The sequence below is a fragment of the Pleurodeles waltl genome, chromosome 2_2, assembly GCF_031143425.1.
Source record: "Pleurodeles waltl isolate 20211129_DDA chromosome 2_2, aPleWal1.hap1.20221129, whole genome shotgun sequence".
Lineage (NCBI taxonomy): Eukaryota > Metazoa > Chordata > Amphibia > Caudata > Salamandridae > Pleurodeles > Pleurodeles waltl.
Window position 1 is genome coordinate 842571833 of NC_090439.1, and position 72089 is coordinate 842643921.

The following is a 72089-nucleotide window of genomic DNA, read 5'->3' on the forward strand; positions in this document are numbered from 1 at the left end:
GTGGCAGTCGCAAGATAAGGTAGTGGGGCGGGTGTGGGGGATAAGGGAATAACAACAAAAATTAAAAAAAAAAAAAAATGTATCTACCGCTCCCAGCCCCATTGCCGGCCGACTCTGTACTCCTCTCCTCCTGGCAATCAATGGTGCATAAACCACAGGCTACCAATCCAGACGCTGCTCTCATGCTATGCTAACCATGAGAGCAGGACTGGGATTTGCCAAAGCGGGCTGGTCTGACGCTTGCTCAGGCACAGGGAGCCTGCGCCATTTCTCCACCCAGCAGTGCAACACAGCTGGGTTGGAGAAAAGTAAGTGTGCATGTCGGTTTGGCCATCTTTAAACGGCCGGCCATACCAACATGCACACTTTACAGTGCCCACCACTCCTCCTTACTTCCATGGCCTGGCCTGCCATAGATTCCATGGCTGTTAGAGACAGTGATAAATAAAATGATAATAAAATTGTGTTATTAGTATTTTATTTTTCACTGCCTGACTCTGAGCAGTGGGGTGATGCTCCTCCGCTATTACGGAGGAACCGCCCCTGTTGGAACATAGCATTGCCACCAGACATGCTGCACATAATTTGAGCGTATGCTTCACCGCTGACAAAAAGCAGAGAACTGCTGGTCACGAGCTTGAATCCTGGCAAAGCTCACTCAAATGTTCATCCATTTGAGGTCAATAAATTGAGTGATGTTAACTTGGGTAACAGTAACAGCTGTTATTTACAGCACTGAAAATGACAGAGGAGCAGTGTTCACTGTAGCTGGTTACCTAGAAAGACCTTGTGAAATTATGAATAGAAAGATGGATATCAAGACAAAGTCAAAGAAACAAGTAGGATGTATGTTGTACAATGGCTATAACTAGTGAGTATTTTCTGGACTGTACTCTTATAGTCTAAATGAAGAGAATGAGTAACTATTGTGATGCCAAAAGTCTTGTTTGTAGTAACTTTCTAAAGATCAAAAGTATGTTTTTTGATCTAATGGTTACTGGCAGTTAGTTCCAGCAAGAAGATGCAGCCACTGAGAGCACCCTCCCATTTTTCTTACATTTCTTGAATCTTGGAATTTGTAGCAAACCTGGATTAGCTGAAATGAGGGCATGATTGGGCTGATATCATTAAAAGTGGTATTAGGGGGGCTTGGACAAGGCATACAGACATAAACACAAATGTATATTTAATATGGAGCCAAAGCAGACACAGAGCTGTGTCCTTGATTAGAGAAACCAGAATTAATCTCACAGTCATGTTCTGAATTACTTGGAGTTAACACATAATTTTGGATGGGAGATCAAGACAAGAGCACTGAAGTAGGGATTCCTGCTGAATATGGCATTCATAATCATTAACTGACGAAAAGAAGTGAGTAAATGGAATATCCATTTCAGCCTATAACCATGGATTTAGCAGGCACTAACTATTGCATTGAACTGAGATTTAAGGTCCAGACCTATGTCCAGCTTGACATTTAAGTTCTGTCCAAGAGAAACTAGTACCCAGCTGGCTGTTAATTCCATTTGCCAGAAAAGGTAACTCTAAAATGATGTTGACATAAGAGACACTGAAATCTCAGCCTCATCCTGTTTGAGACTTATTAAACTTTGGGATGCTACACACCAAATAATATGGGCAAAGAAAGGCTGGTTTGTTACAATGACCATACATTTTCTTTTATACCTTCTTCGAAACAAAAGAGAAAGTGTTTTTTTAGTTGCATTAAAGGGCTTCTTTTGAATCCTCTCTTCTGAAGGTGATGTACAGCTGAAGAGTACATTCAACACGTGGTTTGACCCTTTCGGCACACAGGCCTTGGACTTCCTCAAGACTGTAAAAACATGTACATACATATATGACCATCAAAAAAAGTATCAAAAGAGACATTCTAAGGGAAATAAATAATTAACACAGGCATGTGGTGTGGCAGGTTCTATAACCTTATGAACCTGGGGTGAAGCACATGTGTCACACAACAAAAAAGGCTATTTATTGTGATTTGTAAAGGTGGATTTTCTGGTAAAAAAAAGTATGCATATCCCGTGCAACAACTAGGCACTAAGAGAATGAAAAGTAGGCAAGACCAGTGGGAGGCTATGAAAAATCAACTGTAAGGTTTAAAGAAGTATTGGCAAAGCCAATAGGTCTTGGCAATGGGTGACCTATTGCCTTTTGCAATAGGGTGGGAGTGGTGAATGGGAGGACGGCGGTGGTGTGAATGGGAGGACAGGTGGGGGTGTGAGAAACCAGCGGCCCACAAGCAGAGGGCAAGAAACAAGCAAAAAAGGGGCAAGGGGCAGAGAGGCACAAACAGAGGGCAAAAAATGGGCAGAGATGCACAAACAGAGGGCAAGAAAAAAATCGTATGCTTTAAATGCAAGCAGTATGTGGGATAGTCCTGGTTGGAACTGCACATTTCTGTGTTGACGGGTCTGAACAAAGAAGTAAAACAGAGGAGAGACTACACAACAGTGAGTGAAAAAAACATTAAAAAAAACAGCAAATAAATGCAGCAGTCTGCACTATGACAGAGGAAATTAGAAATGAAATAGTTTGTGGGGAATTATCATGGATAATATTCCTTTTGTTTATGCCAAGGACTGTCAAATCACCGACGAACTGAATGTACTTGTTTGCAAGACAAATCCCCAGACAAAGCAGAATGGAAGCGTGATTTGCCCTGCGGCTAGGAAAGAGACAAGGCAATCTTAAAAGGCCTGGGACTGGGGCTGTAGAAGGTCCTCTCTGCCCTTTCTCCCATTTGCCCCACTGTTCCCTTCAGGCCTATACCCACTGTGTCATTCTACCCCACTTGGGCTTCTGCCCGGCGCTCTCCCTCCACTGCTCAGCTCTGGGATATATTACCACCCACTTGAACTGGAACCTTTCTGCAAGCAGTCTGTGTCTCTGATGCTTATTAGAGCTGCTGCTGGCTCTGCTTGGGAGGAAGCTAGACTGCCACTATTAAAGAAACGTACCAGGAAAAGGAAAAGCCTTTTCCCCAGCCATCACCGCTGGTGCCGACAATGCTGCCCGTTTCCCTGACAGAGCCCGCCCTGGGTGGGGAGTGTTACAGTGCTGCTGCCCGCTTCCCATGCATGCAGCAGCATCCTCAGGTGGTGGCTCTATGCACAGCAGCTGCAGGCGGGCCAGGCTATGATGTGTGGCTGAGAAGGGAGGAGCCCTTCACATTACGAACAAGAGCACTCCTAATGTGTGGTGGGACCGGTAACCCATTGAAATCAAAATTAACAAAGTAGTGCAGAAACAATGGCTAAAAAATGGTCGCTGCATAAGTAAACAGTAGTTGGCCAGTGCACTCGGGAAGGCCTAAACAGCAGAAAAGGCATGACGTATGCATACCCTTGGCAAATGGGGATACTGCAAAATGGAGCGACGATGGTGCCAGAAAATGGGAAAGCTACAGTCGGGATGAAGCCCACGATGTAGATACAGCATGTCTCGGTTCGAGACAGCGCATGCACACAGTCTAGAGCAAAGACCTAAAAATGTACTTGGATGGTTACCACAGTTTACTGTAATCTGCATTTAGAGTTGTTTAAGCAACAGTTAGAAGGCCTGGCATCTGTATGACAGGACATACAGTAATGAAAAGAGAAAAGCAAAAGCAAAAAGCAAGGTGTGATCTCTGTGGTAAAAGAAAAAAGTATAATCTGGTATTTGTATTGTCAGAGGTGAAGAAAACCTGCAAGCTTACAAAGGGCAAAAAAGGACTTTAGGCTATGTGAAGATCAGCATAAATTTTGACAATTCTTTAAGATGTGCTATTCCTAAAGACATTAGATATTTTAACAGAAGGATTGAAGGACATCAACTTTTTATGTGCCATACCTGTACTACAGATTTAGAACCTGTCTTTCAGAACAAGTAAACTTCTCTTTTTGTTTCTAAAAATGTGTAAAAGAAAATATATTGTTAATTGTAACAAAACTAAGCCTGTCTTAGGCCCATGCTATCTGGTGTGTAGCATCCCAATATGCAGGGCAGGAGCTTGAAATGCTACAGTACATCAACCAGTTTACCCAGCGGTTTCTCCTATTGTTCACATTTTTCCTACCAGTGTTTAGGTGAAGAATAAGGGCCCTATATGCTCCCTTCTCACTAGCATTGTTCTTCATTAAGCTTTAGTTGGTCAGTTTCTCATGGCTCATCCACATCCAGTTCTCAACTTGTTGTATGCAAGTACTTTGCCGACAATGGCATCTAGATCATTAGTTATCTTAACAGATGGACTGAAGGACTTCAACTCTCATGTTGCTCATAGAAAGTTTTTTGTGAGCTGTATGCCATATTCTTCTTTATAAAGGGATCAGCGCTGTGCCTGATAACCACATTCTAGAACCTATCCCTGCTATTCAGAGACACTACTGGTATCAGAATATTTGCAATTTGTAGGATCCTCCTGCTTTCACCTAGGTTCACTAGATCTTCATGTGACACAGTGCAGTGGCTGTGCAATAGTGAGTTTAGCTTAAAAACTAGACTTGGAGAAATTTTAACTACACCAGAGTAATCACAGTAAGTTCTGTGATATTGCATCACTAGTGAAGCGAAATTGCCAAAAATTACGTGATTATGCCAGTTTTCTGAAATTTTGAGAAGTTGGGGCAAAAATGTGAACCTTGAAGCATAGAATCAGAGCGTGAGAAGCTGCTTGCATTTGCTGTTCCTGTTCTATTTCATTTAGTGCTAGATAAGTATCACAAAATGCATCCTTGGGTTCATTCTGTACACTAAGGTGCATTTTGCTTTAGGAAAATAGTGCTAAATATAGGTTTATGCTCCTCATGCAATCTTGCATAATCTTGCTGTAATTTGGCATAGCTACACTACAGCAATGTATGCGAGTTACACTCACACCAATAAATAACTGCAGAGACCAATTCTACATCATTCTTGGTGAAATAACCAATCTCCTATCTTTAGTATCTTTCTATGTTTGTTTCTCCTTGTAATCAGACACACCGATGAAGCAACCAAAATACCAGCTAAGCAAATACGGTGAAGTAATCAAAATACCAGTTCTGATTTATTACTTGTGCTCTGAGACTGGAACTGCCTTTTCCTTCCTTTGTTCTTTGAAGCTACTTGCTATTCCAGTCAGATATACATTAGCATATAAGTATGTTATTTGCTTGTTCAGAGATATATACAAATCAGCACAATCCTCACCTCACACTCCTTTCTCTCTGCCACAGAATGACACATACACCAACATCAAGTTCAGAGCAGAAGGCAGACACAGAGAAAATTGAACATGATTTCTGATCTGACACCACTCCCTTGTAATATTAACTTCAGTAGGCTGTTGCCCTCCTTGCTAAAACGGGACTATGCTTCTGTAGCCACCAGACAACCCTGAGGATCTGGCATTAAATGACTCACTCGTTAAAAACGTACCCACAGCTAGCCTTTTCCAAATGAAAACGAATCTAATCCCAGGTGCTCCGTTGCTCTCCAGCCAGCTGGGTTTGCAGTGTATTAATACAACTGAATAAATACATACCTACACACAAACTTATCTGGAACCCCAAAAACATCATGGTGCATTGGGTGGTTAAGAATGAACCTCCAGTAATGCCTAATGTCAGAGCCAGCAGCCAAGGTGAAAGGCAGGTCATGTTGCATAATTAAAGCTGCAGTTAAAAAAAAACAAAAAGGAAACAGCTTTTCCTTCTGCTGTTTTTCTAGATGAATAGAAAGGAGATATTTATCGCAACATGTTTAATTTTAAACACTCTAGGTAGTTGTAAAAAAAGTAGACTCTCTGCACCTTCCTCGCACATTCTGAGTTACAGTGCTCCTTTTTTAAATTCTGATTTGTACTATACTAATTCTAATACCTTTTTGCAACAAACGAGCTGATTTTGGCATTTTTAATATGTCACTACATATTGTTTTTATTTTTCATGTTATTAATCACCCTATTTCGTTCATATTAAAGAGCTACACAGCAAGAATTTAAGCAGTGTGAGGGAAATAAGATTTGTGACCAAGTATTAAAAGGAATGTAGTACCCCCGTATTATAAGTATATTGCAAGTCACCTCGGTGTTCCATGAGCTTACAAGGGAATTCTGTATGGTCACTGAAGTATTCAGTGACTTGCAATGTCCTTACAATGTGCAGCATGGGGTACTTTATCCCTTGCGTCCTGACTTAGGGCATTACATAGAGTTCAGAGGATGGGGTATGGTTTATATCCAATGGCACTTGTAAGATAGTGAGCAGGATATCCATCATATTTGTGAGAGAGTAACACTTCTGCCGAACTATAAATCAGGCCCTCAGTCATACAACCATTGCCCTCTTGCCCGTCATCACCACAGATGCAGGCCAGATTTAACATGCCTCATGAGACAATACAGCCCATCACAACGAAACAGATTGTTTATGGCAATAAAGTTAATGTCACATTAATATCTATGCAATGAACACTTGGTGGTACCAGTGCAGGTTTTAGGGCAGTGTGACTGGTGTCGTGGCATTGGGTGCCAATGTCAAGAGAGCACCTTGTGCATGACAGGCTGAGCTGAGATGAGAGGAACCTGCACAGACCTCTGTGTGTGTGGTATTTTTCAGAAGGTATTAAAATGGCACAGTAAATCTGGTGGTTAATAGATGTTTCTATGTTCTCACTAATGGATTTTGACATAATCTCTATCTACTATCTTTGGTTGAAAGTGATTGGCACAAAAAACGTGTGCCTCATTGAGGCATAGATAAAGTGGAAGAAAAGATTTATCTTCTCCAATCCTTTCCGACTTTGCATGCATGCTGCACCTTACAGCACACATACAAAGTGGTAAAGTGTTAAACTTTGTCAAAGCATAGGCTTTTGTGCTGGAAGGGTTACTGTGCATCATACAAACTCAATCTGGCCATTCTCTCCAAAGCAAATACTCTGAACATATAAGGTCATATTTATCAATAGTTCACTCTGCACCATGTGGCAAGTCCCTTGCTGTGCTGTGTGAAAGAGAAAGGGGAGGAATGTGCTGTATTTAACATATTATGGTGCATTCCTGTCCTTTCATTGCACTGGTGGCCTTTTGGCTGCTTAGCACCAATGCAGGCATCCTTGTGCCGTGGTGAAAGGGTGCCAATGTTGCAGACACGATTGTTTTCATGCAGGAAGGGACACCTTCCTGCACTTTACCTCTCACCTGGAGAGGTGTGTCATTTTGACACATTCCCAGGTTTATCAGTAACTGTAAGTCTGGGAATGCACCAAAATCTGTGGGTGGATGCATGGGAATACCCATGCTCCATCCATGGAACACCTCCCTGTGCCAGAGAAATGCAACACAGCGGTTTGAGCTGTGTTGTGTTTCTCTACATTTATCCTGCCACTAAGGGCCACTCAAGAAGGCTTTGTGTGCCTTTATAAATCTAACTTAGTAGTTGTGTCACTTTTTGTGCCCCTTTGCATGGGGCATAGGCAATGCAACTACTTGATAAATATGCCCCATAATTCCTACCAATATGGATGATGTGTAATTCCTACTCATTGTAGTCCTCATTGCCTTCAGTAATATTTCCAATAAATCAGTACACATCTGTCTGATTTATAGTCTCTGTATAGTATGTTTGTGATGTAAAGTGCTCTAACAATCTACATTGGGATTAGTGGTGCTACATAATAAATACATGTCAGCGAGGGGCTAGGGAGAGATGAGGGGCACCACTGGAGGATGGTGGTAAGGGAATCTGTGAAGAAGGAGATTATTGAGGAGAGGGTGGTGACAAAAAAGATTGTCACACCGGATGCCACCAATGATAAAGCTGGCCCCAAGAGGGACTCTATAGTGAAGCTGGACTGAGAGTGATATATGTGTTTGCGTTGTTAAACAGATGAAGTGTGACAAGGATCTGGGAGCAGGAATAGAGAAGCCAAGGGAACACTGGTTGGAGAGTAATATGTTAAAATCCCACTGCGATCATCTTTAAAAATCACTTGCCAATCAACTCTGATCATGATGTAAACAAAAAAACTCATTTGACGGGTAAACAATTTTATAGCTGAACAGTGTGCAAATTAACATATTTTCTAATATCTTAGCTTACACTTATCATGATATAGTAAACAGTGCAAGTCACTTTGCATTCCAAATCCAAACTTTCTGCTGAACTCTGATTTTCCTCATATTTTCTGGCTTTGCATAAATATTAGCATCAGCCTGTATTTTGTGACAGCTATAGTCAATATCCGAAATGGTCTAAACACAAAACGCTTGTCTGGTGCACAACTACAGTAATGCAGAATTTTGATTTAGGGTCTGATTTAGAGCATGGCGAATGAGTTACTCTGTCACAAATGTGACGGATATCCCGTCCGCCATATTACAATTTCCAGAGGATATTATGGAATCATAATACAGCAGACTGGATATCCGTCACATTTGTGATGGAGTAACCCCATTCGCCAATCTCTAAATCAGGCCCTTAGTTTGGTTGCTCAGTAGTGTAACACAACCTGTGCCCCCTGCAAGTATGACTAGGCCCATATGACTATATGCAGGTCCTGATTACGAGTGGACTGCAATCCTGAGTGCGGAGTGCCCACTGCGACCTTTTGAATTTAGTAGTCTGAGGTGACCATACTGACTTCCAGCTGCTGACCAGCAGATTTCTGCAGGGTTTGTTTAACTCACTGCAGGATCTTGCCCCTGTATGCTTTACCTTTATCCTTAGCTGAAATTACTACTGTGCAACAGAAACAGAATCAAAACCTATAGAAATCTAGACACTCTAGCTAAGAAAATTTAACAGGACCACAGTTGAAATATAAGGAGAATGGTCTCTTGTGTCTAGATCTGGCAAAAACCTCAGTCAATAGTAAGCCCTTGGCTGTAGAATGTATTTCCCATTATCAGTGCAAGACATCCCTACATTTAGTACACTTCAAAGAAAACAAATAGCACTTACTGTGCCGTTCGCACAAATCAGGGAACAGTTGTACATAACTTCTATTGCAGAGATCAGTGTTCTGCATTAAAGCCAGAGGAATCAACAGCAATGGAGTCAGCTCAGCCTTTCATCTTACCTTTCATCCTGAGTCTGCTGATTAGTAGCCTTTGCAGGACACAAAGACCTTACTTAGGGCCTAATTATGAGTTTGGCAGACATAAGGAAGTGCAGGGCCACTGAAATTATGGGGCAGGAAAGGACCACATTATGAGGCAGGGTTGAGCAATTTATGTGGCAAAAAAAGTCCAATTAATCATTTACAACTCCAATAGCTCTAACTCTCTCAAATGTGAGACCTATTGCATTGCAAATGCTTGTTTCACATGGACGTCATTTGACTAGTGGTAGGAGCACACTGTTTAAATATCAGTTAAAACTATGAGCCCCTGGTGTAATTTTGCTTACCCTTGAAAATTAATTTCCTCCAAAAAGAGTGCACTAACTATTCACTTCATCTCAACCTCACAGTACACCTTCACCTTAACAGATAGAGTAGAACCTCACATACGCCGAGTAGCTAGCCTGTCTTTAACACCCGCTTCCCGCCCTGACAAGAGCAGATTAACTTTGCTTTCTCGATGCTTACTTCCTAAAGCACTGTACTGTTACTATTATGTGTTCCAAAAGGTTCTAAAAAAAAACTCTTGCGAGGTTGCATACTGAAAGCAATCTAGCAGACAGAAGCTCCCACAAATTGCTGTCAAGCAATGGCTGCCCTATTCATCTCTTTTAATACTGTTAGAGTGAAAGCTACAAGTGCACCCATCAGTCTAACTAAATTAGAGAGGGTTCATGCGAGGCAGCCGCACATACAAGCAGACTTAGTAACAGATGTGCGCCTCAACAGGAAAATGACAGCAATCCTGGTAAAAGGCTTTTATTATTTACTCTCAACAACCATCTATCAGTTCAGCGTGGCTATTGACGAATCATTGCAGTAATCTTGTTAGGGGGATGCAATAAAAAGAGACACACTCCAGTTAAAGGGCCTGACTCCCGTCCGCAACAGCAAGCCAGCAGCATGGCAGAATGTACCATCAGCAGAACAGCATCAAAGGCTCTCAGGCAACCAAACAAATGGATAAAGAGCACCTTTTTACCAGCCTAAAGGAGATGTAACCTTTTCAATGTTGATATATGCATAAGATTAATGCATTGATTAGAAGGTCAACTACTAAAGCCAGCTGAGATAAGGGGACATTTACATTCGTGACATACCAACCTAGATATTTACCTTTTTGTGCATTTTACGACAAAAGAAGTCACAAGATATTACGTTTTCAAACTATGATGTATTCAAGATGAGTGTAATATTTTCAATCGTTAACATTCTCAGCAGAAGTAACAAAACAGGGTCATGATTATTTCATGGTGCATCATGTTACTTTGTTACATGCTTCTTATTCAGTGTTTCAACACAAACCCCAATTGACTTGTTTCTGCTGTCATAGATGAAGGCTATGTTTGAATCCATTTATCAAAAGTCAGCGGAGTCTGTATTTTTCAGAAGGGTAGAGCTAGAGAGTTCCAGAAGGAGGGCCCAACACAGAGAATGTGCATCCCCCGACTCTAGTTTTTAGTCCCATCCCCTAAACAGTGGTTTGTCTTAAAACTTTCATTTCTACCTGTGAGGATGTACACTTTGAAAGGACCTTCAACACGATGTTTAACATTATAATATTCTCCACTGGATTCCCATTCCCCGTCTAACACGTTTTGTTGACACATACAGTACATTGGTACATTGCAAGAAAAGTACTATGTTAAACCATGCACCAAGCCCTTTTCTGCAATTTTGAAATGGGCTGCAAGTTAGAAGTGACAGTTTACACCACAGTACACACTTATGGACACTTCACTGCAGCCCTGACAAACCTTTAAAATAAGAATAGAACTTTTTCAATTAAAATCTTTTGAAGATCCGTTTTAGCCACCCATAAATTGTACACTGAAGTCAGTTGTCTGCAAGATATTGTCTTACAGCTCAGACATCCAACGATGTCCGATTGCTCAGAAACTGTTTATCCCCTACACATTCATTTCTATGAACTTCAGGTTGTCATCGCCCACAGATTAAAGATTTTTCCTGGTAATCATACTCTTGAAGTCTAGCATCTGTTTCGGTATCTTAGCCTCTCTCAATCTTTGATACTATGGAAAGAACAAAGGTCCCATGGGAATCTTTCAATATGGTAACTGTATGTTTTGAATCCACAGTGACAGATCCAAATCAAAGCATTGAGACGCCAAGTAATGATAAATAAATAAGTATTCATCTACGCTTCAATTTTCCTTAGTCACCTATTTATTCACTGCACATCATATGTACCTAGGTACATAAATAGAGCAATTGTAACAGGAGTGTGATGACGCAATGTGAAAACAAGTGAAGTCAAACACATACAGCATGGAACTATAACATTATAGAATATCCCTGGTCTCCTAACATAGACAATCCACTGGGGCCTGTTAATCAATTCACAACTGTCCCTTGTATGATAATCACATTACACCAAAAGGATTTTATGTCTGCTTGACATATAATTCTTTGGCCTATGATTGTCTCATACAATCAGTAGATTTTACACCGAGGGCATCTGCATTAGAAAAGGTTATTAAATCTATGGATCCTTCTAAGGCGCCAGATCCCAATAGTTGGGCCCTCATTCTACAACAGAGGTTTGCACAATGAAGGGCAGAATTTCTGAGCAGAGAATTCATTGTGATGATCAGGCATGGCTTTAAGTTCAAAGACAGGGAAGGACTGATTTTGGTTTCTGTTTCTAAAAAAGGATAAGAGGAGCTCTCTGAGAATTACCATCTTTTAGCTAAGCTTTTTCCAAACAATAAAGTCCTTGTGAGGATTATCCTAAATGTACTGTAAAACTGGAAAGAAAAAAGAATCTGCACTTTTAATTTCCCAAATATGGTTTAAGAAAATGCCCACATTTACTAATATATTGGCTTCTATAAGTTGGATAACAACAGTGCTAACTAAAATAAGTGTTCCCTTATATTGTGCATTTATTGATCTCAAATGCATCTTTGACACCATTTATAGGCCCAAGCATTTCAGGATAATGTAAAGGATGAATGGGTATTTTCAAAGCCATTTCACTGCTTTTCTAAAATACCTGAGTTGTGTCGACTATAGGCAATGATATTTGCCAAACAAATAAAGTGACCACCTCACACGGAGTGGAAAAAGTACATTTGTTAGCTTCTTTGATGTTATAGTTGCCTATATCTGATTTGCACAGTTTTGTTTGAAAGTCAATAGCTTTTTCTGGAGGCCTGCAACTTCATGCTCTGTTCTATGTGCCGAAAATGTGGGTAATATGTGGAGGATTTGATCTTACATAGTTATATTCACATAGGACTCTTACGACTGATAAATCAGTTAGAAAATTATTGTAAAGGTAATAGCCTGAAGAGAAATCAAAACAAAATTACTATCATGTTTTCAGGCGATAATTGTGAAAATACGGAGACTTAGCATTACAAATTGTACCCGGTTGCAACTACCTAGGTCTGATAATTCATTGAGAATTACATTTCAGATCATAAAAGGAAGTCAAGAGAGCAATGGCTAAAACCATCATAGGTGGCTTGCTAAAGCTTAACAAGTAGGGAAGCAATCTTGTGAACCCCTAGTAACAGCTCATGGTTCTAAAACATTTCACTATTTATCATGGGCCTGTTCACTCTGGAATGAATCTCAGCTAATGTGGTTAAGTAGATGGAAGGAGACTATGCATAGACAGGTGAAGTGTTGCACAAATGTATATTAGTCCAAGCCATCAGATTGGAATGGGCCAGTGTTCTACCAAGGTTCAGGTAATTCAAGAGTGTATTCAAATTCTGGTACAAAAAAAGGTCCAAGAACAATAACTTCCTGGGATTAATGGCAAACACCTGAATTTGAATCCCCTACAACACCACTTTAATTGCTATGATGGAAAATTAGGTCTACATGATCTGATTAATAATTGCACAACACCATAACCTTATTTCAAAGGGGTGGTTATGAAACACATCTTGTAATGGTCTCAATCTGAGGACACTGATTGTTTAAATTCTAATCAATTTTACATAATGTATCTATCACAACTAACCGACCATTGTTTATCAAGATATTGCACCTTCTTCATAGAACTCCATCAGCTATAGTTAATTGACACTGTGGGATCTTCACATCTGTTAGTATCTTACATTGCCGATACTTGTTTTGTTTTACTAGCCAAGAGACCCCAGAACAAAGTTTTGTGGAATGTATAGTGATCAAGTAGGAAAGGACTTAATATCTATAGAATTATAGCAGCTAATTGCAGAATTATAATGTTGAACTTTTAGAACTTTCAAACTAGATTCAAATAGAGAGTTAACTCTGAATGTGTCAAGATATTGAGAGCTGGACTTTCTTAAACTTCTTAAATGATATTTATTCTATGCTTCTATAAAGGTTTTTTTACAAACCAAATACACAAAAGTGCCTTTGTTCAGCAGGATTACAATATTTTGCTACCCAAATTAATCTCCTTCAGGCCCAGCTAAACATCAGTGTTGATAATAACTCTCACTTTAATCCTCATCATACTTCCACTTTCTGATTTTGCATGAAACCATTTACGTATTTCTGACACTACCTGGTTCCACTCAGAAGTTATCACTGAAGGCTCAGTGCTAACCAGAAAGAAATTGCCAGACAGGAAAGAGCAGCCAACGATCTCAGGGTGGGAAACATCATGTTTTTAAGTCAAGAAATATCTAAATTTCACATTCTGAAAAGTTATGATAATTTAGAATACATACTTGGCAACTGCACTTCAGTAGGTCAATCAGTAAGCAGGTGGGGTTCATTACAGAGAATGTTAGACACATTTGGAAACCTGAGGCAAAGGTTTTCTTTCAAGAAAAAGTGAAAAATAGACCATACTTAAATAATCAAAACAACTAAGACACATGTTTAATCTAGCAGCCATTGTGCCACCACTTTATATTTTATAAATAAAAACATCAGCTGGCAAGAGGTTGATTTCTATCTCATCAGATTACCTTCCAGTGTAGTACATCCATGCTACATCAATCTTTTTAAGGTCTCTATTACAAACTGTGCATCATTCCCTTACTCATTAAAACTACCATTCTTCAAATGCGTACTTGTACCTCGCTGACCATAACCGGTATATTCCATGTACTAACACCCATTTTCTGGTAAGATCCTGACTCAAATGGCCATTGTTAGACCTGACAGCCTTAGGGTAGTCACCCCTAACTTTTTGCCTGCCTCCCTCCATTTTTTTGGACACTGTTTTTGCTGGTTTATAGACTCTGCGCACTTTACCACTGCTAACCAGTGCTAAAGTGCATATGCTCTCTCCCTTAAAACATGGTAACCTGGAATCCTACCTGATTGGACTATGAATTTACTTATAAGTCCCTAGTAAGGTGCACTTTATGTGCATAGGGCTGGTAAATTAAATGCTACTAGTGGGCCTGCAGCACTGGTTGTGCCACCCACTTAAGTAGCCCCTTTTTCCTTGTCTCAGGCCTGCCATTGCAAGGCCTGTGTGTGCAGTTTCACTGCCACCTCGACTTGGCATTTAAAAATACTTGCCAAGCCTAGAACTCCCCTTTTTCTACATATAAGTCACCCTTAAGGTGTGCCCTAGGTAACCCCTAGGGCAGGGTGCTGTGTAGGTAAAAGGCAGGACATGTACCTGTGTAGTTATATGTCCTGGTAGTGTAAAACTCCTAAATTCGTTTTCACACTACTGAGAGGCCTGCTCCCTTCATAGGCTAACATTAGGGCTGCCCTCATACACTGTTGAAGTGGCAGCTGCTGATCTGAAAGGAGCAGGGAGGTCATATTTAGTATGGCCAGAATGGTAATACAAAGTCCTACTGACTGGTGAAGTCGGATTTAATATTACTATTCTAGAAATGCCACTTTTAGAAAGTGAGCATTTCTTTGCACTTAAATCCTTCTGTGCCTTACAATCCACGTCTGGCTGGGCTTGGTTGACAGCTCCTTGTGCATTCACTCAGACACACCCCAAACACAGGGTACTCAGCCTCACTTGCATACATCTGCATTTTGAATGGGTCTTCCTGGGCTGGGAGGGTCTGCTCTCACACAAAGGACTGCCACACCCCCTACTGGGACCCTGGCAGACAGGAGTAAACTGAAAGGGGACCTGGTGCACTTCTTAGCCACTCTTTGAAGTCTCCCCCACTTCAAAGGCACATTTGGGTATAAAACAGGGCCTCTGCCCTACCTCATCAGACACTTGCTGGAGAAGAAACCTGAACCAGAAACTACATCCTGCCAAGAAGAACTGCCTGGCTGCTCAAAGGACTCACCTGTCTGCTTTCTACAAAGGACTGCTGTCTTGCTGTTGCCCTGCTGCCTTGCTGAACTCTTGTCTGGCTGTGAAAGTGCTCTCCAAGGGCTTGGATAGAGCTTGCCTCCTGTTCCTTGAAGTCTCAGGACCAAAAAGACTTCTTCCTTTCATTTGGACGCTCAGTGCGCCGAAAATTTCGACGCACAGCTTGTTTCGCGGCAAGAAAAACGCCGCACACCGACGCTGATCGACGCGACGCCCTCGGGACGATCGAGACTTCGACGCACAACCTCGCAAGGACAAAGCCGCCCGACTTTCCAGGAGAAATCGACGCAACGCCTACCGTGAGTGCGAAACTTTGACGCACGGCCTCGCAAGGACAACGCCGCCCGACTTCCCAGGAGAAATCGACGCGACGCCTGCCGTGAGACCAAAATTTCGACGCACGGCCTCGCAAGGACAACGGCGCCCGACTTCCAAGGAGAAATCGACGCAACGCCTACCGTGAGATCGAAACTTCGACGCGCAGCCCCGCAGAACGACGCGCAGCCGGAAAAACAGCAGGAGAATCCACGCACAGACCCGGGACATCTGGTAATCCCCGCGATCCACAAAAAGAGACTGTCTGCGCGCCGGAAAACGACGCCCGACTTCCCCGCGTGGAAAAGAACGACGCAAGTCTTTGTGTGCTGAGGAGAAATCGACGCACACACCCTTTTTCCACGCATCTCTCCGCCTGTGGCCCTCTGAGGCGATTTTCCACCAGAAACCAGGTACTTTGTGCTTGAAAGACACTTTATTGCATTCTAAAGACTTAAGACACTTTATATCACTTCCCTGTGATATTTCTACAATTTTCCATTGCAACTTTATTCTTTTTGACCTACAATTATCCAGATAAATATTATATATTTTTCTAAACACTGTGTGGTGTATTTTTGTGGTGCTATATGGTGGTATTGTATGATTTATTGCACAAATACTTTACACATTGCCTTCTAAGTTAAGCCTGACTGCTCGTGCCAAGCTACCAGAGGGTGGGCACAGGATAATCTTGGATAGTGTGTGACTTACCCTGACTAGAGTGAGGGCTTTTGCTTGGACAGAGGGTAACCTGACTGCCAACCAAAAACCCCATTTCTAACAGCCATCATACAGCTTCTGGGAATGTTATTATCTATAAAATTCCACTCCCCTTTCCTTGCTTTCGGCTGTGTAAAAATATACATGCTTCTTATTTCAAGGAAAGGCTCACCTTACGTTTTGTAGCCCATCCTTTTGTCTTGAAAGTGGCTGATTCCAACTTAGTGACCAGTAATCCCATCATGTGCTTCAAACTTCCCCACCAGATCTGAACTTTTATTCAAGTAAAACTCAGCCACTGTTTAAATCTGTGATGGGCAACTCTTTAGTTATGTGCAGTAGGATAAAATTGCTGCTTTGCAATCCGCTTGTGTAAATGGGATGTCACTAGTCTTAATGCTTTTCCACTTTAGAAATAGCGGTTGCACTGCATGTGAGATTCAACAAGTCATGACTTTGCACCAAGGACATCCACCACAGGTAAGTACATAAGGAAGTTAGAACAGTTGCTGGGCTCAAACTCATTGATGGGGCACCCACTCTGAAAATCAAATACATGAATTTCAGCACTTTGCTACACACTGGTGCAAAGTCAGTGGGTGTGACTTAAATAGCAATACCTGCAAAAGGACTTTGGGTCCATCAGTAGACTGTCGTGGGGAGGGAAAAGTTGGGATGTTCAATTTAGACCAAGAGCGCTCACTCAGCCAACTGATATCAACATTGATTGACTTGTCAGTACAAATGAGTTGCCTGAGAAGTCTTTAGCTGTACCTTTAGGGAACCCTGCACGTTTATTGCAGCTCGCTCCACAATGTACACCTTATGCAAAAAAAAAAAAAAAATGTCCCTTTGCTATCCCACTCAACTATGGAGCAGGACCATGAATTGAAAAACAAGGTGATTAATTAGTTTAAAAACTCATTGATGGGTGACTGGTATTATTGGAGTGAGGAGGGTTCATTAGGTAGACCATACTAAGAAGCGACTACCTGATGATTGTGTGGTGGTTTGTTTTAGAATTCCTTGTCAGGTTGCATGCATACTGAACCAGTTTGGATCCCAGAAGGAGCAAGACTGTAGCATACAGGTTGTCCCTTTTGGGTATTTTTACCAGTGTAATGGTGCTGAGCATACCCGATTGGGGGAAAACCCTTAATTTTGCTGTGCCCACTCAGAATCACTATGACCTCTTGGACACCCCTCTCGGAGCGGTAGACTGAAAAGGGGGAAGTGTTGGGCCATCTGCCCCAACCAACTTAGCAATTGGGAGTTATACCCCTAGCACTAAAATGGATGGGCCCAACTGTAGTTCTTTAAACAGTGGTTACACGATTGATGGTATGGAGTGTAAGAAGCCTGGGGAGGAATGGCTTAAATCACCTCTGTTGGAATCAGAGTGTAAGAGCTCTGGTATACAAGGGGGAGAGTCCATTACACAACATGCAGAGGTTGGAGGAAGATCTGCATATTATTGCAGGTGTTATTCTGGAACATGGCCGGTATCAGGGAGAAATATACAAATAGTAACTGGCTTACTTTGATAAAAAATCAATTATAACCTTGGCAAAATGGACCCCTGCAGGACAAAGTAGTGGGGGACTGATGACTCTGATAAATATTTCTTTAGGAGCTAAAGTGGTTACATGCCAGACTGACTCTCCCTATTACCATTAAAGAATTATTTTTGACAAACGACCCGAAATGTTAATAATTAATTTTTATCATTATAATTTCTTGATATCTAATGTTGATATTATACACTCACTTGCTAAGACTATTGAGGAAATGGTATGTTCTATCGATAAGGATTATGTAATTGTGTGGGGTGGAGATTTTAATATCTTCCTCTGTACCTTAGGGGATGATAAGGTCTGTGAGGGAGTTTGTGAGGATCGTAGTAATTACTTTCACTTTATTCATAACTGCTGTTGGGATAATTAAAGCAATGTTATGAGGTCATATGACTTAGTACTGACAAGTGATATCTCACCTAACCATACTGCCCCTGATGTAACCTTTACCAGGGGAGGGTGTGGCTCAGTTATTGATCATATAATGATGTCAAAGTTGTGGCTTAATAAAATGGGTGCCTTTCAGGTAATTACCAGTGGTTTTAATAATCATAATCCACTTTTTTTACAATGTACACTGGATATAGGCGAGTGAGTGACCTGGGATTGGGATTTCCTATTGAATACAATAGCAACAAAGGAGTGCAATGCAAATGGAAAAATGTAGGACCAAAGGCTCTCCTAGCCTCTGTAGTAGGTAATAATCAGGCAAAATGTGAACAGTGTCTAAACACCAAATTCCCACCAGCTCAGGTTTTGGGAGCATTCACAGATATCTGTGCAGCTGTTAAGGTTTGTTTAACTACATCAGCTCAACCGGGCTGAAACAAACCTGTTCAATGGCTCGATAAACCATGCACACGAGCCCATGCTGATCTTATACGGGCCCTAAAGGCTACCTCAAGGAATCAAATTGAAGTTACAAAGTGTAGAGTCGAGTATAAGAATGCAATTTCATTAAGGAAGAAAATGATTAGAGAAGAGGTGAGGGAGAAATTAGTGGATGCCTCAGTTGCAATGATGTGGCACAATTCTGGAAAGTAGTTAACACTCCTTTCTTTAACACAGATTCACCTAAGGAAATGAAGGTTCACATTCCAGAACATAGCTGGATTACTCACTTTACATAGATCTATTCATGTGATGTGGATTAATGTGCAAAATTTCTGTTAGATGGATTAGAAAATCCTAACAGCGAGGAAGTTGCTCTACATCTGAGTCATGTTTGCTATTAATTGTTCACTTCCAAATAAGGCCCCAGGACCAGACGGCATTCCAGTTGATCTTTTCAAGAATAATATTGGATTTATGAGCACCAATGTTGGTTAATGTTTTTAGAACTGCTGTAACCTCTGCCCCTCCCTCAGCTTGGTCCAATGCTATTATTGTCCCAATTTTCAAAAAAGGCAATCGGAATGATCCTGTGTGCTATTGCCCTATTTCACTGATTGATGCTACAGCTAAATTTTTAGCAGAATTCTTTTGGATCACTTAGAAGTGTGGGCATTCAATAACAACATTATTTCTCAGGCATTGTATGGTTTTCAGAGGGCGGTGGGGACAGTTGATCAATGCTTGAACCTTCTTTTGCTAAGAGAAAACTATGTGGGAGCAAGGATGCTTATATTTACCGTTCATGTATTTAACTGCGATGTTTGATAATTATGGGCAATGCTGATCAAGCAAGGATCTAATCATAAATTAGTGCAGTTGTTGGCGCAACTCCATAGTGATGTGGTAGCTAAGATCAGACATGGGCTGGAGGGGGAATGTCCGTGTTTCTTTGAGGTTGGGAAGGGGGTCAGACAAGGATGAGTCTTGGCCCCCTTTTTGTTTATCTTTTATGTGAACAGCCTAGAGGAAGACCTAGTACATGAAAATGCAGACCCTCCCAAGATTGGTGGCAGACAGCAATGAGTTTATGATAGCGCTGGGTCTGACCACTAATAAAGCAAAATCTTATACTATGGTGTGCGGTCACCCTAGAAGTAGGGTCCCCAGTTTTATATTGAAGGCACTCATCTGAACTGTGTAATCACATTCACGTACATGGGAATTCCTTTTGACAATGAGAGTGAATGGAATCACCTTGGAGAAATAAAGGTAATGCAATACAATCAGGTAGTGGTAGCACTACGCAAATTTATCACCAAATTGGGTTGTGCTCCACTTAAACCAATCACCACAATTTTTAAGGCAAGGCCTATATCATTTGCTATATACATTAGGGATGTCTTGGGATATATGGGTGCACTATCTCTGTAAATAAATACATTTCTGAGGAGATTACTTTTACTCCTGAATAGTGTACTTCCCAATATCCCTCATGAGGATCAAGGACTCCCTTTTATTGAGGACATGATTAATTTAAGTTAGCCCCTCTTTCTCTCTGGATGTCCTCATGGATTAGGCCAGAAACGGCCCTCACTCAGCCATTGATTATGGATAGTATGAAATTGAAAGGGGTGCAGAGGTGCATGTGGGTTATGTATATTAAGAAAATGTTGGGCAGCATTAGTAGATCAGATCTGCTTTTTAATCCCAGGTCTATAACTAAACAGGCTACTGCATTAATTACAAATGAGCTCAATGTAAAAATAGTTGAAGATAGGTGGAGGTGTCATTTGGGGAAAGGTATGGTGGCAGCATTTCTTCCTTTATGTACTACCCTGAAAATTGAACCTTATCTGTTAGCTGTCCCTTGACACCATAGATTTTATTTGATGAGTATTTGCCTGGGGATGGCCCATCTTTTAGTTGCTTATCCATCCAAGGCGTAGAGCCCCAGGGATTAATTACCCTTTTCATGTGATTTTCGGTCAGTACAGACACAACTGCATATCTTTTTATCTTGTGAATCATACAAAGAGCAGAGAAGGGTCTTTTTAATTCCAATCCTTAGGTTTCTTTTAACACTAGGACGTGCAAGGAAGCAATTTATCATTTACAGTTATTACAATCTAATAGGGTCTGGGTTGCCATGTATAGTTTTATTGCCTCAGCAGTAAAAGAGAGGACAAGGTGCAGAAATGATTTTTAACTATATGGAATGGTTGGTTAATTGCACAGTTTTAGTGTATTCAGCTATATTGAATTTATCCCACTGGATAATTTTAATGAAAATAGTATGTGAGTTTTAACTTGAATGTTTCTTAAACTTCTCAACTTTGCTGATGATTTATCTGGATTTAGTTTTAACTAACGTATGTATTTAATGAAGTGTTTTGTATATGTATTATTTTCTGTATTATTTGAAAATCCGGATAAAGATTCTTTAATTTACTGACTGGTGAGATCAAGCAGGAGCCCCTATGAGAATTCAAAAGTCTCACAAGATCTCATTGAACCACTTAGAAGAGAAAGATGTTTTTTTTTGGAATAACAAACAAAATCTGAGTGGTTGGGTCATGCAGAGTAACTGAAAAAACTGTTGGCCAACTATCATTTAGCATTTTGCTCCATTTGTCATGACATTCTATTTGCGCCAAGTCCAAACCACACACTCATTGTTGTTTGTGATGGCATATGTTTGATATTGTGTTCTGAGGTGAGCAACGGGTTACATTAGTGAGTACCATCCAACCGCATGCACCACAATTGCTCACGAATCACAGCATCCGTGGCTGATATTGCAAACCATACCGATTACCATAATATCAGGGCAGTGCTGTTCAAAGGTGAATAGAGCAAAATAACAAAGATAGTGTCATAGAAGACCTAGAGATGAACAAGTAAATGCACAGCATCTATTGCATCAATGGCACTACTAGCTGCATTCAATTCTAGTTGAATCATATTTTCTATGGCCAATACCTGAATTCTAGACTTGTCTTGACTACCAATGATTCATAGAATTAACTATGAATTGCGCATGAGTATTCACGAGGAACAAAACAGGTTCCCCTCTTTTAGGAATGTATTGTTCTTAGTTATATTTATTATACAGATCCTGTACAATATGCCCTTAAATGTGTTAATTTCATGATAACGCGACAGTTCTAGTTCCTTGAGTACAAAAAAATGATAACGTTGATGTGCTCAAATAGTAAGCTCCATTTCTTGATATCTGATAAGTAAATTTTCTGTCACTTTCAAGTCTCTCACACGTCGAGGATCTTGGTTTAGAAAACCTTTAGCTTCTATGGATGTGCCTTCTGAACAGTTAGCAGGTTAGTAGTACCACTTGGGCTGAACTCATGATGCTGTGTATGAATTTAATGTCCAACTATTCTCACTCCTTTCTCACAGAAACGTAATCATGATAGCAATCATAATACCAGTTTTCTCCACAAAGAGTTCCATTTAACCTTTTCTTGCAGTTTTCTTGATGAAATGCAGCACAAAAGAATGTGCTGATCACCGATTATACAGAATCTCACCTTTATGGGTGGTATTAAAATATCACTATATTTCTAAAAGGGCTACCAAATTCTCAGTGCTGTCATGACATTTTGGAACCCTTGGGAACTTGCATTATGTGGCAAAGCCAGCTTCTGCAACAACCCCAAGATGTGCCCTCAGGATCCTCATTTCTTCCCTAAAATCACAAATAAAAGGTTAACTGGAAGGCACAGCTCTGTAACCATTTAATTATTATTCCTACTCCCATTTCAATCTCTGCTGAGTTTTACACATGAATACAGATGGGAAAATAGATTGGTTGCTGTTAGTACTTAATTCTAAATGCAGAAAAAATGCAAAGTATGATTTTTTCTGAAGTGACTTTCTGGGCTATCGGTCATGACTGACAGCCAGTGGCTGTTCACATTAATTGTGTCAGGAGTTGAAAAGGGGTCCTTCCTCTTATACACAACCCTCAAAAGGCATCAGCTGAACCAAACCTCTCACCATGGTTCAGCTGAACTCAAGTCTCTCAAAGCATCAAGTTTTCAGCTGGAGCCAACAACATCAAGGGACCATTCATAAAAATATTTTGGAGTATTTACAGTATTATTACACAGGCCCTGTAAACATGCAATTAAATGTACTTTAATGTACACTTGTGTGCTGTTGTGAATCAGCCAGAATGCATATGAAATGGGAATGAAATTGATATATAATCATATAAAGGAGAACAAACAGAAAGGACTGTGCTGTCTTTGTACTTTTGCTGCTAGGGAGTTGGACACAAAAGTATGTATACCTATGTAAAATAATGTTTTTGTGAATAGAGCCCCAAGTGTCCAGCAGCTTCTAACCCAAACACATCATCAAAAGTGTTTTTCTCTAGCTAGATACTTGAATCAGTGGCCTTAAAAGGTTTAGAATGGGGACATTTGTGCTGAGGCTCCCAATAGAAATACGATCTAATAATTATAACTAACAAGTGAGAGAGTTGTTAAACTGATAAGTGCCATATCTTTTACTGTTTAAAAGCATGCTCTGAACTTTACATAACCCTTGAAGCCTGAATCACAAAAGGTGTTAGGCTGGCAAATTCCCATTCTTTCACAACCTTTATTTGATTTACTGTATAAGATGAAATTAAACATTGTCTTTAAACAATGGAACCAGTATTAATTATATCCTTTTCACTTACTAACCTGCTTTGGAATGAGCTGACATGCATAGAAAATAACAAATGTTTTGTATGAATGACCTAACATTATGAAGGGATGGGAAAGGGTATCAGAAATTATACTCATATATGTAATATTGTTTTTGTAGGATAAAGAACGTGTGTGGGAAAGGAGATATATATATCCAACCCTTTTTTTCAAGAAAATGTTTACAAATGTTAATAATTGTTACCACTGATGTATAAAAAGGTGCCCGTGTGAAAGTCAGAGAGTTATAGATACTGTGAGAGTGTGAAAGCCTAGACCTCGAAGCTGATTTTCCGAGACCCTGAGATGCCAATACCGACTACTACCTTCTTTTTCTGTTTTTTTTTTCTTTTTTCTGTTTTTTTAAACATATTTTTAGTAAGCATATTCAAACAGGTACGACTTGAAAGTCCCATAATTACAATTCAAAATCATGGCATAATCATAAAAATCAAAACAGTAGTACAACACTTCTACTGAGTTTTAATACACTTCTTATATAAAATTGTACTACTCTAATAGTTCATGGAGACATATTGATTCATTGATTTTTAGATTTCAATTCAAATATGAATCAGAGCTGAGGATGAAGAGGTCTTTCCCCACACAAAATGAAAATTTCTGGTGGCCTCGTTCCTCTGTGCATGCAAAAGTTCTTTAGCTTGAACTGATCTCATTTTTTTTACCCCAGAAATCATATAATGGAGATCGTGATTTCTTCCATTGTTGCACGATCATAGATTTCGCTATGAATGATGCTGTAAAAAAATAATGTTTTGCATATTTAGACAGCTCAGGATGATTAGATATGCCAACAAATGCCCCCAATTAGTTATGGTGTTAATGTTATCTGGAGTGTCGAACTTATCGATCGAAAAACATGGTCTCAAAAGTTGGTGACTAGAGGACAGAGATAGCAGACAGGAAGCCAATCTCCAACCATGCAATGGCAACGGAAGTATTTGCTTCAAATGGATGGTACTGTCTTATTAAGTTGCAAGGGGTATAATAAAGCATCGCAAATGTGAGTTTCCTATGCAGAAATGCATTTTGCGAGTCGGGACCGACTCGCAAAATGCATTTCCGACTCGCAAATAGGAAGGGGTGTTCCCTTCCTATTTGCGAGTCTGAGTGGGATGCAATACCATTTGTAATCGTATCGCAGTTACCATCCACTTGAAGTGGATGGTAACCCACTCGCAAATTGGAAGGGGTCCCCATGGGACCCCTTCCAGTTTGTGAATGGACCCCAAACATTTTTTTCAGGGCAGGTAGTGGTCCAAGGGACCACTGCCTGCCCTGAAAAAAAAACCGAAACTAAAGGTTTCGGTTTTTTTTTTAAGTGCAGCTCGTTTTCCTTTAAGGAAAACGGGCTACACTTAAAAAAAAAAAACTGCTTTATTTAAAGCAGTCACGAACACGGAGGTCTGCTGACTACAGCAGGCCTCCATGTTTGCGAGTGCCTTGACTCGCTATGGGGCCGCAATTTGCGACCCACCTCATGAATATTCATGAGGTGGGTCATTGTGACCCCATAGCGAGTCGCAGTCGGTGTCTGAGACACTGTACTGCATAACATTTTGCGAGTTGCAAATAGCGAGTCGCTATGACTCGCTATTTGCAAGTCGCAAAATGTTTCTTTCTACATCTGGCCCTAAATTATTTTTAAATTTGCACCTCTTAAAGCTTTAGCAGAATATCTATGATAGTGCTTCCAAGTCTGGAGATCCATAGCACAGAATGTAGCTGCTGCTATTATGTTTAGTGCAGGAGGAAGAACTTTAGCTGACAATTCTTCTAAGAGGATACTATCTCAATTACCAACCCCTGTCCATTTCTGAACCCACAAAGCCTGTGTAATTCTAAAAGAGAATGATTCAACTGGATACTGGCCTGCCGAACCTAATGATTGGATGAAGTGGCGTATTTGACAATAAGAAAAACATAGACCTCCAGGGATAGCTGGATTGCTAATTTTAACTTTGTGCCCAAGTTATGACACTAACAGAGATAGTTGGATGAAACCGAGTAAAATAATACTTTTGTTGGAGTTCTAAACCTCTGTAACAGAGGAGATTGGGGCTCTTGTATCTTGTGCATTTTGGAAGCCATAGCATTTTAAGAAAATGAGATATACAGATGTTGTTTTCAAAGAGCATCTGTTGCAGATAGAAATTCAAGTCAGCATGATATATAGAGGCAGCTCTTACCATCCAGTCTATGTCAGTTGCCTCATAATATTTTTTAAAATGCACAATGCACAATGCTAGGCCCCTACCATCTAGAGGCAGCTGTACTGTCTCCAACCGAGTATGAGAATTTCCGGTCCATTACATCAAGATCTTGGAAAACATTTTGTGGAACCTTGATCATAACATTAAAAAATATAAACAAAAATAAAGATAGTGCGGGTCATTCCGACCCTGGCGGTCGGTGGCCGCCAGGGCCACCGACCACGGGAGCACCGCCAACAGGCTGGCGGTGCTCCTACGAGCATTCTGACCGCGGCGGTTTAGCCGCGGTCAGACGCGGAAAGCCAGCGATCTCCCGCTGACTTTCCGCCGCTCGTAGGAATCCTCCATGGCTGCGGAGCGCGCTCCGCAGCCATGGAGGATTCCGACTCCCCCTCCCGCCATCCAGTTCCTGGCGGTTCTCCCGCCGGGAACCGGATGGCGGGAGGGGGAGTCACGGGGCCCCTGGGGGCCCCTGCCGTGCCCATGCCTATGGCATGGGCACGGCAGGGGCCCCCGTAAGAGGGCCCCTAAAAGTATTTCAGTGTCTGCAAAGCAGACCCTGAAATATGCGACGGGTGCAACTGCACCCGTCGCACCTTCCCACTCCGCCGGCTCTATTACGAGCCGGCGTCATCGTGGGAAGGGAGTTTTCCCCTGGGCTGGCGGGCGGTCTTGCGAAGACCGCCCGCCAGCCCAGGGGAAAACTCGGAATACCCTCCGCGGTCTTTCAACCGCGGAGCGGTATTTCAGAGGGGGGAAGTCTGGCGGGCGGCCTCCGCCGCCCGTCAGACTCAGAATTAGGGCCAGTATCATCATTTTATCAAGGCAACATGGCCAATTATCGTTAAAGGTGAATTCTGCCATTTGCGCATAAGAGTCTGCACTTTCTTAAGAGTAAGGAGTTCATCGACTAGAGATCAGACATATTTTGAGTTACGTGAGTGTCTAGATAGCTAACAGGATGGGGGTCCGATAGCTAATTCGCATCTTGACTGGTAGGATAGAATCTTGAGCATTAAAAAGCAGCACCTCCAAATTGGATTTATTGATCCGCTAGCCCCCCAAGTTGGAGAACCATTGTATTTTACTGAAGGCCTTCTTGATATTCATTGCATCAGCCTTAAGATACAAGATTACATCCTCTGCGAAAGGTTTGAGCTTGGGTGCACCCGGCACCGGAGGCTTTATAGAACTATCCTGCCTTAGAGCAGAAGCCAAAAGTTCGATAAAAAAAGCAAAATGTACCAGAGACAATGGGCATCCCTGTCAAGTCCCACGCCATATTGAATTCGTGACAACTACTTGTGAATTAACTAAGATATTGGCTTCCACCCCTTGATGGAGATTAGGTCAAAGTTGCACTATTTCTTCGGGGAATTTACATTTTCGGAGAATTGCAAAAAGAAGCTCCCATTGTACAAAGTCAAAAGCTTTCTCTGCATCTAGCATTATAACGGCTGCTTTGCTTTTGTTTGTGGAATAATAATCAATTGCCTGAATCAGAAAATTTGTGGTAGTAGAAATAAGTCTTCCCGGGAGAAAGCCACACTGATCATGATATATAAAGTCCTGAGCTAGAGGTGTGACACGTGCAGCCCAGATTTTCATAAGAATCTTGTAATCATTGTTAAGGAGACTAATAGTGTGATAGGAATCGGGTTGCTCGCTAGGTTTGTCTTTCTTAGGGAAGCTGACAATGGTCTCCCAGGTGAATGAGCTGGGTAGTTCTTTTCCCTTGAGTATTGCGATCTGTTCAGACAGGCTTTTTTACAACTCTGCTGGAAGGCCGTCTTCACTGGCCGATTTGCCATTTGAAGAGTGCCTAATAGCTTCTACTACCTCTTGCTTAGTAACTGGCTGCAATAATACAGATTGGAGCTCATAGTCAAGAGTCGGTAGAGAAACTGATGCAAGATATTTGTTAATAAGCTTGTTACATGTGGCTGACTCGGGGGTATACATTTTTGTATAGTGTGTTAGAAAGACCTTCCCTATCTCTGTGACCTGGTCCACCAGGCGCCCCTGTGACTTGTCAAATATGGTTTTGATTAAAGAGGCATTCTGCCGTTTTTAATATATATTGTGCCAAAAATCTACCTACATATTCTCTCTCTTCGTAATGTTGCTGAAAACATGTCAATGAATTAGGATCACTATGTACCTGATGTGCACGTGTCGCAAGATTAAGTTTCTGCTGAAGACTGTTAACCTTTTCCTTATTTATCTTTCTAAGAAAGCCATTAAAGGCTATAGCTTCCCCTCTAACATGTGCTTTACATGAATTCCAGATGGCAAAAATAGAAGCAGTTGCTTCATTTTTAGCTAAAAACTTGGTAACTGATGTTTTAAGAGAAAAAATCCAGCCTTCGTTAGTAAGTAAGGATTTATCTAATGACCATCTAGGTCTTTCTCGATGCTGATAAGCGGAAGATAGTTGAAGTACTGGAACGGAATGATCTGAGAAAAGATTGGATATTATGTTGGAGCCAATTCGATCCCAAGCATGGGATACTGAGATAAAGTTAATCCTTGATGCTGAATTGAACCTTTTGGAAAAACAAAGTATAACATTGATCTTGTGGATGATCCAGCCGCCAAGGATCCTGCAGGCTCAGATCCCACATACATTTTGACAAGAAACAATAAGCTTGTGGCTTGTTATGTGAACAGTTTCTACGGGAGGCGTCAAGGTTCATGTCTTGGATTATATTGAAATCGCCACCAACTACCAAAATACCAGGAAGTGTACATAAAAGTTTGTATAGGCTTTGCAGAAAAGTGATTTCATCTTCTATGGGGCCATAAAAGCATGAGAGGTGCATTAATTGCCTTCCCCCCTTGACATGAACTACAACCCATCTTGCTAAAAGATCACAATGGACCTCCAGAACTTCTCCTTGAAAGTTTTGAGTGGGCAGAACTGCGACCCCACGGACAGCCGCATTGGCTGATGTGAAAAAAGAATAAGGAATTCAATTTGGAACACGTGAACACTTAGCCTGTTGTTTAAAATGAGTTTCCTGAAATAATATCGCCTGAGAGGATCTTAAACAATGAAATATTGCTCGAAATTTATGTGGATTATTTAGCCTATTTGCGTTGTCTGAAACAATTTTTAAGGCCCCAGAAGACTAAGGGGGTCATTACAACCTCGGCGGTCTTTTAACAAGACCGCCGAGGGACCGCCGTGCGGAAGACCGCCAGTAGTGGCGGTTTGCCGCTAGACGTATTATGACTGTTGACTGCTCTCCGTCCTCTTTACGATGGAGAGCCACCAACAGCCATAGTGGCGGGCGGCGGGGAAGTGGAGGTTGCTCCACCTCCACGCCAACAGAACACCGCCCAGCGAATCACGTCCTGTGATTCGGTGTGGCGGTTTTCTGTTGGCGGTGTGGTGTCGGCGGAGCAGCCCCCATGGCTCCCGTCCCCTCCCGGAGGATCGACGGACAAGGTAAGTCGATCGTCCGTTAGGGGAGGGGGGTGGGGTGTGTTGTGTGTTGTGTGGGTGCATAGGGGTGTGTGTCTGTGTATGTAGAGGGGGGGTGAGTGTGTGTATGCTTGCGGGTGTGTTGCGTGTGTTGGGAATGAGTGCGTGTATGTCTGTATGTATGTCTGTATGGATGTGTGCATGTATGTCTGTATATGGGTGTGCGTGTCTGACTGAGTGTGTGGATGCAGACATGTATGTTGGTGTGTGTGCGTGTATGTGTATTGGTGGTGCCTGCGTGCGTGTCGTGTGTGTGTGTGAGTTATGTGATGTTGGGGTTCGGGGTGGGGAGGGGGGCCCTGACACCTTTGGGGGGTGGCAGGGGTGGTGGGGGGTGTAGGGGAGGGAGTCGGGGTGGGGGGTGGGGGAGACCCCTATGAGTGCCAGGGAAGGAATTCCCTGGCACTAATAGGGCTTACCGCCATGGATTTCATGGCGGTTCCTACTGCTGGAAATCCACGGCGGTAAGCCGGGTCGAAATACCGGCGGCGGTCTTGTGACGGCCGCTGGGCTGGAGACCCAGGTCTCCAGCCCAGCGGGCGGAACGGTGAAGCGGCGGATGACCATGCCGGTAACCGCCATGGTCATAATACTCAAAAAAAGACTGCCAGCCTGTTGGCGGTCTTAACGCCGCTTTAACACCGTCCGCCAGGGTTGTAATGACCCCCTATGTGCCAGTTGGACCATCACTCATTTATAAGAAACAAACAAAAACAAAAGCACAGTTCTTAGCAACCCGCTGACCCTACTGACTCTGGACCTGATCATACAGCCTAGCAGTGAGGAAACATGACTTGCTTTTAATGGTTTTAACCACAAAATACAATTTTTTCCCATACCATTTTTTTCCCCGAACCATCCTCCTGGAACCTATGTTGCTATTTTCTTGTGTTTGTGACCTGCTCTTTTCGCCAACCCCCCTCTGTGCAGGTACTCCCACCAATAAGAGCATCCACCCCCCACCCACAACTCCTTGGCCCACCTGTCATGGCCTCATCCTCCCTGTGCCCCAATCCCTTTCAAAAGTGACCCGCCCAGCCCCCAAGTGAGAGTGCACTGGTGTAGCACTCATAGAGTCTTTGTCAGGGAAAAGTAACAGGTGTGGACGGCGTAATCACGTATACTTCTTTCAAAAGAGGAGAAGCTGTACGTATAACATCATATATCATCAAATATCACCAAATGTTATTTCAGAAATGTGGAGGAGAGGAAATCTTGTCCCCCTCCTCCCATCTCTCCCCTCTTTCCCTCTGTTCATAACATACATGCCTGGCATTCCGCCTGCATCTAATTCATGAGTCACCCCTTTAGAACGGCAAGGAAGTCTTTGGCCTGTTGAACACTTTGGAATATATGGGCCTGCCCTTTATGAAAGACCTTTAATTTAGCCAGTTTTACTATGCCTGCAGGGGCCCCTAGTCTTTTGAAATCGTCAATCAGGTTGACAAACTCACAACTTTGACGTGCAGTAGTTATGGACATATCGGAAACAAAACAGATAAGAAAAGTCACTTTCTGCTTTAAACGTTCTTGTTTCGATGGCTTGAGAGAGAATGTGTCGTTTGATCCTAAAATCACCAAAATTGACCCCAATAGTACGTGGATATTTGGAGTTCTGTGGTCGCTCTGCTGGAACCCTGTGGGCTCGCATAATAGTCAGCTCTGAACACGGCAATGTCTTGTCGAGGAGAATATGGTTACGAATCAGGTCTGTTACTACTTGGGTAACTGAAGACACCGTTTCTATATCCTCTGGAATCGCCACAAACCTCAAATTAGAGGGCCTTGATCTATTCTCAAAATCATCCAACTTAAATTGAAGCCTGGGTCTGGTTCACCAAAGTTGTAGATCTATGATGGGCATCTTCAGAATCTGAGACTGTCTGTTCCACTTGAGAGATCCGTGACGTCAACTGCAATATGTTGGAAGTGAGCTGGGCTAATTGGTCGTTAGTTTTTTTGTGAGCCTGATCATGCGTATGTTTTAAGTTGGTTAGTTCCCTTAAAATAAGGTTCAACATCGTCTCGACTGGAGGGTTGGGCAAGGTAGTTTGTATTGGTTGGTGCAGGAGACCCAGAGGCAGAAGGGGAGTCATCCCTAATGCATGGTGAGTGAGGTGCCAAAGGAAGAGGATCGATAGTGCTTGGAACAATGAAAGCTGCAGGTGCCTCCAAACATTGCTGATCCTCAGATACATTCATGCGTGTATTCTCACTCAGATGTAGGCTCTTCTCTCTCTCGGCCCCTTTGCTATTGAGTCATGAGATTAAGGGAAAAGAAGGTTTTCCTACAGACTGCATCTTGCTATGTGTAGGAACCGGAGCAACGTCTACATTCACTGCATGGGATCTTGACCTGCTGGTGGGAGAAGAACAGGCAGGCTCCTACCCTATTGGGTCTATGGTTGGTGTTAGTGACGGCGATAGTGAGCCCAAGCTTGATGAAGATCCAATCCTTCCTGCCTCTTGAGAGCTAGTACATGGGGTAGAACAAGAAGCCACTGCTGTAGAGGGTAGCTGGGGTGACGAAGGTATCACAGTGGGATTTAAGCCCCCCTGAAGATCTCCTGTACAATCAGCTCGATCTTTTTTAATCCCCATTTTTTGTTTGCCTGAGAATAACGGGGTCAAGCCTTTAAGTTTGCTTGCTTTCAGGGATCTACCCGCAACACAGGTCTTTGAAGAAGCATCACAAGTAATACGTTTCATACTTTGCAAAACATTTAATGGGGGGGCAAAGAAAAGCCGAGGTGCAACAGGCTGTACCACGCAGACCGCTTCAGCTGCAACAACTGGAACCAAGTTGTCCCAGTGCCTAAATGGCTGTTAGTTCTTGACAATCCTTGATAATCCTTGACATCCCCTGAAAGAGTGTAGTATATTTGAAAAGCAGGGCAAGACACTTCGGCTAACATCAAGAGATATGCTGAAACAACATAATGTCTTGTGCCTTATGATGTTTGACATTTAGTATTCTCCTAACATTGACCTTGACATTGGTGATTAATATTCTGCTGTTGGTCCTATACCTCTAGTGCCTCTTAATACTTATTCTCCTCTTTCCTCCCTCCTCTCTTCTCTATTTAAGTCTGTTGAGTCTTTTACACATAGCAGGCAGTGCTGACTGCAGTCATACCTGCTACCCTGGTACTTAACGGGCTGCTAGAGGAGCAAAAGGAGTATAGGAATAGAAATAGGAGCAGGAGGTAGGGAATTGTAGAAGCAGAAGCAGAGTTGATTTGGTCAAGAAGAACACTGTCTCTCTGAGTACTTGCTTTTCCTGCTTAGTATGGAGTTGGCAGTTATAACACCTTCTGCAAACCTTCTTGGTTGTTCCTTTTTTCTCTAAGATTTTTTCATTTAACCCAATGTGTCTCAAGCAGTGTTTTGGACAATAATTAATTAATTTGCCCTCTGTCTCTCTGTTCCTTTAGTCATTACCTGTAGTTGGTAGTGGTTGTTGCTGTTATGTCATTATACTGCCGTACGTGAGATAACGCACTACAGTTGAAGAGAAGAGGACACACGAGCAAGGAAGTTTGTTAACATGAATTAAACACCTTAGGTTTTCCTCCTGGCTGCTAGCTGCTGAAAGACGTGCACTCTCCTTGCTCTCATGGTGTTGCTGTGGCCGCGCATTAGTGTATGGCCAGCCGGCTCTCCGCTTCTCCTCCCAAAGAGCTTGGGCGCTGCCCCGTGTTCTGCTGTGCTCGGCCGTGTGCAGTGAGCCGCAGCGAGCCACGGGTTCCCAGCCACACACACCGCAACACGCAAGTTCACCTCCCTCACCGTTGCGCTGTTTGCTGCAAGCTACTCACCCGGGGATAGGACAATGTAACAGTGCGTGTTCAGAAACTTCAAAAGACCAGCACTATCCAAATACAGGCATATCTGACATCCATCCTATTCTGAACTATTTACTTGGGACACCATTGGCACTAGTAGTATGGTAAATGCACAGTGGCCTGTCCCTGTTTTTACACCATACAAAGAAGGTACCTAATGTTTGAAAAGCAGCATTTCCAACAATATGAAGATTTTTTAACCAGATTTTTAGAGGGGGTTGAGGAACACGACTAGCCCTAGGCATGGGCAGCGACCCAAGGGCCCACGCTCAACCAACCAATATGGGGCCTCCTGCCAGTGTCCCCTCTGACCGGGGCCACACACCTATTCTCCAGTGCTGTGAGGCCCAGAAGAGGGGCATTTCTCTGTTGGGCCTCTCAAGACCTTTCAAACGACAAGAAAGTCTCACTCTTTCAGCCCTTCTTGTGAAAGAGATGCTTGTCAGTGTCTGAGAGGAGGTGTTGCTGCAGAGGAGGTGCCTTACGCCATGCATGTTCATGATCACCTTTAACCATTGGGATGTAAATAGGGTTATCACCTTTCCCAGAGAAAAATCAAGGCCATTTGTTGCTGTTTTAGGAGTCTGCAAAGGCCGGACATGATTCTAAATAAGACTTTTAAGAAAATTGTAGGTACTCATTTTTAACAAGACATTTCTGTCCTTGTTTAATTATTACTCGGGCAGCTCTAGAACACATTTGTACGTGCTTTCAGTTCATATTTGCTGTTTTTCTTATGTACAGATAAGGCCTAAAAATAACAGCAGCAGGTAATTTGCTTTTTTTTGCATATTTTTGTACCAACTGGGACATGGAACAGAACATAATGGGACAGAAAACCAGCCAGGTAGCTAAATGCAAACAGCCTTGAATGAGGAATGAAACCCATTATTTGCAGTTTTGTGTAGCGCAAACTTGACCCAAAGGTATTGGAGCACTTTACATGAGAACCTGTTACATTACACAATAACACATTTTTTTAGGCACACGGAGATTCAGTCATTTGCCCAGAATCACAGTATGTTTAGCTGACACCAAGACTGGATCCTGGTTCCCCAGTTACAAAGTCGTCAGCTCTGGTTGTAATGCCACATCCTGGTTAGAAGGAGGTTGGCAGGCAGACGCCGCATGAAAGCTCTTTATGGAATTGTGGTTCAGACTGGACCTCGAGCTAAGCCTAAGCCAGGGAGTACGCCTTTAGGCCCTGATTTACACATTTTTTGCGCTGCATCACCGTAATTTATTGACGCAAAAGCGGCACAAACTTAGTATTTTGTAAGTTTGCACTGCTTTTGCATCAATAAATGACGGTATTGCGGCGCAAAAAAAGTATAAATCATGGCTTTAGTGTCTATTTCTCACATTAAGCCTGCTTTAAAGTGCTGCTGTATTGTCAGATCAGTGGACGAGGCAACAGGAGAGTATTATTTACCCAGAACCAAATAGTAAATTAGTAGATCCAGGACTGCAGTACAGTGCAAAGGCCAAATATAGTTACCACTGTACTGCATTTAGGTGACTATAACAAATGACAGTGTACTTCTGTAGGAGCCTGGCCTGGCTTGTAGTGGGTACCAGAGGTACTTACACCTTGTGCCAGGTCCAGTTATCCCTTATTAGTGTAGAAGAGGTGTTTCTAGCAGCTTAGACTGATAGAAGGTAGCTATGGCAAATCAGCTTAGGCTGAACTAGGAGACATGCAAAGCACCTACTATACCACTTATATCCTATGCACAATATCATAAGAAAACACAATATACAGAGTTACTAAAAATAAAGGTACTTTATGTTTATGACAATATGCCAAAAGTATCTCAGTGAGTACCCTCAGTAAGAAGGTAAGTAATATACCCAAGTTATATGTACACAAACCAAAATTAGGTAAGTAAGAGCAAGAAAAGTAATGCAAACAGTGTAGAATTACAATAGGTTGCAATAGGAACACATAGGTATAGGGGCCACACAAACCATATACTCCAAAAGTGGAATGCGAATCACGAAAGGACCCCAGAGCTATGTGAGCTTGTATAGGGTCGCTGGGACTGTAAGAAAACAGTGAGGGTTAGAAAAATACCCCACCCCAAGACCCTGAAAAGTAGGAGTACACCTACTACCCCCAGAGAGCACAGAAGTCGTGATAGGGGGATTCTGCAGGAAGAACAAACACCAGCAGTGCACTGACAATGGATTTCTGGACCTAAGTACCTGTAAGACAAGGGGACCAAGTCCAATAGTCGCGGCAGGAGCCCAGGAAACCCCAGCTGAAGGTGCAAGGAAGCTGTCACCAGTTGGAAGAAGCTTGGAGTTCTGCAAGAAAGAAGAGGACTAGGGACTTCTCCTTTGGAAGACGGATGTCCCACATTGCGATGAAGCTTGCAGAAGTGTTCCCACACAGAAATACAGCAAACAAGCCTTGCTAGCTGCAAGGGTTGCAGTATAGGTTTTTGGGTGCTGCTGAGTTCCAGGAAGGACCAGAATGTCGCTTTTTGGAGGAGGAGACAGAAGGGGTACTCAGCAACTCAGAGAGCCCTCACAGAAGCAGGCAGCACCCGCTGAAGTACCCCAACAGGCACTTGGGAGAAGAGTGAACCGGAGTCCATGCGAAGTTACAAAAGGGGATCCCACGACGTCGGAGGAAAACTCAGAAGATTGTGCACTGCAGGACGGAGTGCTGGGGACCCAGGCTTGGCTGTGCACAAAGGAAATCCTCAAAGAGTGCACAGGAGCCGGAGCAGCTGCAAATCACACGGTACACAGCTTTGCAGTCTAGCGTGGGGAGGCAAGGACTTACCTCCACCAAACTTGGACTGAAAAGTCACTGGACTATAGGAGTCACTTGGACAGAGTTGCTGTGTTCCAGGGACCACGCTCATCAGGATGAGAGGGGAGCCAGAGGACCAGTGATGCAGTCTTTTGGTGCCTGCGTTAGCAGGGGGAAGATTCCGTCGACCCACAGGAGATTTCTTCATTGCTTCTGGTGCAGGGTGAAGGCAGGCTACCCCCAGAGCATGCCCCACCAGGAAACAGTCGAGAAGGCTGGCAGGATTAGGCGCTACAATGTTGCTGGTAGTCGTCTTGCTACTTTGTTGCGGTTTTGCAGGTGTCCTGGAGCAGTCAGTGGTCGATCTTTGGTAGATGGTGAAGAGGGAGATGCAGAGGAACTCTGGTGAGCTTTTGCATTCGTTATCTGAAGAATTCCCCAAAGCAGAGACCCTAAATAGCCAGAAAAGGAGGTTTGGCTACCAATTAAGGAGGATTGGCTACCAAGAGAGGTAAGAGCCTATCAGAAGGAGCCTCTGACGTCACCTGCTGGCACTGGCCACTCAGAGCAGTCCAGTGTGCCCCCCAACACCTCTGTTTCCAAGATGGCAGAGGTCTGGGACACACTGGAGGAGCTCTTGGCACCTCCCCTGGGAGGTACTGGTCAGGGGAGTGGTCACTCCCCTTTCCTTTGTCCAGGTTCGCGCCAGAGCAGGGCTGGGGGATCCCTGAACCGGTGTAGAATGGCTTATGCAGAGATGGGCACCATCTGTGCCCATCAAAGCATTTCCAGAGGCTGGGGGAGGCTACTCCTCCCCAGCCCTTCACACCTATTTCTAAAGGGAGAGGGTGTAACACCCTCTCTCAGAGGAAATCCTTTGTTCTGCCTTCCTGGGCCAGGGCTGCCTGGACCCCAGGAGGGCAGAAACCTGTCTGAGGGGTTGTCAGCAGCAGCAGTTGCAGTGGAAACCCCAGAAAGGCAGTTTGGCAGTACCCAGGTTCTGTCCTAGAGACCCGGGGGATCATGGAATTGTCCTCCCAATACCAGAATAGTATTGGGGTGACAATTCCATGATCTTAGACATGTTACATGGCCATGTTCGGAGTTACCATTGTGACGCTATACATAGGTAGTGACCTATGTATAGTGCACACGTGTAATGGTGTCCCCGCACTCACAAAGTCCGGGGAATTTGCCCTGAACTATGTGGGGGCACCTTGGCTAGTGCCAGGGTGCCCACACACTAAGTAATTTGGCACCCAACCTTCACCAGGTGAAGGTTAGACATATAGGTGACTTACAAGTTACTTATGTGCAGTGGTAAATGGCTGTGAAATAACGTGGACATTATTTCACTCAGGCTGCAGTGGCAGGCCTGTGTAAGAATTGTCAGAACTCCCTATGGGTGGCAAAAGAAATGCTGCAGCCCATAGGGATCTCCTGGAACCCCAATACCCTGGGTACCTTAGTACCATATACAAGGGAATTATATGGGTGTACCAGTATGCCAATGTGAATTGGTAAATTTAGTCACTAGCCTGTTAGTGACAAATTTGGAAAGCAGAGAGAGCATAACCACTGAGGTTCTGGTTAGCAGAGCCTCAGTGAGACAGTTAGGCACCACACAGGGAACACATATAGGCTACAAACTTATGAGCACTGGAGTCCCGGCTAGCAGGATCTCAGTGACACATAACAAACACACTGACAACATAGGGTTTTCACTATGAGCACTGGGCCCTGGCTAGCAGGATCCCAGTGAGACAGTGAAAACACCCTGACATATACTCACAAACAGGCCAAAAGTGGGGGTAACAAGGCTAGAAAGAGGCTACTTTCCTACAACTTCCCTCCTCTCAGTAAATATTCAGTATATTTGTTAAAATCTCATGACTATCAGTTTTTACACCAAATCAAAATCTTCCACTCTTGCCAGAAAAGGTGCAGTAGAGCAATACACAGGACCACTGGAATTATGTGGCAGGGGAGGGTCACATTATGCAGCAAGGATGAGTAAATTATCCACAAAGAAAAGGCAAATTATGCTGCATAATTCTGCACATTTTATGAAAGCATTACTTCACTGTATTGTCATTTTTACACTTGCCTGGGCATTAGTAAAACCTGATTAGTACAATCTTAATATCCAAATGTAGCAATAAGAAGCAGAGAGGTAACCAGTCTAGTTTTGCAAAAAATCTTCGACTGCAAGACAACACATGTTGCTGTGTTATTATGAACTTATGAATCATTTTTAGCTAGAAACAAAAATTGTTTTTTTATCACCTGCAGATTATGTAGCAGATGATGGATTGTGTGACAAGTGCGGAACAACTACAATTATGAGAAAAATGCAGCAGCAGCATAGTTGCATAATTCCAGTGGGCCTGGCAATAACTTTAAAAAAGTGATTGCCCAAGAACACAGAATTTGGCAAAATGGGAGGCCAGGATTAAAAAACCTGTTCCTGGTTCCATATCTCCACTCGACCACAATTGGAGTGTCCATGATTCTGATGGCAAGGTAAGTACGGTACCCCTCAGGGAATCGCCACTCTGTCATCAGCCCTGATCCACTTTAGAACATGGTGATTATTTTCATCATAACAATGAGATCAGAGGTCAAATATCCTAGTTTCATGATTAAAACATGCCAGTTGAACCAGGTCCTGTGGCAGTGAATACATACTGAACACTATGCCTGGTAAATACTGATATTTACCACTGATGTTTCAAAGCATAGACTATTTCATTCTATTTGAATACCAGAGTTCATTTTCTAAACGTGTTGCTCAAAACACGCAATTGTGAGCAGTGATCAGGAGGTGGTACAGGGATTAGAACTTAAATGTGGTATGGAATGTAATTATGCTTGATAAACTCAATCCAGCTGATGTATCTTTTAATATGACCTGTTTTAGAAAAGGGCTGTAGAGTGAATCACCAAAATTCTATTATGTGATTTTTAGTTCACCTGCTCCCCAATAAACATCTTCTGAAGTCTCTGCACACAAAATGTGTCTCCACACATGCAGTGTTTATCCAAAGGCACACATTGTCCTGTGAAGTGATATTAGAAAACTGGTCACCCTACATAGCTCTTGCAGCAATGGCTGCAGACCACAGCTGTGACGCCTACGGAAGGGGACTCTCCTTTCCTGGGTCTTGCAGCACCAGACCATGGAGGTGAAGCCCTGGGCAGTAGGGACTCAGCCCATGGGCCTTGCAGCACTACATCATAGCTGTAAGGCCAGAGGATGGGACAACACTCCCATGGGCCTCGCTGTGATGGATCATGGTCGGGTGGTCCATTGGAGGCAACACCCTTCCCTGGGCTACAATGTTACACAATTTGTGTGAGGCCAATTGTAGAGGGCTCCCCTATCCTGGGTCTCCGCTCCTGGGCCTTGCAACACTAGACCACGGCTGTGAGGCATAGGGGAGTGGAGACCCCTAATCTAAACTTCGTAGCCATAGGATAACATTGCCAGGCCATGAAGAGGCCCCCCCTCTTGCCTGGGTCTTTCAACCATGTGCTGCAAGGGTCATGGGTTAGTGGGCTGACTCCCCTAATCATCTCAGCACTACACCATGTCTGAGATGCCAAGGGTGTGGGGGGATCCCTCCATGGGCCGAATTGAAACTGTCTTACAGCTCTGTACCATGGCTCTCTTCACATTTCAATGTCAGGGTCCATGTACTGTGATGTAATTTCCTGTGAGTTTCTGTTGTTTGCAAATTAGAAGGGCCTAACACATTCCCTTTCAGCACAGGCATAGCCATTGGTCAGGGGCATAGCCATCAGTAGTGCAGCAGATTCTGTGGCACTGGGCCCTGGGGCATTAAGTGCCCAATGTCCCTAAATTACTGCTTAATTTTACTGTGCAACCAGTGGGCAAGAGTGAGGGAGCCCTTTTATTTTGTACCAGCACACATGACACCATTTCCGTGCCACTTTCCTCTCTTCCATGGACATTGCAGCCATGTTCCAGAGCTGTGAGGGCTGGGAGAGGCCCTCCCTCCTCTGGGAACTGAAGCCGGACATTGTTGGACGCTCGGGGAAGGGCACTAGTACATGAGTTTAGCAGGATTATGGCTGGGTGGCTCATTGAGGGCCTCTCTCAGGGGTGTAGCTATCAGCAGAGCACCCGGAACAGTGGCACCATGGTTCATGGATGTTCTAGAACCAATGCATCCAGATTCTGCCTGCCTTTTACTGTCCAGCATAATTTGTTTACACCAGGGTCCATGGCTACATTACTATGGCAATGGTCTATCATGCACTGCACAGCCATGATTCAGGATTGCGAAGGTCAGGAAAGGCCCATCTTCCCCTAGTCCTACCAGTTATGGTCCAGTGCTGACTGGCCCAAGGGCAGAAGCCTGCTGTCTGGGCATTGCAGCACTGGCCCATGGCTGCAAGGTCCAGGGCAAGAGGCCCTTCTGAAATGCTGGAAAGTCCACAGCAAGAGGCAATAGTGCAGCAAGCGCTTTAGAGCCATGGCCTCAAGGGGTTATGGGTCCAATGCACCCAAGTTATGGCTGTATTTTACTGTCCAGAAAAAAGTATATAAAAAGTGATGGATGGAATGCTTGAATTAATCTTAGCAACTAGTAATTACTCAGGCTACATCCAACTCCATTGTTATTTTGCACACCAGGTCACCTTAGTTTGTACCCAGCCACATGCAAATCAGTCTTGATCCTGCTCCAATGGAAATAGTTCAGACTGAACTGCCAAGCCACATCCTCCCTGAATCAGAACACAAGCGACCCAGACAAGTGTCACTCTAGTTAGGGATCAACGGCCAGGTAAAGCTTGGTGCCAGTGACACAGTGTACACAGGACCCACATGTGAACATATTCATCCCACTTAAAGCGATTCACCAAAGTATACATACAAGTGAAGGATGGAATGCTTGAATTGATCTCAGCCTCACCCGAATTTGAAGATCTCTGCTTACACCATTTGTCTTTATCAAATGAGAGGAGATATATCTCAGATCTGTTAACTAAATCTAATTTTCAAAATAAAATGCACCCTGGAAATATGTAATTGCATACTAATTATTAGTATCAGAACATTTAAAGGGTACAGAGGACATTGACACGGGTGTGGCCACGGCTCATGACATTAAACCCTTTCAGCCTACTGATGATTGTATTCTGGTAGTTTCTGGTGTTTTTCAGTGCAAGGGGGATGGCTTTAATAGAAGCTATTTTCATCTGCTGTATTTGCTTTTGTATCATTTTTGGACATACCCTATCTTGCAGTGGGTATCCGGGAAGCCATCTTGGAATTTTAATCCACACTGCCCCCCTTGAGGGCATTCTATATTCTGTAGCACACCTTACTAGAGCATGAAGAAATATGACCACTTCATAACACCGTGATTGAACTCCACAGGTTCTCTTTGCTGGCCTGCATCACCTCCAAGCTCAGCTAAGTTATTTGCAAAGCTATCACAATGCAGTAACAGTCCATAAATCAGACAACTTTCCCATCACTCCTTGACTTTATGCTTGTCATTGACCCTGTACAGTGCTCTGCTTTTTTTAGCTAGGTTTGCACTACACAACTGACATCCCAGCCTTCTTAGTTGACAAACCTGCCCTCTACACTGGCTCGCCACACAACTGGAGCAAGGACACCTTCAGATGGAGGAAGAAGAAGAAGAAGAAAAAAAGCAATAAAAAGGCCTTTCTCATCTATGGACCAAGGATCTGGAATGTTATTCTCATATCCATCTGGACAGCCCGAAGTTAGCACCAATTTAGGAAACAGCAAATACTCAACATTAAAAAAAAATGAAGGGCCGGATTTAGATGATGACGGTAAGAGGTCCGCCACCACTTTTTCGATGGAAACCCTGTCTGCTAGCTTGGCCCCATTTAGATGTTGGCGGTCCCATAGACTTTAACTCACCCAAGACCCGCCGACTCCGCCAAGGAATTCTTCCTCCACAGAGGCGCCATAGGAAATTTTGGTTAGTGGCAGGACCCCAACCATGTGTACCGCCAAGCAAAATGTGGTGGTCAGACCTCCACTTTTGAGTTTGCGAATTGGAGGGGAGAAGGGATGAAAACTCACCTTTTTTCCTGATTCCACTTCTGTTTCCAGCTGGATATGGCTGGACAGCCTCCTCCATCACTGCTGCCACTGGGCCACAGAGAAAACACAACTCCTCGTCACTGGACACAAAAGTAGGGAACCTGCATTGGCTGTGTACATTGGGTGGTCACTGCACATGAGTTCAGGTCCACTGCAGACATATATATTTGTCACAGTAATTCTTAAAACTTACTGTAACATGCATATGTCGGGAACACGGGTGGGTCAGTCATGGATAGGGACACACTGGTACACAACACAGCTTGCACACATACAGAATTGTCATTTTGGTGTCAGCTGGCACCCCAATAACAGTGCAACCATACATATCAACTGAGTCCATGTGTGCACATTGTATGGGGACCTGTAATGTTGTGTTTCGAGTCACATGAGTGAGTGACTCCATATGTGTATGTTTATGTGCAGTGCGATTAGCTGAGTTAGGTGAAGGGAGCTATAGTGGGTGATTTGGCTGTGTCAGTATGTGTGCCACTTGCATATGGCATAGATGTTGTGTATGCTGTGTGTTGAGTTATGCTGCTGCGTGTGGCATTCATGTGAGTGTTGTTGTGTGGCGGTCATTGTTATGATGTGTATAGTTGTGATGTTGTGTGAGTGTGTTTGTGTAGATAAGTGAGTGCTTGTGTTTTTTGTTGTGTTTGCGTTGTGAGTGTTGTATCAATAGTGTGTGTATATTGTGTCTTGGATGTACATCAATGTGTGTTTGTGGTGTGTATATGTTGTGTTCTGGTGGAATGGCCATGGATAATGTTGTGTATGTAGTATGTTGTGTTGTGTGTGATGCAGGGGAACACATGAGAAAAAAGTAGGGTGTGTGTGACTTACCTCTATTCCACAGCCACTGCCATCGTGCGATGTTCAATGGGTCCTTCCTCTGTCAGGAAACGGCAGCCAGTACACCGCCTGCAGGGCTGTAACATCTAAATAACAAAGGCAGACCACCGTTGACTTGACAGTCTTCTTGGGTCTGCCGCCACCACAGTTTGTCGGTAAGACCCCCAAGGTCTATATCAGGCCCTAAATCATGATACAGTCATGAGCCCCAAAGCAGCTACTCCTATCTCATGTTGACTGTGTCTTTGGCCCTGTACATTGCTTTGCAGCCTTTGCTAAGGTTGTGCTATATAAATACAGTATACACAGGCACATTTACCCATCTAATGCACTAATTTGTTAACATTAGATTGAACTTATACGTTTTGGAGAGAGGTAGGCCAAATCTTTCTGTCTAGTCTGACTAATATAATGTATTAGCAGTCAAGTGAAATTTAAAATATATGTGCTTATTTTATTAGTGTTAATAATTATTTTTTGTTTTACTGATAGCTCCACCAAGAAAAGTGCTTCTTGCAAAGTCGCTCAATGGTCAAATATGGCTCTTCCTAGGATGTCATTTTCTGTGTTTTCAAGTTGTATGCAAATCAGGGGGGCTCACACGTTCCGTTTCTGCTCGGGACCCCAAAACTTCTAGGAAACAGCCCTATTGTGGAAATTATATAGCACTGCCTGTTGCTTCAGACACCATAGCTGATATGAGAACATAACGGATATGCAGAATCAAAAATTAATTCTGTCTGTGGCGGTTGGGTAAACAAAAACAAAACGTCCTTTCAAGAGAAAACAGGGTAAATTGGCACGAAGACAGAAATGTAAGTGATATGCTTTCTGGGCCGCCCAGCTGCCTACTTATTGGCAGGCTTTGCTGATTACTTTTTATTACAAAATGCCTCTCACGATGTAAGGTCTTTAAAGCAAAATATCTAAGTCAAATGGTTGCAACTCAAATTATAAAAACAGTATTTACTCTAGCACAAAATAGATTGCTAATGAGCAATTTGCGGAAAACATTTGAGAAGTAGACAACTCGAGTTGAACAGCGAAAAACGCATTTATTTTACACTAATTAAAATATACTTTAACAAGATAAAGGGCTTGAGAGTCCCATTTCATTTTACAGGTTGTTATGGAAACCGGTCAATCATAAAGTATAAAATGTTGTACTATAAAACATATTAATGCAGTTGTGATTTCGGTGCACTGCAATCGTATCCCATTTTATGTGCTGTTTGAATTAGAAAGACTTTAAGATACGTTGACGTGAAATACCTAAAATATGGCCATCCGTAGGTTGCAGCACTTCAAGTAGGATTTTGGTACAGGCAGCACTTACTTGTTTTCTGGTAAAAGTGAAAGGAGCACGACGAGACATCTGGAACAAGGCAGGATTATTAAGAATATACGCCCTTGTCTGATGAGAGATTTTTTCAGGAATGATATACTCTGAACTGTTGATGTCTAGAATCAATTAAAGAAAGAAACGATCAAAGGGGGTGGGGCAGTCGGTTTATTTATTTTATTAATTTTCTATTTGCTTTTTTACATAGCATGAGTCAGAAATAGTAGCTTACTGGGTGCTTTACTTATAATCAGGTGACAAGTTACAAGATTGATAATTCCATATAATACAGGTACATAAAGTTAAAAAATAGAGTAACTGAGTATCACCCAATCTATGCAATTTACATATTACAAAAGAGAGTGCTTTTTAAAATACAGATGTACCAGATACAAATAGGGTATTGTTTCGGATAGATCGATAGATAGATAGCTAGACAGATAGATAGACAGATAGATAGATAGATAGACAGATAGATAGATAGATAGATAGATAGACAGATAGATAGATAGATGCAGAGGTGGCAGTTTGGCCCATGGCAGATAGACATTAGTTAAAGCTTTATCTGATGTTGTGCTCCCTTAGTCAATGAGGGCACTCAGATTCTTCTCCAAGTCTAGAGATTTAGGACCTGATTTTGAGGCTGGAGGCTGAGAGACACCACCCTATTGACAGTGCATCGATATCTATAAACTCTAAAAAAGGTGGATGGGCTATCTACTGCTTTTACTATAAATCAGGTCCATAGTGCATTACACAATTGTGTGTAGGCACTTCAGCTCAGCAATCGAGTTTTCAAGGTGTGAACTGGAATGTGGCAGTTTAGAGGAAAATCAGAAAGGACTCGGTTGTAAGAAGTTTCAGTTTGCAATGATGTAACACTGTCCAAAAATAGATAACAGCCAAAACCTGGATTGTGTCTCAGTGTTATTGAAAGAAGAAATATTAGAATAGAGGTGAATACCATTGAGGTAAAAATGGTGTGAGTTGTTTGAGGGTGTGAGAAAGGAGGCCAGTGGTTCCATAGAAAGAGACTGCAACATGTATCTGAGAATACAGAACTTTGGGGAACTCCTTGTTGTGACCAGAGGGGTTGAAATTGACACAGCAATGTGTTAACTGCAGTTTTTGGGGTATGACTCAAATCAGCTGAGGACCAGGCCTTTCAAATAATCCTTGCAAATTTCCAAAAGAGTGGAATGATTTCCAGTGTCAAAGACAGCATACAAGTTCAGAAGGATGAGGAAGTAGCACTTTAATATATTTGCCAGCTACTTTTTAAGAATTGAAGATTCATGCTGCACCCCGGTCTAGGACCAGAAAGAAGAACATCTAGAAGGTCATTTTCATACATGAATATTTTTAGCTACTTCTCCATACAGCTTTCCAGGTGGTCCCCGAGGAAGAGTAAGTCAGAAACTGGGTGTAACTATTAAGATCATCCTGGGGCCTTCTCAGAGTTTTTTTTAAGAAGAGCGGAACCTACACTCTATTTAGATAGTACTCAAAGGTTCTTTCATTCAATGAGTTGTTAATTGGGTAAATGCATAAAGGTTAATCTGACAAACATATCTCTTTGAGAAGTGTAGAAGGTATGGATTATTGTAAATAAGAGGAAAGTCCGGTCTTGCAATGGTGTTGAGCATTTCTGTGTGTGTGAGACATCTCTGAAGGATGTCTAAGGAGTCTTAGATTTTTGGTCAGTCTCTCACACTCATGGACCTTCGGGAAAAGTATTAGAGAGGTTTCTATCTTTTACACTTTATTGTGAAAAAGGTAGAGATTGTCTTGCATTTGTCTTTGGAACAGTTAGTGATATCCTCTAAATAATTACGAGTACACTTTGTTGCTATTTCAAAATGGTTTTTAGGGTGGTTGCTTAGTCAATTGCTATTCTAATAAAGGTTGATTTGTCTTTAAAAATGTGTTGCTTATAATTCTTTCAGTCATTTTCCTGTCTTGCATGGTGCTCTGTGGAAGAATGTTTGCCCCGTATGTGCTCTGGGTATCCCCCCTTCTTTCTTCAGATCTTCTTATTAACATTGTGCAGATTATTTTGTTTTTTTTTCTTTGTTAGATGTACATGGGCCTCTGTATCCATGATTTCTGTCACGGTCTACAAGTACAGGGTCACAAGCCTTTTGACTCTTAGGGCCTTATTTAGAGTTTGGCGGATGGGTTACTTCGTCACAAACGTGACGGATATTCCGTCCATCACATTACAATTCCATTATATCCTCTGGACATCATAATATGGTGGATGGGATATCCTTCATGTTTGTTTCAGAGTAACCCCTCCGCCAAACTCTAAATCAGGCCCTAAGTCTGATGGGATGGACTGTCATGATGAAGGCTCCTTTATGCTTTAAGTCAGCTGTATTGGCCATTTAAAGGCTTCTATTGTGTTGCAATGAGGAGGCAAGAATGGATTATTTTAAGTAAGAACCAGATGAAAAAAATATGGATCTTTTGTGTTTTGTATAAGTTTTACAGTCATGTAGTCTTTCAGCAAGGTTGAACATCGTTTTCTTGCTCTTGAAAAAAATAAAAATACATGTATAAAAAGAAAAAAAAGTAAACTTACTAGATTATTGTTGTGCAAAAATGAAGAAAGAGTGGACACAGCTGACTCCTTTATATCTCCCTATTGTAAATAGAAGTCACCACGTTTTCTGCTAAGACAGCACAAAGTGAAGAATGTTATGTCTAAGAAAATAATTGTGTCCTAGACTGTTTATAAAAATACCACCTAATTGGACTCAAAAATACAAAATCCACACACCGATGAAGGGATATTTTTGTAGATGATGTTTATGCACATTAAGTCAGACAAAAAGATTATCAATATTCTTACTGTACTGAATGGGCACGCATTTTTACTACTTCTTGCTCTGATACTTTCTTCAGATTTGGAGGTGGACCATGCACAGGAGGAATGAAGTATGTGCTTCAAAGTGTTTTCAAGAGAGGGAATGATGGAGCAGGTGCCTTTAATGTAAGCAGAGATAGATTCTGCTTCTCTGAGAAGTGTTGCCATTTTTGGATGAGAGTGAATTGAGAGGAAGGGGCATGTGAAACCTGCAGCTATCATGGTTGAGGCAGGCCTTTGTTGCATTTTGGTGACAGTTGGATTGAGTCAAAAATAAAGGAGCACTGTAGCTAGAAGGTGGTCCTAGACTCTCAGACTTACAAAAAAGGCTGTGTTGTTGGTGTGAGGCATTTTGGGGGATTCAAAGGAATTGTTTTCATCTCTTGTGTGATTTATATATTGAAAGTAGGAAGTGGGGTGTAAACCCTCTCAGAGGGAGCAGATGGGAAGGGTAGTTCTCTGTCTCTAGAGCTGTTACAATTAGTAGAGGAGTAGAACGGCAGTGAGAATTCAGAGAATGCATTTGTGTTTCATAAAAGGTTGGTGCAGAAGGGTTTGTTGATTAGAAGGGGAAGTAAGCTATCTGGGTGATGTAGAGGAACTCAAAGATTGGTGTTGATGTTATAGGGCCAGGGTGTTGAACGTGGTTGCTGTTGTTCCAGAAGTTTTGAAATTTTGAAAAGTGTTGGTCACATCCCTAAGGTTTTCAACTAGTGTTTGAATCATAAATTCCCCACATTTGCATTTTGATATAGATATTTTGACAATTTGGCACTCTTCTGATGTAGAGAGCAAAGGTTTTATTAGGTTTGACTTAACAGAACAGCTGTCTGATAGTGCTCGTGACAATACTTTTCTAAAAAATAAACATATAGTATGTGGAAGCAAGGAAAATCCAAAATTTATAAACTTTCCGCAACACTTCGGATTCCAAGTAGGATATCTTGGAAATGAGCGGGGGAAGATTAAACTGCAATTCAAACATCAACAAGAATTCTCCAAAAACGCAGTAAATTCTCAGGAGTCAATAATGAGAGTTGTAGTTTGAATTTACAGGTTTTATTTATCATAGTTTGTTACCTTTATTAGTCAAGAATGAGTCACTGACCATAGCATAAAGCGTGTCACATAGTCTGATCCCTATTTTACAATTCTAAGTGAGGAAAGTGCATTAAAGTTGAGGTGCCCATGAAGTTTCTCAAAAGGAAAACATTCAAATTTAAATTCATGTGAGTCAGAGAGTATCAAGTAATGTAATATCAAATAGCAAAAGGAACAGCATCTAAGAATCATTCTAGCCAGTAAAGCTATCAGCACTCATAAGGAGTCCATTAAAAGACTCTTTAGCAAGAGATAAAGGCAAGTCTGAGAAGTCTGTAAGTGAGATTCTCCTCTGAGCAAGCTCTCCCACTCCCCTTTTCTTACCCTGGGACACTTTTATATGGGATACAAAGACATACAGTTGTTAAAATTTTCTTCAGATAAGTTTTAGATCAGCCAATCAGAAACCAAAAACATGGTGAGACAGGAACAGTTTCCTTTAAGATGGCAAGTTTAAACAAAGAGAGTTCTAAACACAAAATACATTTTGTAGAAACTTTTGAGCGATTGAAACAACAGAAATTGTTTTCACTCACCTTTGTCTCTGAAAGAAAGGACACTCATGCAAGTTTTAAGCATATTCACATTACATCAGCTCAGCTGTCACACATCTTCACACTAGAAGCATGTTCACAAAGATGCAAATTCAAGATTAGTATAGCAAGTTTTGAGATTATGATGCAGGTAAAGAGGTTAACAATGGATATAAATTGCAACTTTCTTTGTTGGCATAGGAAGGTTGCATCATTAAAAGGCCATGCAAAAGTCATGATAGAAACATTTCTGCTGAGCTAAAGCAGTTTGTAATTTATAAATGTTAGCAAATTGAGCAAGTCGAGCATATGCAGGTCATGAAAGGATTAGAAAAGAAATTGCATGTCTAAAATGCAGCATTAAGTTAGGCTTACATATTATTGAAATGAATGTTATTTTTATTGAAGTCTCTAGCATACGTCTCAGGAAAGCAATCATCTCTCACCTCTTGCTTAGGCTATCTGATTTATCATTCCATCTACAGGAAAGTGCTTCCATTGCACTTATGTTTGATTTGTCTTCAGAATGTGGCAAGGACCCTTTGGTGAATGCAAACTTTAACTTAGAAATAATTTGTATCCACATCATACAGTCAGCCAGTCTCAGGTGTGTTCTCTACATTATATGTAGACTGCAGCATTAGTTTCACTGGTAGTCATTACAAATTGTCTATAAGTGGTGCTGTCAAACCCCCTCTTGACTTTGTAGCTCCCCAAACCTGCTTGGGAAGGCATAGAACCCACGAACCTCCCTCTAATATTAGTAATGCAGACTGAGTTGAAGGGAGCAGCCATGATTGAACGATAATTTTACATCACTGGAAGTAGTGGCAATCACCATGTACTTCAGTTTTTACCAAAAAGGAATATGCTAAAAAGCACTTTCACATTACTTATTTTCATAATTATGGATAATAGGATTGAGGTCTTTGTGTTACTGGACTTTTATAATGCTTATCTGTAGAGGGCTTTTTCTTAGAACTCTGACATGTTAGTGTTGGTAGCAGACATAATGGAAAGGTAACTGTTAGAAATGGGGTTTCTGGTTGGCTGGAATTTGAAGCTAAGCCAGGAAGAACCCACCATTCTATTCAGGACGAGTAAGTCACACACCAAGGATAACCTGTGCTCACCCCCAGTAGCTTAGCACAGAGCAGTCAGACGTAGACCCAGAAATTAAGTGTAAAGCATTTGTGCAACACTCTCATACCAGTGACAGAATAAATACACCACAAAAGAGACTCCACACAGGAATATATAAACTATAAAGTATATTGTGCATATCACATAGATCAAAATGGCGCATTTATAAATACTGTCTAATTTTTGCACATACTTAGTTAGTACTCTTTATACTGACCAAACAAGAATTAGATTCACACATATAAGATCACCAATGCATGAAACATCAATTAGCTTAGAGATAGAACACAAAGATCATCAGAGGTCATCATAATCCCCGTAATCATGAACTATCAACATAAAACCATCAGAAACATTAAAACCACATAGGCAAAATGCATACCTACGCTCCCATTAGTGGGGTTACGGTAATCTGTATGAGGCCTGGTGAGAAAGAGGGTTTGTGGCTATAGATGGCTCACAAAGATGGGGCCCTCCCTTGAGGTGAGTTACGGTAAGGTGTGCAGAATAGGGTGCATGAGTCTCCGTGCTCCTTTTACATGTCATGTGTTTGTCACTGTGGTCTAACTGTACTGAATGCCTTGCCGAGTCTTCTATTAATTGTACCCTGAAATACACCTCAGGTAACCCTGATTATGGCAAGACAAAATGATATGCAGACTCAATGGAAGGACACATTTTCCTGGTGTGCCATGAATGACGAGTGACCCAGTCTACACTTGCCCCCGTGATCCACAACCTCAGCCCAGCCCCTTGCAAGGGGATTGTGCTGGCAGTTCTACCATGGGCCGAAGAAGGGGGTACACACAATATAAGCTATAGCGGGGCCTCCTGTGGTCTTCCTCGCGTGCAGAATCAATCCGGACAACTGCCTGCTTAGGTACACGTCAACTGCCAACACAGTCCTAGTGTCCTGTGTGGTGCAGGGTGGCCGCATGTCCCCAGAGGAATCTGCAATTATTGGCGCTAGACTCTCAATTGCCTCTTTTGGCATGTGGTATTGTGGAATCTGGGGTAAGACTGCATTTGGCTTGATCGTCACTTTAACTGGCTCAACTCCTTTTATCAATTCAATATCCTTTCCTGAAAAATCCTACACTTTTATCTTGACAGTTCCTTGTAAATTGGAAGGAAGATCTCTCACAGTGAAGACTGGAAGGAAATTAATCAGAGGGTATTCCTCATTCACTGTGTCACACTTAGTCTCTGCAAGCAAATCATCTTCATCATCACTGTTTGTCTGAATTTCAGTTCCGTCATTTGAGCAAGTAATTGAGCATTTAATTTTGTACTACAAATCCCTTCCCAGTAGGGAGACAGGGCTTGATTCACAAACTACAAATTTGTGCAATCCCCTGAAATTGCCAATTTTGACTGGGACTGGTTCTGTAATTGGGTTTGTCAAGTATTGGTTTGCGACTCCTACAATCTGGACTATTTTCCCCTAAAGATGCAGGTTTGGAACTTCTGCAGTTCTCACTGTAAAGCGGTAGCTCCAGTGTCAATCAAAAATGAAACTTTGTGACCCATTACCTTTCCCTTAACGTACGGACCTTTCTGATCTACTTCTAGGGAAGCAGCAAGCATGCATTCTTCTTCATCTGAACTCTTTCTCATCCAATCATCGTTTATTCCATTCTCACTGTGTAAGGGCAATTGGTGTACAGTATTATTGCTCTGATTTAACCTTTGACCTGTGACCAGCTGAGTGACCATCACCTGCTGCTGTTCCACAGGGTCTTGAGGTACTTGGATTTGTTGTCTTGGTACCATTTGAACCTGAAGTTGTATCTTCTGTGTCTGGGGTATCTGCATTTGTGGCAACTGCATCTGCTACATGGGTTGAAAACGTTGCATCTGATTAATATTTTTTTGAAATGTTGGGTTTGGACCTCTCATGTTTTGGAAGGAATTGACATCACTCATTTGCTGAACAACACTTCCCTGACTTACCACCGGGTGCTCCCGTTTCCAATGCCCGAGGCCTCCGCAACTGTGACACGGTAACATCCTTTTCGCTCCTTGCATCTCACCTTGCACTACTACCGTACTTAAATCGGGACCAGGATTCACACTTCCCATTCCTCCACAGCCTCTACCTCTGCCTTGTCTTTGAAATGGTGCATTTCCCTGTTGCTGCGGTTGTGGACAACTTCCCTGCAACCCTGTTTGTGCCACTTTAATCTGCATCGCCATTGCCTTCTCTTTCAACTTTCTCTGTTTCAACTCAATCTCGTCACTACAGTATTTTGCATATTACAACACCTCATCAATTGTCTTTGCTTGCCAGCAAATCAAATGGCTCTTAATCATCTGACTAATTTCAGGTCTCAGTCCTTCAACAAATCTGAACACAAAATGAATCATGTCTTTCTGCTCAATTGTTTCTGTACCACTGTAATGGTAAAACGCCTGCAACAATCTCTCATAGTACACATATATTGGCTCTTTCACTTCCTGGGCTGTCCTATCTATGTGCTGCCAATCAATGTTTTTAGGCAAAATTCTCGTCTCCAAAAGTTCAATCACCTTATAGTAATATTTCATTGCTTCAGGAGTTGGTACACCTGTTGCTAGATCTCTCTCTGGCTCCGTTGTCAGACAATCTTTTCTCCTTTTGCATTCCACCCATAAATATGCTGGGACTACTATCTCTAGTAGACTGTTTAAGTCTTCCCATAGGCATTTAGCAAGCTTCACAAATCTATCCGTCTGCTGGCACCATTAAACAGGTTTCTCTGTCAGCTTGGGGTAGTCATTTGTAAATGACAGAATGTAACTTCTGCTCCAAAGGACATGCCCAACATTTCCTCCCAGAATCTCTCTCATTAGTAACAGTTTAACTGGGTCCCCAGCCTTCTGCATATTTGCAGGTAGAGGATCAGAATACCTTTTTCTTTTATCTTGTTTCTTCACCCATCTGCCTTCCCATTTGTCTAATGCTCTCCATGTCTGGATGCTTTAAAGCAATTCTCTAAGGTGTGCTTTCATTCCTGCGGATCTCATGTGTTCAGAGTCCTTTGTATCAAACTCTAACCTGTAACTCTTTTCAACTGTTTGGTTGTCTTGAGGTCAATATCATATTTGTCTGCTACTGTAACACCGCGTCTCGACGCAGCGTCTCTTTTTGCCTCCGCGGTAGGAACGTGCTGCTGATTCTCAGAGCGCCGTTCCCCACATTTTTTGGTCACTTTGGCAACACATCCTGGGAAGCGTGTATTGCGCTCCCGGTCGAGTTGCCCTTACCTACTGTAAGGCGTTTTTCTTCTCCCCTGTTGGTGGTGGCCTTCTTCTGGTCTTTTTCTTTTTCTTTTTCCTTGCCTCAGTATTCTGCCTTTTTCATGTTCATGTTGTGTCCATCTTGTCTTCTTCCTGTTTGTATTTCCCAGCATGCTCTCTTTCTTATGTACTGCCTTCTTTTTCCTAATCTTGTCTATGGGCTTTTTCCCAATTCAAGATGGTGTTGTTTTCATTTCCTGTGATGTCACTTCCCCTTTTTCAGTATATAAACCATTCAGTCTTGCTCTATCTTGCGTTGCAAACACTTCCCTTTGGTTGTGCTCTTCGCTCCTGTTCTTCGTTCCTGCTTTTTGCCTTGGAGTATTTTTTGCCTTGTTTTTTTCCTGTTTTCAAGTCCTGTTTTTCTTCTTATTTTTTTAGGAGTTCCTGTTTGAGGTTTTTCCCCAGTTCTTGGTTTTTTCTGGAGGGTACGGTCTGCTTTGGCGTTCCCTGTCAAGTGGCACCGTGGCTACTAGAAAGGGTCGTCCCTATCTGGGATTATCCAGAACCTGTAGAAGATCAGGTGTGTTCTCCAATCCTGCATCCTGAGGTGAGAAGTCAAGTGCAGTTCGTGACAGCTATGTCTGCTAACTTTTGATGTACTATGCCCGCTTCCTCTGTAATCAATGGGCACAAGTAAAGCAATCGTCTTCCGTGTATGACTTGAGTCGGTTAACACCCATAGCTCCTTCAATTAGTTCACCTGCTTCCATCTTAAGTCTAGTATAGTTTAGGTAATTCCCTCCTCTAGAAGCACCTTGTGGGCTACTCAGATTTTCCAAGCGTTCAGTTAATTGTTGGGCTGTCTAACCTTGCAGTGAAATGTTGTTGGGCTCAGTACTGTTGTAAAGTTAGTTTTGAAGGTTGTGGTGTAATTAATTTCAGGTTAGGACTGACGTGTGACCCTGCTTCAGTGTTTGGAGGAGCTCTGTAAGGACTTAAGTCTAATAACGAAACTGCTTCATCCAGAGTCTGTCTCATGGGGGATACTATTCTGGTATTCTCATCAAGCCTTTCTCCTGATAAATTCTGACTCAGGATTTTCTGGCCATTTGCCTGGTTATTTGCCTGCCCAAACGATGGTATGACTGGACCACTAGTAACTGGTACTGACACTGCATCTGGACTTGGTCTAACATTCGGGTATCGTGAATGCATTATTCCTGTATTCTGGCTCATTAGTTCAGACATTTCTGTCTGTGTTCCTGTCATAGGAGTATACTTTGGAATTGTTTGTGGCTCTTTTGAGGCAGTAAGTGTGGAGTTGACTCCATCTGAACTAATGTTGGTTTCGGGTAAACCTGTTCTGTCGGCACTATTAAATTCATTGCAGTATCTACAAGGGCACATATGAGTAAATTCTGGGAAAATAATAAACTGTGGCATTGGATTTTGAGCTGCCGACAGCTTAATAATGTTTATTTAAAACTAAATAATAATGCAAAATGCAGTAATGGGTTATACTTACGATTAAATGTTATGTATTGGCTTAAGTTAACTGTGGGCCTCAAAGCTACCAAGGTCTGAGCCTTAATATAGCACTGCTGTTTATTAGAAAAATGCAATGTCTGAATAAAATGTGATCTCATGCTTGGCTGAATAAAGGTTGACCTGAATCATTAGATTTAGCAAAAATAGTTTTTCATGTCTTTACTAGAAATTGTGCATTAGGTAACGTGCGTAGAAACCTGAATGTACCAAACTTGTTACATATGTTAACATGAAGCATATGAGAAAGCGATGTTCTCAGGAACTAACAATGGATGTACTAACAGAAGGACAGAAGAAAATAAAAGTTGCTTCTGAATGAGTTGAACGATGTGCGTAGGAAGAGAAAACCAATCATCAACATGTGAAAGACTGTTTAGTTATATCTTAGATTTGAAATAATAATTCTATTGGACTAATGGTTATCGCCTTATTCTTCGACTAATGACAACGTGGGACAACTGTAACTTAACCGCACTGCACTTAGAGTTTGGTTCGCAGAGATTTTGCAGATTCTCAGATTCCTACCCTTCACCAGATTTTAGTCAATACTTGTGCTCCATGCACAATGCTGGTGCTTATTTTTGCACTCGATGCTTAGAGCTTGTTGCGCTTTTGCTGCCTGCCCTAGATTCTTCTTTCTAATGGTTCAGTGAGCCTGGAGTCCCAGATTCTGGACCATTTTCCTTCGCCATTCCCCGATGCTGATGCTGCTCGAACTGATGACTGCCTGATGTAGACTGTTCACCACCTGCTGGTTCATAAGGACAAGTATGCCAGCCAGAAATGTCTTTATTATTGATTTGTCTTTTGTTTTTAGGTATCCATTGCTGCATTTTGATAGAGCCATAGCTAGATGTTTTAAAATTTGTGTTGACCAAGTTCTTTTGCATGCAGTACCAAACATGCTGATGCCAATCTGACATTAGTAAGTTTTTCCTTTCATTCGACTAATTGCTATTTGATGTTACTCAGTTGCTGAATCTCAAATGTATATTATTACTATTGCGCAACTGCTCTTATTGTTGATCTGTACTTTGGTTTTAGAAGGCCTGGAGATTAACGCATTGATTAAATTAAGATTCTTTAGAAGAGTCACTCAACCAGTATTATTCTTATACATATATCATGTGGTGTTGAGACTAATTTACGTGATACCAGCATTGTTAATTTAGAAAATAAATGTTCTAACTGATTTTAAAGTGGTGGAGTTATTCATGGCCTTTTGGGTCATGGTGTGTGAGAATTACAGTGTCTAAAGAATTTTAGCATTGTTTAATTTGATTAAATTTATAATACGGATTGCTTAGGGCGGTGAACATCTTACAAGTCAAAAGGTCCATCGGCCTAAGAACGCATCCCCTTATCAATTAACATATAAAATGGCCAATGAGGTAATCTGCGCTTGCAGTTTCAACAGCAGTAAACATGGTTTAGAAAGTCATTAGCACTCATAAGACTTTTTAAGAGCAACGGCTAGCAGGATAATAGAAGAATCATGGCCAGCTCTACAATGAAGACCTGATGCATAAGTGACCTTGACAATGACAATTTAGTATTACCTGTATTAGGAGCACTAAGAGAATGGGGTCTGTGGAAAACCCACTGTTCGAGTATTAATAGAAAACCATAATTGTTCCTATCTAGCGTTGAGATCAATGGATGGTCTTTTTCTGATATATTATGGATCTTCTTTTTGCAATGACAGTGCAAAAATCAACCAGTCATAATAACCAGGGTACAGCTCATCATCTGCTGTATTTTTTTACTCCTCCTCACAATGACCTTCCTTAGGTGGATGCTCACATAGCCCTGCCTTCCTTTCATTGCAGCATAGGAATATTCATAAATACATATTCTACCCTTACCGAACTGGAGAATAAGTAAAAATAAATAATTTGTTTCTTATATAGCACCTCAAACCCATTCCTGCCACTTCTAAGCAATGCAGAACAACTGCTGTTCCGCCGATCTAGTTCAAGGCACTTCTTTTATCGACCTCTGAAGGTTGCACAGCTTGTTTGTATTTGACCTAGTGACAGGCAGATGATCCACATATTTCAGGAACAGCCATGTAACAATTTTATTAGTTTAGATAATTTGAACAAAATGCCTTGAGTTTGAGTTTGTACATGCAAATTGTGTGGTATTACTGCATGCGTTTAAAAGCACGGTATTGCCAATATAGTTTGTATAAGAAATCCGGATTAATTGTTCATGCATTCTGTCACACATCTGTGCAACCACCCCCAATTTAAAGGAAGCTTGTAGGAAGTTGGCTCTGTATATACCTTCTCAAAGTAAGAGATAGTGTGCACAGGGTCCAAGGGTTCCCCTTAGAAGTAAGATAGTGGCAAAATTAGATAATTCTAATGCTCTATTTTGTGGTAGTGTGGTCGAGCAGTGGACTTATCAGAGGGTAGTGTTAAGCATTTGTTGTACACACACAGGCAATAAATAAGGAACACACACTCAAAGACTTAACTCCAGGCCAATAGTTTTTATATTGAAAAATACCTTTTCTTAATTTATTTTTAGAACCACAAGTTCAAGATTTGAAGTAAATACATAAAACGCAAGGTACTCCACACAGGTAAGTTAGGAACTTTGAATCAGAGCAATAACATACAGTCTTTGTAAAAATGGCAATAAGCTATTTTAAAAGTGGACACTGCAAAAAACAACAGTTCCTGGGGGAGGTAAGTAATGGTTAGTTTTTCAGGTGAGTACAACACTTACAAGTCTAAGTTCCTGGGCATAGGCAGCCCACCGTTAGGGGTTCAGGGGAACCCCCAAAGTTACCACACCAGCAGCTCAGAGCCGGTTAGGTGCAGAGGTCAAAGAAGTGCCCAAAACACATAGGCGCCTATGAAGAACAGAGGTGCTCCGGTTCCAGGCTGCCTACAGGTAAGTACCTGCATCTTCGGAGGGCAGACCAGGGGGGACAAGTAGGCACACAAAACACACCCTCAGCGGCACAGGGGCGGCCGGGTGAGGTGTGCAAAGCAGGTGTCGGGTTTTGTATTGGATTCAATGGAGGGCCCCGGGGGTCACTCTAGCGGTGCAGGCAGGCCATAGGGGGCTTCTCGGGCCAGTCACCAACTGGGCTAGGCAGACGGTTGCCTGGGGGTCACTCCTGCACTGAGGTTCGGTTCCTCCTGGTCCTGAGAGCTGCGGGTGCAGTGCTTGGTCCAGGCGTCGGGTTCCTTGTTACAGGCAGTCGCGGACAGGGGGAGCCTCTGGATTCTCTCTGTATGCGTCGCTGTCGGGTGCAGGGGGGTCGTCTCGGGCTGCTCATGAGGTTGCAGTCGCCTGGGAGTCCTCCCTGTGGTGTTGGTTTTCTGGAGCTCAAGCCAGGGGCATCGGGTACAGAGGGTGAAGTCTCATGCTTCCGGCGGGAAGAGTGAAGTCTTTAGAAGTTGCAAGAAAGTATCAAAATTGTTGCTTGTTGTTGAGCAGAGCCACTGCTCACGGGAGTTTCTTGGTCCTTAGGTTCGAGGCAGTCCTCTGAGGCTTCAGAGGTCGCTGGTCCCTGTTTGATGCGTCGCTGTTGCAGTTTTTCGAGTCAGGAGACAGGCCGGTAGGGCTGGGGCCAAAGCAGTTGTCGTCTCCGTCATCTCTGCAGGGCTTTCAGGTCAGCAGTCCTTCTTCTTGTTTCAGATTGAAGGAATCTGATTTCCTGGGTTCTTGGGGGCCCATAAATACTAAATTTAGGGGTGCGTTTTGGACTGGGGGGCAGTAGCCAATGGCTACTGTCCTGGAGGGTGGCTACGCCCTCTTTGTGCTTCCTCCCTGAGGGGAGGGGGGCACATCCCTAATCCTATTGGGGGAATCCTCCAAACTTAAGAGAGAGGATTTCTAAAGGCAGGGGTCACCTCAGCGCAGGGCACCTTAGGGGCTGTCGTGACTGGTGGGTGACTCCTCCTTGTTTTTCTCATTATCTCCTCCAGCCTTGCCACCAAAAGTGTGGGCAGTGGCTGGAGGGGTGGGCATCTCCACTAGCTGGGATGCCCTGTGGTGCTGTAACAAAAGGGGTGAGCCTTTGAGGCTCACCGCCAGGTGTTACAGTTCCTGCAGGGGGAGGTGAGAAGCACCTCCACCCAGTACAGGCTTTGTTCCTGGCCACAGAGTGACAAAGGCACTCTCCCCATGTGGCCAGCAACTCGTCTGGTTGTGGCAGGCTGGCAGGAACCTGGTCAGCCTAACACTAGAAGTCAGATTGGCATTCAGGGGGCATCTCTAAGATGCCATCTGGGTGCATTTTAAAATAAATTCCACACTGGCATCAGTGTGCATTTATTGTGCTGAGAAGTTTGATACCAAATTTCCCAGATTTCAGTGTAGCCATTATGGAACTATGGAGTTTGTGTTTGACAAACTCCCAGACCATATACTGTTATGGCTACCCTGCACCTACAATGTCTAAGGTTTGGCTTAGACACTGTAGGGGTATAGTGCTCATGCACATATGCCCTCACCTGTGGTATAGTGCACCCTGCCTTAGGGCTGTAAGGCCTGCTAGAGGGGTGACTTACCTATGCCACAGGCAGTGTGAGGTTGGCATGGCACTCTGAGGGGAGTGCCATGTCGACGTAGTCATTTTCTCCCCACCAGCACATACAAGCTGTGAGGCAGTGTGCATGTGCTGAGTGAGGGGTCCTCAGGGTGGCATAAGACATGCTGCAGCCCTTAGAGACCTTCCCTGGCATCAGGACCCTTGGTACCAGAGGTACCATTTACAAGGGCCTTACCAGAGTGCCAGGGTTGTGCCAATTGTGGAAGCAAAGGTACAGTTTAGGGAAAAAACACTGGTGCTGGGGCCTGGTTAGCAGGGTCCCAGCACACTTTCAATCATATCTGGCATCAGCAAAAGGCAAAAAGTCAGGGGGTAACCATGACAAAGAGGCATTTCCTTACACAGCTGATTTAGTCGCTCCATGTAATTTAGACCCATGACTCCTTGGGATTACTGAGATACCTACTTCCTGTAAATTATCTATACAACAGCTAAAAACATCAACATAATGAGCACACCAGAAAGAACATAATCAGCAGATTTTTAAGCAGAGTATTGTGTCAAAAATGCATGAATTATGTTCCTAAAAATCATGCATTAATGAACAGAGGTCATATTGTGAAACATTTAGAGGACCTGTGTTGTGCTGATAGTATGTTTAGTATTGAATTGTAGAATGTAAATGTCTTTACTAGTATATGTTTGTAAGCTTTGGAATGTGGTGTGTAGAAGGTGGGCGTATCTCAATGTGACTGTTACTTCAGATTGCTGCTGTGGTTGGAAGAATAATGGATTCTGCCCACACCTTTCTTGAATTCTGTGCGTATACCATAGAGTTCAAATTCAAATTCAAAGTAAGCCTAAGGATACGGCAACTGTAACCGTGATTAAAATATGCCCGGCATATACAATAAAACATCAAACATAAAATTAATTAGTATAAATACAACTAAATAAAAAGACCTGTACATAAAAACATATGTAGCTTATAAGAAAACAACCATTACCAGACTGGTTAAATAGTCAACTACAAGTTTTTCTCAGTCTGGTTGCAGCTTTCACGAAGCATACGACATTAAAGATAAGTTTTTCTGTTAACAATTGTAAATACAAAAGGGCAGGTCGGACTTGAAAAATGTTCATTATTTATAGCAGCGGGATAGGCCTTCCTTGGAACCTCATAAAATTTACAAAGCATTGGAAATGCAATGTGTCCTGCGGCGACAGACTGTCACAGCTGCAGGACACTGTTAGCGCATCAGACCTTAATAAGTAAACTTACAAGGGAGACACCAATAGGTCGATGAACGTTTTGACTCGCTTTGAGGTTTTCCCACCATACATCCTGTACATGGAGATCAATAATCAATAAAAGACAGTAATTATCACACCCCAAGACCTTCCAGTCATATAACCACACCTTTTATGTACAATTTAGAATGTTTATTTCCCTATATTAACAATGCTAAGATCACGTAACTCATTCTCGAGATCAAATGATAAACATACAGAAACAACACTGGCTGTCCGAAGCGGTGAAAGAATCGCAATCTAATCAATGCTTGGGCTACTATACATTCTAAGGTTAAACTGCAAATTAGTAAGAAGAATAACTGAGCAAATGATAGTACATACATTTAGTTAAGCAAAGAAAAGACATCAGCTGTTATTTAATGTAACAAAAGTTGTCAGTGAGCTTCCTAACTAACACCAGATTAGAATTAGCATGTTGGGCTTCATGCAAAACAATTTAGTCCCTCAAATTTGGAAAATATCAAACTATGGCTCTATCAAAATAGCGGCTGGTACGTAGAAACAAAAGCAAATAGACATAGCAAACATCATCATAGTCAATATACCTATCCTCAGTTTGGATCAGCAAGCGGTGACAGTCTTTGTCATCAGGACATCAACCTGGTCAGCGGGGCATCAGGATTCAGCATCAAAGTTCAGAAAAGGTCAAGTCTTTTAAGCAGAAAAGGTAAGCACTTCTCTTCTCAAGACGGTCAAGAAACAATGGCGGTATCCCTTCTCTGTGCAGTCTGGCTAAGTTAGATCTCCTAAAACTACTTCCCATATCCTAATTGGCCAAGGGATCGCATGTTTACACTTTGTCCAATAAAAATAAACTTCAAATCTACATTTCTACTAGTACATGGTTCACATGTCGATGATTGGCTCCTTTCGTACTGTTCTCATCATCCGGCTCGTCAGGTAACAATATTTTTGCAGCTTATGCCCCAGTCAGTATGGTCTTTGGTTTCTCCTGGGAAAGTTAGTCTCACACACATTACATTAACAATGTTGCATTAGGAATTACATCATCGCCTAGCAAGCAGTTCTCATGAGAAAGACTTTTAGATACTAGCATTTGGTCAGCACAGTGGAAAATCACAATTTAATTCTCTAAACAGCCATTTTGTTAAACGCCTAAAAAATGCAGCTTGACATGAGGCTATGTAACTAAGCCAAGACCTCCGCTAAGTTTAGGTCTACAATGAATGAAGCTAATACATAATGCATAACCTTTAGTATGACATATTACTACATTAATCAAACATAAGCTCAACAATTCATATTAATAAGCAATTAATAAGTACACTTCGTGAACTTTTGTGGCCACACACGTGGGCACACCTTCAAATGTGTGCATTATTTTTCTCTAAGTTATTTCATTTTCTACGCAAATTCAACATTCAAAATACATGAATATGAATTAATAATTTCATTAAAAATTCAGTGTTAGCAATTCCATTGAATGACCTCTGACCCTCCCCCCAGAAAATGCTAAGAAGAAGTGAAAAAGATCAAACCTTAATCTTGTCAACAAAAAACACACATATGTGCTTTTTAAAATTAAGAGATATGGCTCAAAAAAAGAAATGGACTTCAACAGGAAATTGGCACCCACTCTCTGGAAATAGATCTGTGCGGGAAAAAAATATTTTGCCCATTTGCTGGCAGTCCTAACAATTCCCTTCAGAGAGCTAAACAGCTCACTCCTATTTAGGGTTTAAGAGAGGTGCTTAATGTACTTGAGCCAGGGATCATGAAGTGAGCTTTCAATGGACATACAAGCCCTCATTACGACCCTAGCGGTTCAAAGACCGCCAAGGCTGCGGTGGCGATCAACGGGGCAGTGGTGAAGACCGCCACATTACGAATGCGGCCTCTGCCAAAGCACCACATCTCCGCTGGTACTGGGTCAGAGGACAGCACCTCGGGCCAGCAGTCCTCTGAAGACCGCAGGCAGTATTATGAGTCGCCTTTCGTCTGGGTTTCGGCGGCATTAGCAACGCTACGAAAACCTTTGCGGAAAGGCTGCAGGCAACAGGAAATTCCTTCCCTGCCACCAGCAGATGACTCCCCTGACCCCTCGGCAAATACAATACACCCCACCCCTCTTCCATGACAGCACCACCCTCCCTGCATACATGCACACACAAACCCACACGCACCTCGCATACATGCATTCACCAACACGCATACATACACTCATTCACCATCACTTACATACACGCATTCACCAACACACATACATACACTCATTCACTATACTCATTCACTCACACAGACACGCATTCACACAGACATACTAACACACACTCACTTCAGCATTCACACATGCATACACACTTACATTCACACACGCAGATATACACCCACTCACACATGCACACACAACACTCACCAGCCTCCCACCCCCCTCCCCTGCCGGATGATTGGCTTACCTAGTCCAGTGAGGAGGTCGACAGCTAGGGAACAGGACCTGGTGCTTCCATCACCAGCAACGCCCCGCCATCAGGACACCACTATGCTGTATTACTGCTTGTAATACGGCGCACTGAGTCTTTTTGGTGTGGCGGTGACGGCTGTAGAACCGTCTCTGCGCCGCCGACCAACACCATGACTGCTGACAGATTTCTACCCAAATTGTGGCAGACATCCTTCAGTAGTCGTAATTTGGTGGTCAGAAGACCGCCAGCACTGCCTGTTTTCTGGCATCCACGACTTCGGCGGTCTTTGTAAAAGACCGCTGACGTCGTAATGAGGGCCAAAGTCTCTTAAAATCTCCTTGTTTAATTTCGATGTGGGCTGTGTCAAAATATCTAGCCATAAAGAGAACAGAATGAGTGTTGTGACTTCTGTTATATACACCATGCCGACTTCCTTACGCACCGAAAACGTGAGTGTGCTGTGCTGAACACACAAGATATGTCTAAAAAAAGATTTTTCAATGACCTGCAAATTGGACTGATTAACAGACCCACAGGCTTCAGTACGATAAACTGCCATGGAAATGCATTTTGCCTGATAGATCTATAATAGGGCCCTAACTGGTCTTCTCCCTAGTCTTGAAGCAAAACTAAACACAGCTGCATTTGCCTGTGTAAATTTCTCCTTCTTCTTAGTCACGGAAGGACACCAACACAGCAAAGAATACAATAACAGACCCAAATAATAGAAAACTCTTGTATTTTGGGGAACCCTGGTCCCCAGAGTAAACCTACATGTCTTGGTGTTGCGAGGGCCAACCATCATCACGCAGGAATTTTGAACGTTAACCGATAAATCCAAGTCCTTCATGAAGTTAGTGAAAGAGTTTAACAAGGACTGTAGACCCCTGGCAGTTTCAGCTATGATAACAGCATCATCTGAATGTAAGAGCACTGGTAAACACTGTACTACTATATGTGAACAATCTGCTTTGGCATCAATCAGGGCCTGCTCCAATCTGTTAACATACAAGTTGAAAAGAAATGGGGCCAAGATACAACCCTGTTGAACACCCCTTTTAATGTGGAAACCTCAAGAACGTTTAAGATTGCTGGAATAACTCACTGAGGCTGTGGTATTCATATGCAGATCTCTTAAACAGAGGACAATGTCACGGTCCACCCCGTAGATAACATGACCTGCCATAATGTCCCCGATTGACTCGGTCAAACGCTGAGGAACGATCCATAAACAATAAATGAACTGAGCCGGGATATGCAATGGTATATTTGCTCAAGACCATATAGAGGTTTAAGCACTGATCCTCTGTTAACCTACCAGAACGAAAACCATAATGCATTTCTTAGAGAATATCATTTTCCTCGTCCCACTTCCCAAATCAGTCCAAGAGCATTTGTCATATGACCTTCACCACAGAGTTGAGAAGTGAGTTGGTCGATAGCACACAGGTTTGCCTCTGCCCCCCTTTTTGAAGACAGGAACAATGATATAAGAGAGCCCATCTCTGCAGTGGTTCCTCCCTTACACCACGTTTATAAGTGAGGTCAAAACTGAGGCCCATTCCTCGACATCACAGATATTCATATCTGGAGGGATATCATCAGGTCCAGGGGCCTTACTCCTGGTTAAACCTACTATACCATTATTAACTTCCTCCAGGGAAAATACCAAATTAGTGGTCCCAGTTACCATGTCTTCATTCCCTACTTCAGTGTGGTGCTTAGTCTTGAAAGACTCCTCAAAAAAGGAAACCTGATCATTCTCAGGATATGAGACCACAGAGACACTGCATATCCCGGGGCCAGACTTGGACTATTAACTAGTCTCCAGTATTTGGAACTATTTTTTAAGGTACTTGTTTCAAGCAGGTCGTCCTAGGCTACCTCCCTTAGGTAATTCTTATGCCTCTCCATCTCCTTTTTATACTGAGTGAGACTGTACTTCACTAGATTAAGATTGTTAGACTTGGCATTCACAACACACATAAGATGCTTTCACACCAAGGTACAACCCTTATCAAACCATCTGGGCCTATCCATAATACCCTGTGACACTGAGGCTGCCAAGAGACTAGATGCCAAATTAGAAATCACTTTGAAGGCAACCAGAACTTCACGAGGTGAACTACTATCCTGTAGACAAACTCTAAACTCATTCTCACAACTGGAGTACAATACTGTTTACTACAGAATTTGGTGACATGATTGGCAGCAACCTGACACCCGATGAGTTTGCTACTGAATTTTACAGGAAATCAGAGCAAATACTGGTCACCTTGTGGAATGTTTCTAGAGCGATTTGAGGAATTTCTTAAGAGCTATATTTTTTCTCTAGTGGTGCATGTGATGTCTAAGGAGTTATTATGGTGCAGCTGGTAATCATAATACTGAACAGAGGCTGAGTATTTGTATTTATCTCACTGAACTAAGGAACCACCGTTTATCCACTGCTGAGATGTGCCGTGCATCGGGGTTACTCTGGTGTTGTGGAGTTGTTTTCCCCGCATGTCTGTGTCGAGAATGCGGATTCTCAAAAAAAGTCAGTAAGATTGCACAACTTAGTGGGAGGCACGCTTGGCATAAGGTGGTTATGCATGTAACCTCACATAGTAGCCTTATTGGAGTGTCACAGTTAATGTGAGATTGGATATTGAACATTGTTTACCTATGGCGCTCCACATTTAAGATGAGAAATATTGCAGTATTGTGTCACTGAACTATGCTATCTCTCGTGTTCTGAATTTATGTTAAGAAATATTGAGGGATTGTGGCAAATTTTGGATTACAGGGACAGTGCAGTGTATTCAAGTATGAACTGTGAGTAGTCCAGTTCCAAACCTGGTGAAGGTTGCCATAGAACTAATCCACACTGAATTTCAGCATGTTAACTCAGATTGAAATTCTCATTGAACAGTTCATGTGCTGAATGGAAGAAATATTTATTGAGCTACATTGTGACAATTGATGAAGAAAATAAATTGTCACAAAAGTGGAAGAAGACAATTTTATTACATTCATTTGGATCCAGAAGGGTTGAAGATTTATTCTAAGGCACCTAAAAAGGGAGGTGCTGGAGACACACATGTATTTGACAATGCTTTAAAGAACCTTGGCACATATTTTGCACCTAAATTGTATTTGGCATAACTAGGTATACATGTTTTCAAATGAAATAGGATGAGCAGGAAAACATAGATATTTGAATGATTTAAATAAGTTAGCTTTGGATTGTATAGATCAAGCACTACAGGAGGAATGTCTAAAAGATCGAGTTGTAATGGAAGCAAGAGATCCTAGTATTCAAGAAAGGCTTTAGCTATATGGTGATTCAAACTCGAATGTCATTTTCGTTATTGTACGCATATCTGATTTATCAAGAAGAAGTGCCAAGGCCTTTAGGAGTGAGATTCAGACAAATCATAATGAAAATGTTGCTAATATTACTTTCAAGAAGAAACCTCAGGGGTTTGACAGCAGAAATGCAAGAATGTGTAGAGGAGATACACCTAGTAAGGGAGATACACCAAGATGCTGTTGCTGTAATAGGCACAGTCAATTAGCTGATTACAAAAATTGTCCTGCTGTTAAATTACTTTATATTGGTGTGGTATTGATAACCATTTTGCTAAAGTTTGCAAGAAAAAGAAAAATGTACAAGTTAAGTGTGCGTTGGGAGAGCATACATCATCGGATGATGAGACTGGAAGTATAACTAATAGTTACAAAGAAAGAAACGTATTACAGGTTAAACAAGTGTTATTTGAGACATATTTGATGAAGCTTTACAGAAAATGAAATATACATGCAATGTATCTATCAGAGGTGTTAATATAGATGAAGTAGCTGATTCAAGCTTGCCATACACTACTGGGAGGACGGAGTATAGAGAAATACATTTGTACACATATTGGGAGATAGGATGTATGAGTCAGATATTTATCCAGAAGGATATAGTGGTGAGACGATAGAAATGTTAGGCTACAGCCCTTTAATTTTCAGGCTGAAGGGGGGGAAAACATTTGGAAAATTATACGTGGCAAAGAATGTTCCCTCTGTATTGGGATGCTTTCACCAGGGCAATTTACATATTTTATTGGAACCCATCAGCTCTGAACAAGTTTTGTTGTTGGAGAGTGGGAAATTATGGGGAAAACGTGAAGTTTAAAGGAAATTAATAATTCCAGGATGACATTTTGGTTACTGGAAGAGATAAGTTTGAACATGATGACGGTTTGGAAAATGTGTTGCAAGTTTTGGGTGGAAAGGGTTTGACAGCAGAGTATGTGAAATGTAAGTTTCCAGTGAAAGTGTAAGATATCCAGGACATAAGATAAGTGGTGCTGGCATCAAACCCCATACCTAGTTGGTAGAAGCTATTAAACAAGTGCCTCCACCTAACAATAAGGATGACGTTAGAACATTTTTAGGTGTGGCGGACTTCTATTTCAAATTTGAACATCATTTTCTAGTAAATGTTTAAACATAAGATAGTTGCTAATACCCCAAAATAAGTTTTTGTTTTGAGTAAAGAATGTCAATCAAATTTTAAACACATTAAGGATAATATTGAACATGCAACAGTTCGACCTGGATTTGATTCTAAGACCATTAATATTGTAACCACAGGTGCGAGTGGATTGTGACTGGGAGCTGAGCTGAGTAAGAAAGATGAAGCAGGATAAAAATAGGTGGTTCTTTTTGCTTCACGTTCGCTATCTCCTACAGAGGAACATTTTTCTGTTATAGAGCGTCAAGCTCCAGCAGGGGTGTGGGCATTGAAACACTTTGGAACATTTATGTGGGAAAGTATGGTGGAGGTTAAGTGTGATCATAAATCTCTAATTGAATTGGTTATTTGAAAAGCATAAGTGAATGTGTCTGCCAGGCTTGCAAATGGTCTATAATCAAGTTAGGCACACAGTTCCTAAAGAGTGAGTGGGAAGAAGCACAGGCACTTCTTATGCAGAAGCTAGAACCCTCACACATCCATTGGATATCATGCTTCATCATAGGGTCTGCTCCTCACCAGGCTGTCGCTGCAATGCCCGAAGGGCCCTTGCGGGGGGCTCTGTGCCAGAGATCTTATAAGCGTGCCACAAAAGTAAGAAGGAGAGGAATCAGACCTACTAAAAAGAACAGAGAGAACTATAGATAAAATTGTCTCAAGAACCAGCCAAAGTCAGTTTCATTTGAAAAGGTCGGCCCTGGACAAGGTTAAAAACAAGGGGAGTATAAGGAAAGTAATGTTCCTAAACTCTAACCATCAGGGATATAGAGGACACTGGCTCTCACCCTAACAAGAAGGTCGACATCTTTCACGCCTCAGCTGTCCCTAAGGATCAAATGGCGTTTCATCAGGACCACAACAAACATTTCTTCTCAAAAATAAATATGCATTAAGCATACGAGAAACAGAAACTTACATGAACAGCTACGCAAAAGAAAAGCGAGCCTCAATTGGCGTAAACCCTCCCCAATTTAAGGAACGGGCATCATGGGTTAAGTACTGGCCAAAGGACTGTCATCACAGAGACAGACAGGTCCCGCGTTGGAGCACCTACCTGTGGCAGTACACCGGTGATTATTGATTAGTATTTAGGGAGACTGCACACTGGACCTGGTCAAAATCCTCCCTGTCCCTCCTTTTTGATACAGATTTGCAAACAGTCTTGGCAGTGACAGGATTATGGCCTTCATTACAACCCTGGCGGTTGGTGTAAAAGTGGTGGTAATCCCGCCAACAGGCTGTCGGTAAGTACCGCCAAATTATGACCATGGCGGATAGATCTCAGATAGACAGCCACTTTACCACACCGACCGCCACAATGGCAGCCTCCTACAGCCAGGCGGAAGTCAATGTTCCACTCACTGTATTAAGACACAGGAAACCACCACTTTTTCCGGAGTGGTATCAACGACATCAAAAGCATGGTGGAAACACTGCACAGAAGTGAAAGGACTCACCATTGAAGACACAGGGAACAACCACGCCGCCATGGAGTCCAAGCTGCATGTCTTCCCCATGCTCTTCTATGTGCTGTCCACCACGCACACCAACGACAGCGAAGACGACGGTGAGTACAGCTGCCTAGCACACAAGGGGGAGAGGAAAAAGAGAGTGACACACACACGCACAACACACACACACCCCACAACACCATATACACAATCAGCTGCATTACTAAAACATTTTACCCTGTAACTAGGATGAATAATGCAAGGACACAATAAATTCACTAAAATGAATGTAATACGAACAACACAGCCAATGTAACAGATAATTACCATTGTACAGTTCAAGGGATACTGCCACAGTCCAAAGTCCAGTGCCCCACTCGTCACCTGCATCAACACGGAGAGAACACTGCAGGGGCATCAGTTGCAAAATAGGCAGGCACCTCATGGGGACGGGGGCCGGGGGGCACCTCAGCCGGGAGATGAAACAAGACCACTGGTTCTGGAGGGGGCAACATGCCCTGTGCTTGGTCATGGGGAGTGCAAGGCCACAATCTCTCAAGTGGGTGACTTGCCCATATGCTCTGGAGAGGGCAACGTGCCCTGTGCATGGTCCTGGGGAGTGCAAGGCCACAGTTTCTCAAGTGGGTGACTTGCCCACATGCTCTGGAGAGGGCAATATGCCCTGTGCTTGGTCCTGGGGAGTGCAAGGCCACAGTCTCTCAAGTGGGTGACTTGCCCACATGGTCTGGAGGGGGCAACATGCCCTGTGCTTGATCCTCGGGAGGCTGCGGTTGGTGGGTGTCTTACTCACTGGTTCTGGAGGGGGCATTGTGCCCTGTGCTCTTGATCCTGGGGAGGCTGGGGTAGGTAGGTGTCTTACCCACTGGTTCTGGAGGGGGCATCGTGACCTGTGCTCTTGATCCCGGGGAGGGTGGGGTTGGTGGGTGTCTTGCCAAGTGGTTCTGGAAGGGACATCGTGCCCTGTGCCCTTGATCCTGGGGAGGCTGGGGTATGTGGGTGTCTTACCCACTGGTTCTGGAGAGGGAATCGTGACCTGTGGCCTTGATCCTGAGGAGGCTGAGGTTGGTGGGTGTCTTACCCACTGGTTCTGGAGGGGGCATCGTGCCGTGTGCTCTTGATCCTGGGGAGGCTGGGGTTGATGGGTGTCTTACCCACTGGTTCTGGAGGGGGCATTGTGTCCTGTGCTCTTGATCCTGGGGAAGCTTGAGTTGGTGGGTGTCTTGCCTACTGGTTCCGGAGGGGGCATCGTGCACTATGCTTTTGATCCTGGGGAGGCTGGGGTAGGTGGGTGTCTTACCCACTGGTTCTGGTGGGGGCATCGTGCCCTGTGCTCATGATCCTGGGGAGTGCAAGGTCACAGTCTCTCAGGTGGGTGTCATACCCACTGGATTTTCAGGGGGCAGCCCGTACAGCAGCCCATGAAGGCAGGATTACATACTGTCCACCGGCGGTAGTGGTGGTGGTAGTGGTGCTGCTGCAGCTGCTGGTGGAGGGAAGATCCAGCCCATCCCCTGCAGCCTTGGATGTCTACCCACTGGTGGTGGTGGTGCTGCTGCTGGGGGGGGGAAGCTCCAGCCCATCCCCTGCAGCCTCAGATGGCTGCCCACTGGTGGCGGTGGTGCTGCTGCTGCTGGTGGAGGGAAGCTCCAGCCCATCTCCTGCAGCCTCAGATGGCTGCAAACTGGTGGGGGTGGTGCTGCTGGTGAGGGGAAGCTCCAGTCCATCCCCTGCAGCCTCGGATGGCTGCATAACCATGGTTGGTGGTGGGGGCTCCATCTGAGTTCATGCCCCAGGCATCTTGCCCTTCCTGTCTGCTGGTTCCTTGGTCTTCTTGGCAGCAGCTGGGGCAGGCGCCTTGGTCTTCTTGTTAGCAGCTGGGGCAGGCTCCCTGGTCTTCTTGGCAGCAGCTGGGGCAGGCTCCTTGGTCTTCTTTGCAGCAGCTGGGGCAGGCTCCTTCACCCTCAGGACGTGTGCCCTGGATCCTTTCCCACCACGAGTGGGTGTGGTGACTACTGGGCCCGTGGACTGGGTGGCTGAGGTGCTTCGTTGGGTTTTTGCCACCCTGGCCAGACGTGCAGGATGGTGGGGGGGGAGGTAGGGGAAGGAAGAGGTCAATGGTAGATAGGAAAAGCTTTTTAGGGACATTCGGGCAGAAAGAGGGAGAAGGTATGGGAGTGGAGAAAGTGTAGGAGGTGTCTGTCTGCTGAGTTTGGGTGCAGGTGCAGGTGCTGGATGCTGTTGTGAGGTGGATGGCTGTTGGGTGTCTGAGTGCTTGTGTTTGTGTCCTTTAGGAGGGAGGGGGACAGACACAGTGGGAGAGGACACAGGGGACGTGTGCATGGCTGCTGTGGAGGTGTCTGCCAGTGAGGTGTGTGTTCTGCTAGGTGTGGTGGTGATGCTGGTAGTGGATGATGGTGTAGTGCAGGCAGGTGTGAGTGTTGATGGAACTGGGAGGGAGGAGGAGGAGGGGGACACAGTGGAAATTGTGGATGTTGGTATGTCTGCATCTGGATGGTGTTTGTGTGAGTGTCTGTGGGATGATGTGTGGTGCTTGTGTTTGCCTGTGCCACTCTTGTGTGTTGTCTTGTGTGCATACTTGTCTGCCTGTGTGCATGGAATAGGCTGGGGTTGAAGGGAATGGGATTTGGAAGAGGAAGTTGGAGGTGGAGGGTGGAACATGGGACAATGGCTGCCATCAGAGAGGAGGCCAGAGTCTCAATTGATCTCTGTTGGGCCGCCAAGCCAGTGTGAATGCCCTCCAGGAATGCATGAGTCTGTTGCATCTGGGCTGCCAGCCCCTGGATGGCATTCACAATGGTTGACTGCCCTACAGAGATGGATCTCAGGAGGTCAATAGCCTCCTCACCCAGGGCAGCAGGGCTCACTGGGACAAAGCCTGAGGTGCCTGGGGTGAAGGAGATGCCCACCCTCTTGGGTGAGCGGGCATGGTCAACTCACTGAGGGGCTGCTAGGAGGACAGTGCTGGTATGGGGGGTGGCGGCTGTAGCTGGGGTGGTCACAGAGGTGTCCACCACCACCAGGTAGCATCCATCGGAGGAGGTATCTGGGTCCGAACTGTCCCCTCCAGTCTCCGCCATGGTGCTCCCCTCGCCCTCCGTCCCACTGGTGCCCTCACCGTCGGTGGACCCTCCCTCCTGGGTCCTGAGGGAATGCAGCTCCCTCCGTCGCCGGTGCCTCTGCTCCTCTGCCAGATGATGCTAATACACATAAGGACAGGGTGACAAAACAAAAAAAGGGGGGAATAGAC